This window comes from Grampus griseus (assembly GCF_964374135.1).
Source record: "Grampus griseus genome assembly, chromosome: 20".
Taxonomy (NCBI): domain Eukaryota; kingdom Metazoa; phylum Chordata; class Mammalia; order Artiodactyla; family Delphinidae; genus Grampus; species Grampus griseus.
In genome coordinates this window covers 37,725,679-37,790,334 of record NC_139014.1, presented here as the reverse complement: position 1 = coordinate 37,790,334, position 64,656 = coordinate 37,725,679, and the positions used below count along the sequence as shown (strand labels likewise).

Sequence of the window (64,656 nt, the reverse complement as noted above, 5' to 3'; positions counted from 1 at the left end):
AGGTGTGGGACCCAGCCGGGGAGGGCAGGGTACCAGGGAGGCCGCAGGAGCCCCCACTGTGCTGGGCGCGTCCGAGCACTGTCGCCGGGAGAGCTGCGTCCTCTGTCCACTCGTCCAGTGAATCCCCCGAGGGCCTCCCAAGCGCCAGGCACCGTACTCGGGCAGCACTGTACCCATTCTACAGCAGAGGAAACGGAGGCTTGGACGGGGAAGGCAGGAGCTGAGGCCCCAGAAACCCAGTCTCCTCCTCCCCCCCACTCCGCCCCCTGTCCCTGAGAAGAGCCCAGGCTGTGGGTGCTCCTTAAACAGGAGCTTCCACCCAGACTGACCCCTGGAACTGGACCTCAGGACACCAGGGAGCTTCGTCCACCCCGTCGCTTTATTACATCTACAAGATAACTTGAGTTAAAAAATGCTGCAGTGATAAATGCTTTCTGCACAGAGTTAAAGAACCAAACAAAAGCAGCCCTGAAGCCCCCCTGTCCTGAGTGTGCGAACTACTCTTGTTCCTCGGAGTGGAGGTTGAGCTCTGCTGAGGTGCCCAGCGGGGACCCACCAGGTGGGCCTGAGCCCAGAACACTCAGGAAGCAGGTGTAGACGTTTGCTTCCACACAGAAGTGAACGAGGGGCACAGTCTCCAAACCTCCAGGGTTTTTGCTTTGCTGATGCAAATATATCTGTAGTTTTTCTTAACATGAATAGGATCATGTAATGGGCCCTATGCTGCCTCTTGATTCTTGGCGAGGGGCCGCGAGGAAGGGGAGTCAGGGTGTCTTGGCCAATTCACTCTCGGTTGTCAGGCCTTACAGACCTACTTCTGTTTCGGAGTCAGGCCCAATTCAGAGAGGAGCCCGAGGCAGCGGGCTCCAGCCCCGACCCCGTGTAGGATGGAGGGGTGAGGGGCTGGTCCTGGGGACAGAGGCCCCGTCCGTGGGGATCTCGGTGGGCAGGCACAGGGAAGAGGCGGGCAGTGCCTACCTGGAGTGGAGGGGCTGGTAATTGGCCGGGTTATCCCAGCGGGGAGGCCTCCCTGGGGAAAGCTATTTTTAACTCTGAGAGCTGAGGCCACTTCCCTCTCTCCCTCTGTTGCCCTTTATTCCCGTCATCCTGGGGCCTGCAGGCCATCCCAGCCCCTCTGGAGGAGGGGAGAAGGTGAACGGGAAGGGCAGCAGGTGGCCTCACCTGCACCCAGTCCTTTACCCTCAGGTTCTGCCAAGGAAGAGGAAGGAGGTTTGGGAAGTTTGCGGGGCTTTGTGGAGGCCTTGCTGGTCTTCTTACATCTACCAGCAACCCCTCGAGGGCGTGGAGAGGAGTCTTAGAACCCACCTCAAAAATCTCTCAAGTTACAAAAGGGATTATTGCCGTTGCAAAACTCGAAGTTCAGGGATGGACCTAAGGGCCCCATAGGCCGTGTCTGGAGTCTGTTTCTTGCACCCTCACCTCTGCTTTCCTCTGGGTGGGGGTCCTCTCAGGTGGGCTCAGCCCACATTGGGGCAAAGGTGTCCCCAGCGGCCCCTGGGCGTAGAGTTCCTTTCCCAGCTGATGCAGCCAAAGTCTTAGGGCCGGTTCTCCTTGGCTGGCTTTGATCACATGTCCACACCCCCAACCAATCACAGTAAAGCTCACAGCCAGGCCTGGGTCACCTGCATCCTGGGCCAGCTGTGGTCCCAGCCATCCCTCCAGCAAGCAGATGGTAGAGGGCATGGGTAGGTGTGGGTAAGGTTCTCAGGAGAGGGGCTTAAACAGTGGGAGAATGTGGACCACTGATGCCCCCAAAGTGGCCCAGCCAGGACAGCACCCGCCCAACGCACAGAAGGTATTGGATCCAGCGGCCTTCACCCCGGTGCTGCCCCCTGGCCTCCAGAGAGCTGCAGCTCCAGGGGCGCGGGGAGGAGGCCGCGTGCTGAGCCTGTGCAGGAGGCAAGCGTCAGCCGGCCAGCTCCAGGCTGAGATCGATGCCGGCTTCCTGACGGGGTGGGCGGGACTCAGTGTCCTGTTTCCAGGGCTGCACTCCGTTCCTGAAGTTCTGCTCTCCTCAGATCGATGCCGTAGGGTCAGCCCGGGGCTGCAGGTGCCTGGGGACCGGGGAGCGCAGGGCCGGGAGCTCGCAGGCTGTCACTTTCTTGACCTCTCCCTGCCATCATGTCTCTGCGGCACCCCTGACAAAGGGCCTCGGCCTGCACACCTGTCATGTCTTCCCCAGGCAATCTCTTCCCACTGTTTTGGGGGCCCTGGGCTGTGAGCATGCTGGGCGGACGTTGCCCCTGCCCTCATACAGCTGACAGACCTTGGAGGAGACAGACAGTAAACGAGATGCCGCAGAAAGTGGCCAGCTGGGAAGAAAGTAAAACGGGGGATGGGAGACTGTGTGCAGAAGACTGTAAGCTGCCCCCGAAGGAAGAACAGTCTGGGGAGAGAGCCCAGCAGCAGAACCAAGCTGGCTGGCCGGTGTGTTGGGAACAGGGGCGCTGAGGAGGGGGTGCACTGGAGCTTTGGTTCTCAGTCGTGCCCTGGGAGGCCACGAGCCCATTTTATGTTGCGAGGGTCTCCTGCTGAGGAAGGAGAAACCCGGGCAGGCTCCTGGGAGGAGGCAGCCCTTGGGGCCGTGGAGCTCGGAGGGGTCTTGGGGGCATCGAGGCAGCAGCCTGATGGGTGGGTGCCCAGTTTTCACATCTCAGTCAGTGGTTAATTTATGCTGGTGTCATCATATTAAGATACAAGTATTACAGGAGCCGGCACCTCTGAGTGTGTGGCCACTCAGACCAGTAAACCCCAGCCTGCGGGGGGCCCCCTACCCACCCCACCCCTGCTCCTCATGGCTTTGTGGACTCGGGAGCAGTCTCCCGTCTCTGGGCCTCACATTCCTCAAATGAAGGAGTGGTTCCAGAGGGACCAGGGGCTCTTTGCCTCCTGGCCTGTGGCTCTGAGAATGCCCGGCTCAGCAAATGTTTTCGTGAACAGCTACTGTGTGCTCCGCCCAGGGCTGGGAGGGCCTGGGTCCCACCCTGGAGAGGAGGGGAGAGTTTCAGGGTTCGGGAAAGCTGGGCACATTCAGAGGGTGCTGGGAAGGGCCGTCTGTAGCCAGAACTCCTGCTGTGTGCAGGACACCTACCTCCTCTGTCTCACTGGCTTCTCATGCCTGGGAGGGCGTCCTGGGAGGGCGGGTATTTTATGGAGAAGGAAGTGGGACCTCGCAGGGAACATGTCCAAGGTCCCTCTACCGGCCCTGCTTGGCCTTCCTCCACGCCACAGGGAGGTGTGACGCCCCCCACTGCTCTGGGCAGTGCCCTGGGAGGGCCGAGAGCCCTCTGCCCACAGACCGGAAGCCCTGGGCCCCTCTGTGCTCCAGTTCCTGCACTGGGACGAGGGCGAGTCCCCCCCGCCCCGGCCGCCCTCCCCCTGGGAAGCTGGTTCCCCTTGTTGTGCAGTCAGGGACTGTGTGTCCAGGTAACAGTGACTGCTGGTGGGGTGCGTTTAGGGTTAGGAATTGAGTTCCCACCCAGCTGGTAGGTCGGGAGGGAGGGGTGCAGAGCCTGGAGGCCAGCAGCCTAAGGAGTTAGGCTCACACCTCTGCGGCACCTTCTTTGCTGGGTGACCTTGGGGAGGATACTCGCTGTCTCTGTGAAATGGGTCTGATGATGGCTCTGGGGGAGGCTCGGGGCCCAGGGGGATGACCAGCTTGCCTCACGCTGGCCTTCTTGGTGAGCAGCTGGGTGGGTGTCTGTGTGTGGGGGGTGTTCTGGGGCTGAGGAAGCCCTTGTCCCAAGAGCTGCCACAATCCTAGACCCAGTGTTGCCCCAAGGTACTCCTGTCCATTCCCCAGCTGCGACCATTTGCTGGAAGCGTCTCCCAGCTGCGGGGCATCCCGGCTCCTCTGGGGACCCAGGATGGGTGTCTTGGGGCCCCTTCCTCCTACGGTAGAACCGTGTCCTCTGGGAAACTGGGCAGGGGAGGGTGGGGAGCTGAGCCACTTCCCTCCGCGGTCACTGTGAGAGGGAGAGGGAGGAAAAGTTTCCTGAGAGCTTTTGGTCCCCCGGGAGCTGGCCTCTGAGGAGGAGAAAACCAGGACACTGCATACCAGTCGGGCAGAACAGGTTGGGGGCATGGGGCTGGAATCTACTGGGATGCCCCTTCTCTCTGCTGTAGTCCCTCGCAGCCGTCAAGGCAAGGGGCAGGGGCTCTCATACTGGGGACAGATATGCTCCCGAACTTGTGAAATAGGGCCACTGTCGTGGTGACGATGAAGTGTCTTCGAGAGCGAGCGCTTGGTCAGCGGCCGGCATCTACCCAGCCGTGAGCCTGCCAAGGCCGTCAGGTGTGCTCTGTCCTCAGTTCTCACTGCAGCTGCAGGACGAAGGCGAGGAAAGTGAGGCACGGAGAGGCGAGGGGATCTGCCTCTGCAGCTGGACAGAGGACATGGTGTGGCTCCAAGTCTGGACAGCCTGGGGTGAGTTTTCCGGGTGGCCTCGGCCAGGCCGAACCCACCAGCTGCCTGGGGCCGGGAGCCTGGGGCTGGTGGGGACTGCAGACCACTCTGTCTGAGCCGTCAGCGATCTGGGCGGCGGCCAGAAAGCCATCCTCCTCGGTTAGAATCCTGCAGCCAGTCTCCCTGCTGTGCAGACACATAATTATATTTCACATTAAAGGGGAAGCTGGAGGCTGAGGGGGCCAGAGAGCCCTTTGAGGCTTGTGTGCTGAGCACAAACCTGCCTCCTTGGCCGAAATCTGTGGCCCCAGAGCTGAGCAAGGGGTCGGCCTGGCGATAAAATGGGGTCTCCCTAGGCCAAGGCCCAGCTGGGCAGGTCTGTCTGCCGGGATGAAAGGCTGGGCCCTGCCCAAGGCTGAGAGATCTGAGGCCCAGACAATAGGCCCCAGGAGGCTTGGAGGGCAGGGCTTGTGGGGACAGGCTGGGAAGAGGCAGAGGCAGGGGTGGCAAGAGAAGAGGGTCACATGGGGGTCAGGTCTGCAGAGAAAGCGGGCAGGGGGAGGAGCACAGAGAAAGCAGGAGAGGAAAAAGCCAAGCAGAGCGCCAGATGAGGAGAGAGATGCTATTAAAGAGGGGAAAACGCTTGTGTCCGAGTGTGCATGCCTGGGGTGCAACGGGAAAGGAGTCCATGGGAATGTACAAGCTGGGACCTGTGTGCACATGTGCCCTCCTGCAGCTGTCACCCTTGCACGTGCATGTATGAGTGTGTATTGCACCTGCAACCATCATGCATGTCACGGCATGCATTTTGCATGTGTGGATCCAGATGCCTGAGCTTGTGTACTCGGCTGTGTGCACACGTGTGTGTGCAAGATTTCCTTTCCTGTGTGTGCGCTCGCCATGCACCTGTGTGGGTCTCTGGGCGGACATGCCTCCGTGTGTGTGTGTGTGCACGCGCGCGCGCGCTCCAGTGCGCAAGTGGCTGGCCGTGTGTCTGTGTGTGGAGGGGGGCCGGGGCCGGGGACGCCGGGCCAGGCCTGGGCTGGGTGGGCGGGGGCAGCGGCGGCACGGCGCGGGGCGGGCGTTCTCTCCGCGGAGAGTTAGAGTTGTTGCCGAGCTGGGTTCTGGTGACAGCCGGGCGCGGAGCTGGGTGCGCGCCGAGCCTCAGCTTCCCGCCGCCTCCTCGCCCTCCATTGCGCTCTCCCCGCCTTCTCCGGGCCTTGCCGCTGCCACCGCCTTCCCGGGAACGGCAGCCGAGGGCGAGGGCGAGTAGCCGGAGGGGCCGGAGCGGGCGTGGAGACGCGGGGCGCCTGGGCGTGGGGGAGCGCGCCCGGCCCAGCCCGGGATCAGATAACAGCCGGCGGGGGAGGGGGTGGGTCGGCCGCACGCGCCGCGGGACGGAGGGACGGACGCCAGCCGCGCCGACCGGAGCGTGCGCCCCGCGACTGGGGGCGCCGTCCAGGCGCGCGCCCCCGCCCCGCGACCGGACCGGGGCGATTGGCGCCCCGCACAGACGCTCCCCTCAGCATGGAGCGCCCCCGGGGGCTGCCCTGAGGCGGCGGCGGCGATGCAGGCAGCGCGGCGGCTGCCGGGGCCAGGAACGGCCGCCCGGAGCTCGGAGGACGCGGAGCGCGCCGCGCCCGGGGCACTGACCGAGGTAAGCGCCGGGGGACCCGGCTCCAGCTCCTCGCGGGCCCCCTTCCCGGCCGAGCGAGCACGAGGAGGTGCAGCAATTGGGAAGGTGGGGCGGCGGGGTCTGTTCGACCTCTCGTTTTCTGCTTTTTTTTTTTTTTTTTCTTCCCCCTCCCTGGTGAGCGTTAGCAGGAAATGCTGACTGCGAGCTTTTCTCCTCTGCCATGTCTCCAGCCACCGCCGCCAGGGAACTTTGCTCCTTGCTAACCTTCGTCTTGGGGGCGCTCCGGGAAACTTTGAGGCGCCCTCGGCCCCCCTCTGAACGCCTCGCACGAGGGGGCTCGGGAGGGAGCGTGGGGAGGCGCTTCCGCAGGCGGTGTCAGTCTTACGAGTGACCTTCCCCGGAGACCCCCCGACCGGGGCGCGGACTACGGGCGGCCCGGCAAATGCCCCCAGGCCCAAGGGCTGCGGGTCCTTGGAGTCGTCGGTCTTTCCCACCTCCTGCGCTCTGTTGGAGTAAAGATATTCTGGAAACGGTGTGGTCCTCTGGCACTCGAGGGCGCCAGCCGAGGAGTCCAGCCGCACCTTTTTTCGCTTGTACAAGTCGGCCTTGATCGCTCAGGGGTGGTCGCTCGGCTGAGAGGCCCCGCGGGTTTCAGGGCCGGGGTCCCCTCACAGTGCTGACGTCTGCTCTGGTTGTCCTGGGGCGCGGGGAGGGGCGCGGGGCGGGGGAACCAGCGGCAACTGGGTGGGGAGTTCCTGCGGGGCTTCGCATGGGATTTGAGGCCCCAGTGGGTGTCTGTGCTGCCTGTTCCGGTGGAGTGTGCACATGTCATGTGAACATTTTTAAAACCTGTGTTCAGGACTGGAGGTCACAGGAAAGTGTCTCTTTGGAGGTGGTCTTTGGTTCTGGGAGGTTCTCCTGCCTCCCCGCGGCCTGGATCTGCTGAGACCGGGGCCACCCTGCTCCCCGTTTCCCCAGCAGCTCTTCATCCGGGAGCCCTGCACTGCCTGGGACCTTTGCTCCGTCCTTCTCTGCTCCCCGTGCCCAGGACGGACCCTGGAATAAAGTGCTGGGGACCTCCAGCCCCCCATATCCGCGTCGCGGAGCCCGGGTTCGCAGGCTCCGTCTCCGGGGAGCGCAGAGGCGCCCACACGCCGCTGAAATCAGCAGCCGCCTCCTCGAAGGTGCGAACCCAGAAGGCGGTAGCCTCCAGCCTACCCCTCGCCCGCTCCCTAGGTGCCGAGGACGGCCAGGCCCCGGCTGCCGCCCCATTCGGACCTCAGCCTCTGCCTGTGCTCCTCTGCAGCCCCTCATCGCAGGTCTCCGCCCTGGACCGCCACCGCGTGGCTGGAGAGCGCCAGGGAGGGGAGAGCCCGAGGAGCGGTGGGGGCGTGTGGTCTCTTTGCGGCCAGCTCCTCCCCCCGTTGTGAGAAGAGCGCCCTCAGCGCGCGCTGGGACCCCCAGAGAAACTCCTCAGCGTGATCCGCCCCTCAGCCTTCTGGCGGCCCCTCCCCTCCAGGTAGGGGGCCGGGTGTCGGCAGCTCCAGGAGGGGGCCTCGGAAGGGCTCCAGCATGTGCTCCCCAGACCCCTGAGGGAGAGCAGGGCGCTTGGGCACCCCTGGGGACAAGAAGGGGCCTCCAGCGTGCTGGACAACAGGGGAGGGCCCTCCTCTCTACGGGTGTGCCGCTGAGCGCATGTACTGGGCACTCTATAGATGCTGGGTGTTGGCACTCACCTGGCAGACCTGAATTTCCAGTCCCGGACTCCCTCCTTGTGCCCCCCTCTCCAGATGAGGGCACAGCAGAGCCCCCTCCCAGCCCTGAAGGGGATGGACCTTCCCTCAGGCAAAGGGGCAGAGCCTAAGTTTGTCGGCCTATCCCTGGACGCCCCTCCCAAGCCCAGTTGCCATGTCAGACCCCATCAGGCTTCAGGACCCCTCCTCGAGGTGTGTGCCTGGTGGAAGGATGTTCAGTGAACTGTGCTGTGCTGTGAGCAAAAGGTGCCCAGAGAGGGGCAGGATCTTGCCCAAAGCCACACAGCAAGCCAGGGCTTTGAGCGGAAGCCTCCACCTAGCTCTCTCCAGGCCAGAGGGCCGCCCTGCCAGGCTTCCTGCCCCAGGGCCGTGGTGTCCCTCCTCTCAAGTCTGCCCAGAGCAGGACAAGGTAGCACTGGTGGCCCCGAGGCAGTGAAATAATAGTGACAGCGGTGGTAACAGTAACAACACTAACAGTGACAGCAGCGCCCTGCAGTTATGCAGCACTGGGACCGGCTCTGCCTGCGGGCAGGCCTCTGGCCTGGCGAGGCCTCCGGTGCCCTGGGCCACGGCTGGCAGCACCGGGCCCGGCACCAGGAGGCCTTGGCACAGCGTCTAGGGTGGAAGCAACTGCATCGTCACTCCCAGCAACCTCTGTGGCCCTTGTCTGGCTCCAGGTCGGAGGCTGCTGGAGCCCCCTCGGGGCCCACCTGGTGTCCACTCTCGGGCTCACTGCTCCCAGCTCGGGCTGGGCCGTCCCTCCGACAGGTGCAACTGGTGCCTGTTGCTGGGTCCCTGCCGGGGCTCTTGCTGTGAGTGACGCCTGGGCACACCTGCCCCTGCCCTGGGGCTGCAGCTGGAGCCCTGTCTCGGGCTGGCATGGAGGAGAGGCTGGGAGAGAGGCAGCTCGTGGGCAGCAAGAGGGGTAGAGGCTGGCTGGCCACTCGGAAGGTGTGCGACATGTGGGCTCGGTCCACGGGATGGCTGCTCCAGGGGAGTTGGCAGTGTGGCAGGGAGGCAGCCAGGGGAAGGCCAGAGATGAAAGAAAGCCAGGCTGAAACTGGGCCGCAGGCAGGGCAGGAGGCCCGGAGGCTTCAGAGGAGCCGTGGGGCTGGGGCTGGGGGTGGGGCTGGCCAGGCAGGAGGGTTTTCCAGAGGATCTGGGGCCGAGGGCAGAACTGGAGCCCTCTCTGGGCACTGGCTGAGGGCCCAGCACTCTGCCGGCTGATTTAATTTCCTAATGGTCTGCTAGTGCAGAGGATGGCAGTAGCTCCGTGAGGCCAGGGAGGCTCTGGGAGAGACTGGAACGCGGCTCGGACCCAGAGCCCGCCTTCTTGCATCCCACAGACAGCCTGCGCAGAATGCATCCGTGTGCCCCACTGTCTGTGGGGGCTGCCCCCCTACCCGCCCAGGACTGGTCCCCTACGGGCCCTGGTGCCTGCCTGCCATCCCAGATTCCAGGTTGCTGTGTCCTCGGGACCTGGTTAAGGCCTGGCGTGTAGTAGGTGCTCAGTAAATAATTGGTGGGTCTGTGTCTGGGCTGTTTTCTCTGTGGCTGAGGCCTCACTGGGGGCTGTGGTGGGGCTGTGAACTCCTGGGGTGGAGGCCCTGTGGCCCGCTGCTCAGCTGTGGCCCCAGTGCAGTGTGTGGCATACAGAAGGTGCCTAATAAATGGGTGTTGAGTAAATGGAGACCTGGCCCTTGACCTGGCCGCTTGTCTCATTCTTTCGGGGGAGACTTTAAGGCAGACAGCTAGGGTGAGCGAGGCCGGGGGTCTGACTGTGGCCCGGTCACTTCTCTTGGGTCTCAGTTTATCATCTGTGAAGTGGGATCAGAGCGCCGGGTGGGGAGGCTTCTGAGAGCACCCAGGATGGGAGAGTGGAAATGTGAACCTCTGTGTGTGCCTTTGGGGGAGTCTCAACAGAAATGGGGTGCGGAAAGGCGGGGCTCCATGGAGGAGGGCATGTGAGCCTCTGCGACGCCAGAGCCTTGGTATCCGCCATCCAGTCCAGCCTTCCCTTGGACAGGGGGGAAACTGAGGCCCAGAGAGGGTAGGCGAGGGTTCTATGGGAGAAGAGGGCCTCCCCCTCCTAGTGTGTCAGCTCTACCCCCTCCCCAACCCACTTCCTCCTCTCACCCCACCGATGTTCTGCATCTCGAGGCTTCCTGCCCAGCTGCTGAAGTAGCAGCTGCAAAGGCCGCGTGAGGCTGTGGGCGCCCTGGGGACCCTGGTCCAGCCCCTGACTAGCCTTCAGCCCTGCAGCGCCAGCCACGTTTCCCTTGGCGTGGCCTCTAGGGTCTTGGGGTCTGGACCCTCCTCACCCTGGTCCGCCGGGCCTGCAGCTTGGCCCTGTTGCCGCCTGCACTCCCCTCTTGCGCCCAGGCCGCCGGCCTCCCGCCCGCGGTGCCTCCTCGGCCTGGGCCTTTGCCCCGTGCCCCCAGCTGCCCTCGCCGGAGCTCCACGGGGCCCTCCCTCACTGCTCTCAGCTCTTGCCCAGACGCCGCCTACTCCCCGCGCCTCTCTCGGCTCCCTGGGCAACACGGCAGCCTCCCTTCCCCGCGCCTTCTCGGCTTTCCTCTCCGTGGAACTTAGCGCAGCCTGCCACGCTATGTTTCCTCCTGTTTGTTGTCGGTCTCCCTTGGGTGCAGGGCAGGCCCTGTCTCCTGAGCTCCCCTCTGGGGCGGAGCCGGGCCCCCTGCAGCTCGCCTGGGGCTGTGGCCCCACGTTGTGAGGACGTCCCCGCGGTGGGAGTGGGCAGCCTGCGGCCCAAGAGGGCAGCCCCGGCCAGAGGTGGCAGCAAGTGGGGGACAGCGCTTGGGACCCTCTTCCCCCGAAGCCTCCTCACAGCTGCTTGGTGGCTTCGCCAGCAGAGCTGGGCTGGTGCGGGGGGGCGGGGGGGCATGTGGAGATAGCGAGGTACCGAGCTCTGTGTGTGTGCACGCACGCGTGTGTGTGCGTGTGCGTGAACGGCCGAGGTCACGGAGGGGCTGTGCGCCCCCCACCCTGCCCACCTCCCTCTCCTTCCAGCTGCAGCCCAAGCCCCCTGAGCTGGCGGCTCCAGCCCTGCAATTCTCCGGCACTTAAGGCAAAAATAAATCGCTGCCGGCAGCTGGCGTTCTGGGAGGTAGCAGCCGCGCCACCCCCCTGCCCCCGACCCTGTGCCTGTGGGCTCTTGGTTCCAGGCCAAGCCGGGCCAGGGGGGGCTAGGAGGACTGGGGGCCCCGCGGGGAGCTGGCTCCGTCCAGCCCCTTCTCAGGATGAGAGGTTGGCAAGGCCCAGAGAGCGCGGGGCCTGGCTGGGTCGCGCGACGAGCAGAGGTGGATGGAAGCCGGCGACTCCCGAGGGGACCGGGATCCGGGGCAGGTGAGGGGGCTCAAAGGTGGGGCTTCGCAGGGGCCTGGCCCGTGGCCTTGTGGAAGCAGGGTGTGGGCAGGGCCCTGGACCCCCTCGCACAAGGCCCTGGGGACCAGCCCCTGGACATGTCTTTCCCTGCTGGCCTCTCCCTTTCCTTCTCAGAGAGGCCTAGAGGTCTCTGCCTGGTGAATCTTAGTGACACAGGCCCTGAGGAGGTCAGAATTCAGCCTTATTCATGCTTTTGACTATTGAGTCTGGAGCTGGTATCTTTGCTTTTACCCTGTGCCTGGGGCTGGGGGCTGGGGACTGATGTCTGGATTGGGGGAGGGTAAAGAAACCAGTAAACAGACACTTAAGGAAGCACAGAGTTTGTCATATTCTCTTGCTAATTATCACAGTTTTTAATGACAAGCGTGTTAACATGCTCACGGTAAAGCATCGCACGATCGTAAGGACAGAAAATGAATTTCTTTTTCTCAAACCTTGTCTCCCCCTCACCCCCACCCCAAAGCGTTATGCTTTTGAGGGGACTCATTAGAGAACCTTTTAGATTGTCTGAGTGTTTAACAAACATGTGGATGTAGTTGTGCACACCTGCTAGCAGCTGCAGCGCCCTCTCTCTGTCTGTCTCCCCCTCCCTGTTTCCGTGTTTTCTCATCTTCCCGTCCCTGCTGTCCCTGCTGCTGCCCCAGGCCCCATACTCGGGGGCTTCATCCTCTCTCCTTTGATTGACCCGAGGGCTGAGTCTCAGAGTCTTGGGACCACAGAATCTTAGCTGTGGAGTCTAGGAAAGCACTCAGCCACCCGAGTTCCTGGGCGATGGGCTGAGTCGTGGAGTTGTGGCCTCTTTGGGACAGAGAACCTGGAATTGCAGAATTGGCGTGTCTTACTCCCGGGAGAGGTGCTGAATCTTTGCTGGGGTCCCTCCTTCCTCAGACCCCTCGGGAAGCGGTTGGAGAATGCAGATCTCCTGGCTCCGTCCCCAGAAATTCTGGTTCCGAGGGCTGGGGTGGAGCCTGGGAACCTGCCCTTTTCGGTCTCCCCAGCAGTGCAGCCACCACGGGGAGGTCACCCTGCTGCAGCCCAGTCCTTGACCCTGGGCTGGCCCCGTCCCCTCTGGCCTCAGGGCCCACCCGGCCCAGCGTGGACAAATTTGAGGCTGTGCTCGAGTCCCGCAGGGAAGGCACGGTCCAGGCTGCGCGTCCGAGGTCCTCGGCAAGGGCAGGCCTCTGCTGGGGACTCGGTCCCCCCCCCACCTCTGAGCTTCCTGTCGGGTGCCAGCACCGTCACTCCTGTCACCTGGAAGGGCCGCCCCGCCTGGCTCCACTGAGGGCCCTGTGGAAAGGGTCTGAGAGGCTAAGTTCGAGGGGGTGTTGGTCACCCCTGTGCTGGCCCCGGGCCTCAGTGACCCCGCGTGTGAAGTGGACGTGGGCATCGTGCCCCGCCTGGGCATCTGCTTTCTCATCCCTTTGCCACTTCAGCTCTGCGGTCAGGGCAGCCTCCGCTCTCCCTGCCCCCGGCCCCTCTGCCACACAGGCCGGAGGCTCACCGTGCCCGTCACCTCGGCCTGCTGTGCCTCAAGCTGTCGGAAGCACCTGCCCGGCTGGGGCAGCCAAGTTGCCCCCACCCCCACCCCAGGCCCCAGGAGCCTTCAGAACCACTGGAGGCAGTGCCTCCGAAAGTCCCCGGACAGCCCCGGAACGGCCCAGCCCCTCCCTCGGGGCTTCACAGCAGAGGAGACCCGAGCCACCCTCTTCCTTTCCTCTGCCGGCCCTGCCAGCCAGAGCCTTGCGGCACCTGTGGGCTCTGGCCCCGATCCTACAGCAGATGCCCCAGCCCTGAGGCTCCAGAGCCAGGTGACCAGGCCCCGGGTCCTGTCCCGACCCAGCTGCCCTCCTGGTGGGCCTCAGGGGTCCCCCAGTCACCCTGCCACAGATCGAGCACTGGTGGATGGGGAGTGAAGGGGGAGCAGCGCCCCTGGGGGCTGTGGCCCGAGCCCTTGGTCTCAGTCTCCTCCTCTGGGAACTGGCGACACGAGGCGAGGTGGTTGAGCAAACCCACACACCCGACGTGTCTGCCCTGCCCTGCGAGGGGCAGCCGTCCTATGGGGTGGTCCATCAGCCAGGTCCAGAGGAGAAGACAGAAGTGGGGTGACGGGGGGAGCGGGTGGGCTCTGTACTACTTTCATACCAAGTCACCACAAACTGGGGCTTAAAACAAAACAGATGATCGTCTCTCCGTTCTGGGGGCCAGAGTCTGAAATCAAGATGTCGGCAGGGTCGCTTCCTCCGAGGATCCACCCCGGGCCTCTCTCCCGGCTGCCGGGGCTGCTGCGGCCCTCGGGGTTCCTTGGCGTCCCTCCAGTCTGCACCTCTGTCTTCACGTGGCCTTCTGCTCCCTGTGTCTTCTCTCCTCTCATGAGGACGCTTGTCATTGGACTCAGGGCATCCTTATCCAGGATGGTCTCATCTCCACATCCTTAGTTACACCTGCACAGACCCTTTATCTAAACAAACTCACATTCAGAGGCACTGGGCTGGGTGGACATATCTTTTGGGGGAGCCGTCACTCAACCCGTTACACGTGGTCAACCTGGATATGCTGCCCTGTGTCTCGACTTTTTCTTTTTTAAGAAAAACGTATTTTTTAGCAACGTATCTTGGAGACACAGGCAGATACGGTATGCTTCGTTCCAGGGCCCCTCCAGCCCTCGGCTGTTATCACGTGTAACGCTGCCATGATCACCTGGGTACTGAGGTCCTCGTGCCAGCGCTGTCCAAGCAAGAAGTCCAGAAGCGGCCCTGCTGGGTCGGAGGGCTTGTGCCTTTGTAGCTTTTAGAGCTACCACCGCTGCGCCCTCCCGGGGTGGTCCCCGCCCCTTGGAGAGTTGAGCGTGCCTGGGTCCCACTGTGGCCTCCACCGCGTCTGTTTTAGAGCCAGTGCAGCGTTTCTTCCTGTTGAAACCCCTTCCTGTCGTTCCCTTCCTGGCAGAGTGGTCATTTCCCTGACCTTTGCCCTCCCCCAGGTTGAGGTCTTTGGGAGTTGGGTGGGTGCCCCTGCCATATATCCCGTTGGGTCCTCATGGCTAGCCCCAGGGGTGGGAAGCAGCTGCCCTATTTCCAGATGCCAACACTGGGCCTCAGAGAGATCGCATAGCAGCCCAGCCCATCTCTAGCAGTCTGTCTGCGCCTGGAGCCCGAGGGGCCTCCTCAGGTGTCTTGGTTTCCCTGCAAGCTTCCCTGGTGGCACAGTGGTTAAGAATCTGCCTGTCAAGGCAGGGGACACTGGTTCGACCCCTGGTCCGGGAAGATCCCACATGCCGCGGAGCAACTAAGCCCGTGCGCCACAACTACTGAGCCTGCGCTCTAGAGCCTGCGAGCCACAACTACTGAGCCCACGTGCCACAACTGCTGAAGCCTGCGCGCCTAGAGCTGGTGCTCGGCAACAAGAGAAGCCACCACAGTGAGAAGCCCGCGCACCGCAACGAAGAGTAGCCCCTGCTCACCGCAACTAGAGAAAGCCCGCGCACAGGAACGAAGACCCAGTGCAACCAAACATAAATAAATAAATTGATTAAAAACCCCCCAGCACTCTCCTCACTGGAGGGAGAGGGCTGGGTTTCACTCCTGCTGGCCCCCCTGCCCTGGCCCCATCCCTGGGCCACCAGGCAGAGTCCCTCTGGAGATGGCTGGTGAGCTGACAGGCCACTGTGATACCCTGGACTGAGGCCGTGTGCCCCGGGGGCCTGGGTGTCCTCAGCCCCCTCCCTTGGCTCCTGGCAACCGTCAGGATATTTTGGGGGCTCCAGCAAAATGCCCGCCTTGGTGGTGGATTCAGCAGCCTGTGGTGTCACTGGGCGCCTTTATTTCTCAGGGAGTGCCGCGGTGTTTCGCTGAGACTTGGCGCCCAAAACAATGAAAATGACTGTTTCCTTGGCGTCTTCTGGTGCCAGGCGCTGCGCTCAGTGCTTTCCCGAACATCATCTCATTTAATTCTCAAAATGTACTGGCCAGGAGTGGAGCAGGGATTGAGAGATGGGGTGCTGAGGGAGGCAGGTGGCCAGACCGGGGAGCCCCACGGCTGGGCCCCCGGCGCCTCCAAAGGCACAGGGGCCTTTGAGAAGGGCTCTCCCTTGAGGGCAGGCCGAGACCTGGGCTGAGGATCTGGGAGGTGCAGTGTTGGGCATGAGCCAGGTTAGCCTGGATTTAAATGGGGCAGCCCCCCACGCCCCCCTGCTGTGTGACTCCAGGCAAGCAGCTTCACCTCTCTGAGCCTCACTTCCCTACTCTGAGAAATGGGGCCAAGTTTGCCCCGTTCAAACTGTGATTGTGTGTGCCCGGTGTTAGAACTGTTTCAGAAGTCTAGATGATGGAGGAGGGTTCTCAGAGTCCTGTCCACTTTACAGGTGGAGAGACTGAGGCCCCAAGGGGGGAGGGACTGAATGACCTGCCACCCTCCATCCCCTGTGACCTCAGCCACAGGACATGGGGCTGGTCCAGTCTCCCTCGTTTTTACCCTCACCGGACTAGGATAGAAAGACAGACCGTTATTTGAGTGCCTGCTCTGTACTGGGAGGCTCGTGCAAGGGAAAGATTTAAGTTCTCGGCGTGCGGGTCGTGCCCCCTCTGTCCATTTCTTAGGCAGCGGTGGGGCTCACATCTGTCCGAGAGCCCCATGTCCCGGGAGAGCCCCCCACTCCCGTAGCTGCGTCGTGGGCATGCTGGGCTTTCCACAGACCTGCACGCGAACCTTTGCTGCTTGGGGAGACAGCAGGGTGGCCGATTCACTCACCGCTCGACTTTGGACCCGGGGGAAATGCATCCGCGTGGCCTGAGCGAAGTCTCTGCAGAAGTGGGGATGCTGGGGCTTGTGGAGCAGAGAAGGTGCCCCAGGGGAGGGGCTCTGGCCTGGCCCAGCAGGAGGCCTCCCAGGGTGAGTGTCCAGCCAGTGGACCTTAGAGAGCCCGTCAGAACCACCCCTGGTGCCCTGGTCCCCTGCCGTCTGCCTCCTGAGCCCACCTTATCCCTCCTGGACATGCAGGAAACCAGACTTAAAGGACGTGAGCCCCTGAGTCCAGTTGCAGCCTGCACTGCCCTGGGGCCTCATGGACCCCTCTCTTGCTTCCAAGCTTGGGGCTCTGGCCCCAGACCTGCCCCCTTTCCACCCAGAACCTGGCCTCTTGGTCCGGGGGCCCTGCCTCCTGAGGCTCTCCGGGGTCCTGGAGTCTCCGCCGACAGTGTGGCCTCCTCATTCCTGAGAAAGTCAGAGGAGGACCTTGCAGCTCCCACCTCCCGCCACCTGCGTCCCCTCACCGTGCCTCCATCCCTTTCCTGTGGATGGACTGTTGTCCCCCACGGCCACTTGGCCCCTCTGCCTTCACCTACCCAAGGCCATTGCTGTGGTGTCTCCCTCTCCCCGCTAGCCCCTTCCCTGCACCCTGCACCTGTTCCTTCCAAAGGCGATCACGGAGGGCCTGCCATGGGCTGGCACTGCCTCCAAGCACCAGGACACGCCAGGGGACGAAACAAAGCCCTGCCGGCATCCATCTGCAGTAAAAACTCTCAGTAAACTAGGAACAGAGGGAAACTTTCTCAACTTGGTAAAGGCACCTACAAAAGTCCTGGAGCTGACATCATACTTAATGATGAGAAGCTTGGCTTTCCCACTAGGAACAAGGCAAGGAAGTCCTCTCTCACCAGTGCTTTTCAACATCGTACTGGAAATCCTGGCTGATGAGATAAGACAAGAAAAGGAAATAAAAGGTATACGTATTGGGGAGGAAGACACAAAACTGTCTCTGTTCACGAATGACATGATCATCTATGTAGAAAATATGAAAAAATCGACAAGAAAACTCTAGGAACTAATAAGCAGTTACAGCAAGGTTGCAGGATACAAGGTTAATGTACAAAAGTCAATCAGTTTCCTATATACCAGCAGTAAACAAGTGAAAAGTGAAATCTAAAATGAAAATCACAATACCATTTCTATTAGCACCCTCCCCCCCAAATAAACCACCGAGGTATAAATCCAACAAAACCCTGATGAATGAAATCAAAGAAAAACTAAATAAATGGAGAGATATTCCATGTACACGGATAGGAAGACTCAATATTGTTAGACATCAGTTATTCCCAACTTGATCTATAGATTCAATGCATTCCCAATCAAAATCCCAGAAAGTTATTTTATGGATATCGACAAACTAATTCTAAAGTTTATATGGCGAGGCAAAGGACCCAAAACAGCCAACACAGTACTGAAGGAGAAGAACAAAATTGTAGAACTGACACTAACTGACTTAAAGACTTACTATAGGGACTTCCCTGGTGGTGCAGTGGTTCAGAATCCGCCTGCCAATACAGGGGACACGGGTTCGAGCCCTGGTCCGGGAGGATCCCACATGCCACGGAGCAAATAAGCCCATGCGCCACAACTACTGAGCCTGTGAGCCACAACTACTGAGCCCACATGCCACAACTACTGAAGCCCGTGCGCCTAGAGCCTGTGCTCCGCAACAAGAGAAGCCACCGCAATGAGAAGCCTGCGTACTGCAACGAAGACCCGACACAGCCAAAAATAAATAAATTTTAAAAATAATAAATAAATTTATTTTTTAAAAAAGACTTAACTATAAAGCTACAGCGATCAAGACGTGTGGGGTTGGCAACAGGACAGACAGATCAATGGAGCAAAGTAGAGAGCCCAGAAATAGACACACACAAATATAGTCAACAGATCGCTGACAAAGAAGCAAAGGCAACACAGTGGAGCAAGGATAGTCTTTCAACAAATGGTGCTGGAAGAACTGGATGTCCACACGCAAAGAAGTTAATCTAAACACGGACCACACACCCTTCACATGAATTAACTCAAAATGGATCCTAAATGTACGTAAAGCACAAAGCTATGAAATTCCTGAAGATAGAGAAGGAGAAAACCTCGATGACCTTGGGTATATGCCTTTTTAGGTACAATATCAAAGGCATGATCTGTGAGAGAAATAATTGACAAGCTGGACTTCATGAAAATTAAAAACTTCTGCTCTGGGAAAGACAACGTTGAGAGAATCAGAAGACAAGTTACAGACAGGGAGAAAATATTTGCAAAAGACACATCTGATGAAGGGCTGTTATCCAAAATAAAGAACTCTTGAAACTCAACAATAGAGAACAAACGACAAACAGACAATAGGAAAAAATGGGCCGAAGATGTGAACAGACACCTCGGCAAAGAAGATATACAGATGGCAAGTAAACATATGAAAAGATGCTCTAGAGACTTCCCTGGTGGGCCAGTGGTAAAGAGTCCGCCTTCCAGTGCAGGGAACGTGGGTTTGATCCCTGGTCAGGGAACTAAGATCCCACATGCCACAACTACTGAGCTTGTGCACATCAACGAGAGAGCCCGCGTACCTCAAACTACAGAGCCTACGCGCTCTGGAGCCCGCGTGCCACAACTGGAGAGAGAAAAACCTTCACGTCACAACTAGAGAGAAGCCCACGTGCCACAAAGAGAGATCCCGTGTGCCTCAACTAAGACCCCATGTGGCCAAATAAATAAATATTAAAAAAAAAAAGAAGAGGTGCCCCACATCATTTGTCAGCAGGGAAATGTAAGTTAAAACAACAGTAAGATACCACCACATACCTTCAGAATGGCTGGTGAAGACGTGGAACCCTCATCACTGCTGATGGGAATGCAAAACGCTGCAGTCACTTCGGAAGAGTTCAGCAGTTTCTTACAAGACTAAGCACACTTTACCGTGTGACCCAGCAACCCTAACTCTAACCCTTGGTATTTACCCAAGGAAGCTGAAACTTACATCCACACCAAACGCCGCAGGCAGGTGTTCACAGCAGCTTTATTGGTTATTGTCAAAACTTGGAAGCAACCAAGATGTCCCTCAGTAGGTGATGGATAAATAAACCGTGGTCCATCCTGACAGTGCAGTATCTTTTAGCACTAAAAAGAAATGAGCTGTGAGGCCATGGAAACACGTGGAAGAACCCTAAATGCATATGACTCAGTGAAAGAAGCCGGTCCTAAAGGGCTACATGCTGTGTGATTCCAGCTATATGATGTTCCGGCAAAGGCAGAACGGTGGAGACAGCAGGCAGATCAGCGGTTGCCGGGGTGGCGAAGGGGAGACGGACAGGCAGAGCACTGGATATTTAGGGCAGTGAGCTGTTCTGTGTGACACTGTCATGGTGGATACAAGTCTTTGTACATTTGTCCAGACCCACAGAAAGTACAGCACCAAGGGTGAGCCCCGAGGTAAACTGTGGCCTTCGGGCGATGCTGACCTGTCAGCGCAGGTTCACTGATGGCGGCGAAGGTCCCGCTGTGGACAGCCCGCTGTGGACGGGTGTTGCCGGTGGGGAGGCTGTGCGTGTGCGGGGTCGGGGTGTGTGGGAAATCTCTGTGCCCTCCCCTCAGTTTTGTTGTAAACCTAAAACTGCTCTAAAAACCACTCTTGAGAAAAAAAGAGAATCCCTGCCCTCACGTGTCCGTGGGCAACTGAGCATAGACTCCTGAATTAGTGATCAGGGAACATGTGAGAGGGTAGGGCCGTCTGAGCAGAGACCCTCGTGGAATTGGGGAGGAGCTGGCCGGGGTCTGGCAGACTGCAGCTGGGCTCGTGTCTCTTTCACGTGTCTCCTCATAAAAGTGGATCGCAGTGAACCAAGGTGATCTGTGTCGAGGGGCTGAGCCCCCTGAGCCCGTGGGCGTGCGGTGGGAGTCACGCCACCCACTCGGGGTCCCAGTGGAGCCGTGGGACCCTGGGGTCCCGCAGGCCTGGCACACAGTAGGTGCTCAGTTGAGGGGCACAGATGTGGACGTGTGTGTGCCCAGCAGGCATGGATGGGCTCCCCAGGGAAGGGGGCGTCTGCCTGCTGCTGGGAGGACAGAAAGGCTGGCAGGGGACAGGAGCCCCTCTCTCTGCACCCCACAAAGGCTGCAGCTGCTCCGGGTGGGAGGCGGGGGCACAGCTGATCCCCCACCCCCTAATCAGCCTGTCAGTGCCGAGGAGCCTGCAGGAGCTCCCATCAGGGCTGTGCCGGTGGCTGGATTCGGAGGGAGTCCCAGCCACCTGCTTCCCCTTGGTCTGGGGGCTGGCGCTGCAGGAGTGGAGGGTCTCATGGACCCCCACCCTCCCTTCTGTGCCCCTCCTTACAGCACAGCATCCTCAGGGGGTGGAGCCCAAGCACGTGGGTTCAGAGGGTGGGCCTGGGACCAGCCGTGTAGGCGGGGTCGGGCCATCTGAATGGCAGGCTGTGTAGACAGTGCGGGGTGCTTCGCTGTGTGTGCTGCGGCCGTGCAGGTCCCTGACTGTGGCGGGCGCGTGTCTGAGTGTGTAAGCGGGCACGAGGAGCGCGTGCGCTGTGACCAGTGAGGCGGCTATGACCGATGGCTCAGGTGGGGAAGGGCCGTGCCGCCCCGTGCTCTGTGTTTTGACCCTCGGTAACTTTTAGGTCCCCGTGTCTTTCGTGGTCTCCTGTCCCATCACTCTGCTCCCAGCGTCTCCCTGGCTCGTGGGTTCTGTGGCTCCCGACACCCCTGGCTGGAGGGAGGGTGTGGGCTCCGGGGTCTCAGGAAAGGACGTTCCTGGAAGCTCGCGCTGCTTCGGACTTTGGTGGATGTCGACACGTTGCTTTGCTGTGGTGACCCCGGAAGGCGCCGGTACTCTCTTTACCCCCGTTTACAGAGGAAAGCATGAGGCTCAGAAAGGTTAAGGGGTTTTCTGGGGCCCGAGGTGCTCCTCTGAGCCTGTCTGGGAGTGTGGCTGTGGCTGATGGGGAAGCCGTCAGAAGGCCAGCTTCAGGGCCCCACGCGGTCTGCCCCCGCGTCGCTGCTCACCCCCGCCCCTGTGCCGCCCTTCCTCGTGGGCACAGAGTCTCTGCGACTCCCTGCCTTTGTGCAAGGCCTGGGGTGCCTTTTCTTCCTTGCTTATGGGGCCATCACGGTCCGATGGCCATCAATCCGGTGCTGGGACCTTGAGTGCCCCTCTGGGGGCCCCAGACCCCTGCCTGGGTTGACCTGCCAGTAGGAGGTGGAGGCTTGAGTGGCGGGAGACTGGTGGACCCTGGGCCGTTAGGGCCCCTTCAGCCCTCCCTTCCATAGCTGACGGCTGAGTGCCCACTTGGCCAGGTGCCGGGCTGGTCCCTACCACCCATTATACAGATGGGGCTTCAGAGGTCGGGAGTGCAGCCCCCATGCACCTACTGCTCCACCCTCCAGCTGTCACGCCGAGCACTGAGGGTCCTGCGTTTGGGCCAGGACGTGGCTCCCCAAAGCTCGGGGCCGGGGGTGCCACTGAGAGTCAAGGGGGCTGTCCCCACTGCAGGACATTGCCAGTCACTGGTGCTGGCCTCTCCTGCCACCCCACAGGTGGAACAGAGAAGGGGGTGGGGTCTGGGCTGTAGCCCACATGGTCTCCAATGTTCAGAGGCCATCTTCCTGTGCCTCGGTTTCCTCCGATGTCAAAGCAGGACTCTCGTGAGGCTTAAATGAGGACATCCAGGTAAAGTCCCTGGGTTCCAGGTAGGCGTGTGGCAGATGCCCAGAGAGCATGGGCACTCCTTACCGCCATCTGCCCTTGCTCGTGCCCGGCCCTGGGCTGGGTGACAGTCAGATCTAGAGGCTCAGGGCTCCAGGCTGGGGGTGAGGGGATACGTAGCGTGGTCGCTCTTTGGGCCCCCGCGGCCAGGCCCGGGCCGAGGTGTCACTCAGAGGTCCCAGCTGCCCTGGCTTGGAGTCGGGTGGGGTGAGGGGCTGTCTGGCTCTCAAGGGCTCGCTGAGGCCGGAGCACACCTGGACAGGCCCGTGGGCAAGGCAGGGACACCAGGGCTCAGAGGGGGGCTGCCAGGTGCGTGAGGCAGAGTTGGAACTGGAACTCAGAACTGGCACCCCGCAAAGCCCGTGCAGTTCTGTGGTTCGGCAGGCGGGCCGCTTCGTGCTTTGCAGACGACGTGAACGCCAGCGCCATGACCACTTGCTGAGGGGTTCTTGTGTGAAGGCCTTGTGCTGGGTGCCACGTCTTGCGTGCCCACCCCACCCTCAGAGGGCCTGCTGGTGCCTGTCGTACGCATGAGGACACAGGAGCTGCGAGGCGGCCGCACTGCCCTCCGGACCTCTAGCTGGCTCCGTTCCCGGGGTCTCAGGAGAAGCCAAGGTCAGGGGTTGCCCAGGGGGTGGAGGTCGGCAGGGGCTTTCCAGAGTTCCCTGCTCTAATGCCAATGTGGCCAGGCGAGGGGCACCTTCTCCGTGAGGGTGACGACCGGAGGTCAGCGCTAGGGTTCGAGGGCCCTTCACACTGTGCTGGTAGCTGGGTCCTTGGAGGTACCAGAACCAGGCAAGCGGCCCTCCCCTGGTGTCTGGAAGGTGGGCTGGGCTCTGAGGCAGGGTCGCCTCACCACGTGAAGGGGCCCCACATGGCTTCTGCTTCAGGTAGCAGTGGGGACTGACTGCCCTGAGCCATTCTCATCCCCCTGGGGCTGTTCCCTGCACGCGTCAGGGGGGTTCGCGCAGGGCATGGATTGGGGCACATTATCAGTCAGGGTCACACATCTGGCTTCCGTTCCTGGCTGTGTGACCCTGGGCAAGTCACTTCACCTCTCTGAGCCTCAGTTTCCTCTTCCGTAAAACGGGAGTCATAGGGCTGCTCTGGGACTCAGTTAGGGAGGTCAAATGCTGTGCAGTAAAGGCCCAGGCTTTGGGGCGGCTTGGCTGCGTTTAGTCCCCAGCTCTGCCTCCTACAGGCTGTGTGGCCTCGGGTGAGTCACTTCGGCTCTCCAAACCTCAGTTTCCTCATCTGTCAGATGGGGACAACAGCAGACTCTTCCTCACAGGGCTTTCTCAGGGCACAGGGAGGCAGGTAGGGCAAAGCCCCTGTAGATGTGAGCGCAGGCCGGTGTGAGCACCTCGCACTTCTGCCTGACGCAGCCCGTGTCGGGGTCTCAGCTCCTGGCTGCTCGCGGGGTGCAGAGCACCGGCGGTTTCATCCCCGTGCACGCTGTCTGATGAGATATAAATAGCGTGCAATGTTTGCGAGCGAGATAGGGAAGCGTCTGGCCGGGCCCTCCCTCCCCACCCAGCAGAGGCAGCGAGGCTGGCGAGCTGGCCGCGGGGATGGGAAGGGGATAGGAGCTCGTGAATAAATCATCACACGATCTGGGCTAATGCACTGGCCACGAGGCAGCGCGTGCCGTTAGTGCGTTAACTGTCCAGAGAGGGTGGCTGTGTGCGGCTCGGCCCAGCGTCCCCTGGTCTGCAAAGTGCCTGGTGCCTAGGGTGCCCTCTTCCGGGGCTTGGTGAGTCTGTAGAGTGGGGGGCCCACCCAGTCCCTGACTGCTGCCATCCCTGGTGGGCTCCCCGGGACTCTGAAGGGACCCCCCACACCAGGGGCTGTCCGCCCGCTGGGTCCTGGGACCTGTGGCAGCCCTCGCTGGGTTGGGACAGGTGGGCCGGGTTGCGGTGGGAGCCGTGAGCGGAGCCTGGGGCTGCGCCTCACCCTCACAGCCCTCCAGCTCCTTCTCTTCTTTGTGTTCAGTGGTTTGATTTTTTTTTTTTTTTCTTTTGAAGCAAGGCTGCCCCAGCTCAGCCAGTTACCAAGGTGACCAGACCATCTTCACCACCACACAGCCACGGCCAGGGCTGGGTGAGCGGCTTCGGTGCGTGCACACGGACGTAGCCTGAACGTGTGTGCGTGCCTGTGCCATACCTTGTGCACACGTGTGCGCACACACAGCTCGCACATACGCATACACATGTGCAAGAGCAGGCGCACGGAGCCTCACCCCATGTGTCCAGCCTTGGCATGACGTAGGCACAGATGCATTCTCGTGAGGACACAGCCCACGTGCCTTTGGTGTGTTCCCGCGGGGGAGCAGGGACGCACAGACATGCGCTGCCCGGTGTGAGCAGCGGGCTGCCAGCTTCGTCCCTTGCGCCCTGGTCTCTGTGTGAGTGGCTGCACAGCTGTGGAGTGAAACACAGCATATCCAGACTCCAGGCCACTGCAGCCCCGCCTCCCATGCACTGCCTTCCCGCTGCTGCCCCTCCCTGGTCACCTCTCTCCCAGGTAAACTACCTGCCCCCAAATCCTTGACTCAGAACCTGTTTCTGGGGAAACAAAGTGAGGCCAGGTGTGTACGTACCACGACGCTCCTGGAATAACACGTACCCGCACCCCAGGCCGTGTGTCCATGCAGGATGTGTGCACCCATGAGCACGTTGGTGTGCTGGTCCCGGCTCTGCACCCTGTGCGTAGACTAACAGCTGTACTAGGCAGGCAGTAGAATTGGGCCCCTTTTACAGATGTGGAAACTGAGGCAGGCATTAGTCATGTAAACACGTGCCTTAGAGGTGGAGGAGGGCAAGCTGGAGCTGGCAGAGGTCGGGACCAGGTGTGGGGGTGTCCCACGGGCCCCCAGCCTCCCCAGGACTCCCTGCCTGAGGACGGCACAGCCCCAGGCACCGACTGGCCTGTGGCCTTGGGGCACTGCATTCTCTCTCTGACCCTGTTGCTTTCTCTTTGGGCAGTGTCTCACAGGATTGTTGAGGGGCGCACACAGTTGGTGCTAAATAAAGGCTCCAGGTGTGAGAAAGCTTTTCCTGGGGCTCTTAGTGGCCATCCTTCCTGGGCTTGGGGCAGAGACCTGCAGCTCACACCCCCTGCACCAGGAACCATGCCCCCGCAAATATACCTTCTCTTCCTGGGCGCAGGCTCAGAGAAGGCTGGTGGCTCAAGCCAAGGTCACACAGCACAGCAGGGCCTCATAGGATCCAGACACCAGGCCCCTGCCCCACCAGTCTTGGACTTTCAGCAGCCCCTGCCTTCCCACAGCACCAGTTAGCCATGAGGGAGAGGCAGCCAGGCAGAAGGCTTCCTGTAGGAGGTGGTCCTGAGCCCCTTGGAGAGACTGTGGTTTCTCCTGGAGACATCAGGGCCAGGTATGTGTGGTCAGTTCCCGGGCCTCTGTTCCCATGGCCCTGAATCTGGGTTCAGATGAATCCCACCCAGCTCTGGGTGGGCCAGCTGTGTGGCCCTGGGCATGGCGCTTACCCTCTCTGAGCCCCAGTCTGTTGCGACTGTGTGAGCTGAGGTAGCACGTGTCACGGTGTTCACGTGTACAGTTCAAGTTGTGGGGTTGGAAAAGCGTGTGTGGCATTGAGGCCACAAGCGTGGGAGGCTGCAGTGGGTCAGAAGGTCAGGCGCCCTCCGGCTTGGCGCTTTCCCACACTGAGCCCCGGTCCCGGTCTCGTGCAAGGCAGGAGGTGGAAGCGTTTCCTCTGAAAGCCATTTCTGCAATGTGGATTGTTATAGCCTCTGGCAGATGGGAAAGAGGAGGCTCGCGTGCCCCCATTGGCCGTCAGGCGTCAGGCCGTGTGTCCCAGGCAGGACGGCTCTCCCTCTGAGCGCTCCCTCCCCCGTCACCTTCTCTCCCTTCTGGCACACTCGGCTGCAGCCCCACTGCCCTCCCTTGAGTCCCTTGAACACATGGAGCAACATTCCAGCCTCAGGGCCTTTGTCCGTGCTGTTCCCACTTCTGGGAACACTGTTCCCACGTTCTCTCCTCCAGAGGCCTCGAGTCAAATGTCACCTCCTCGGAGAGGTCTTCCTATGCCCACCCTGCCTCTGGAATGACGCGGGTTCCTTTCTCCCCGGCATGTTTTTTGTCCGCCTTGTCCCACTTGGATCTCGGCCCTGAGCGCCGTGTCTGCACATAGTGGAGGCCCAGTAGGTGTCCGCTGAGTGAGTGAACGCCGAGTGCGGGTGGAGGCCCCAGGCCTTGGCAGTGCTGCCGGAGCCGAGCTGGCAAGGGGACCCTGGGTGGAGTGGTGGGTCGTCCGGAAGCCCACCCTGTTTTCCCAGACTCCTGATCTCAGAGCACGGCCTCCAGCCCGTGCCAGGGTGAACCCCAGCCCTCAGAGGTCTGTCAGGCCCTCCCAGTGAATCTTCTGTTCCCCAAATAAAGCCAGATTTACACAGTGAGGAGGGGAAGAGGAGGGAAGCTGAGAAAGCAACTGTCCCTGTGCTCCCCCAGCAAGCGGCCGGGGGTCAGGCCGTGTTCTGCCTGGCCTTTGCCTGTCAGGCCTCGTGCTGGCCCCAGCCTGCTGTGAAGCTAGGCAGCCCCTGGCTGAGAGGGCTCCTTAGGAAGGAGGCGGCTGGATGCAGAGGGACAGAGGCCAGACCCCTGGGTGCTGGGCTTGGAGCCGTGGCTCATAGCCTGGTGACTGTGGACACACGTGCTCTTTTCCGTGACTTACTTCCTCCTTGGTCAGAGACGCTTGGGCCATCTCACCCGGAACATTCTCGGGTGCAACGCCAGGCACTCACAGAAGCTAGGCATTTGGTTCCAGGGGTCCAAGAAAGATGTTGTGGGGACCTGGCAAGGAGTAGCGGCAGTTCCAGGGAAACCTCGGAAGGCTTCCTGGAGGAGGCATCCTTTGAGCTTGAAAGATGAAAGGCAGAGAGGGGCTTTCCATGGTGAGGGGCCAGCTCAGGCTGAGGCTTGAGGTGTGGACATTCCTGAGACGTCACCCACTGAGGATCGCAGGATCGCACGATCATTCCTACTGTGTGCTTTTCTCTTGTTGATTTATAAGAACCCTTTATATATTAAGTACATCAATCCTTTTCATAACAGACATGTTATCATTTCCCTTTTATTTAGCTTATAGTGGGTTTTGATAAGCAATATCATAAATATTTTTACGTTGGCAAATTTTCCAGCCTTTTCTTTCATGGTCTTTCTTGTCCCAGGCTGTTTCTTGTCACTATCTCAGGTCCATGCCCTCCTCTGCGCACTTAGAAAATGTCTGAGGCTTGAATTAAGTTGAAGCTTGAAAAATTACAGCCGTAAGAAAAATAGACACCATGGTGCCTTTGTGCACTGGGTCCCTCCCATCCTGTCCATCTGGTCTCTCCTTCCTGCTTGGAGGTAAGGTCTAGTCCAGGCCCTCCAGGGACCTGCGGCCCCTCTTCAGAGTGAGTCAGGGGCTCAGAGATGTGATGAGGGCAGGGCGTGGGGGACCAGGAAATTTCCAGCTCCTTGTACTAACTTGATGAAACCCCATCATGAACCCATCGACAGATAACATTATTAATCCCATCTCACAGGTGAGAAAACTGGGCTCAGAGAGGTTATATGACTTGCCCAGGGTCACCCAGGAAGGGACAGAGACAAGATTGGAACGCAAGCCGTATTGCCTCAGAATGTATACTTTCTCTGGCACCCCAGTGCCCTTGGGGTCAAGTCCGAGCTCATTGAAATGACTCACAGGGCCTCTCCGGGCCTCCATTTCCGCAGGCATCAGTGCAACGCCTGTGCACACAGGCACTCAGCACACCTCCGCCCTCACTGTTATTAGGGTGACAGGGGTGCCCCTGCCTGTCTCTCTATACCCGCCTCAGCCCCAAATCCGTAGGGTCCTGAATGTTGGGACCGGAAGGGCCAGCCCCCTCGTTTGCAGATGGGAACAGGGAGGCTCCGAGGTGGGCGGGACTTGCCCGAGGCCCAGTGTGTGAAGAGCAGAGCCGATGTGCACCCTGACCTGGGGGACCCCGGGTGCCCTGCGCTGTGCTGTGGTCGGTCTCAGCCGGGCTGTCTCCGGGGAGGCCCTGCCCGCGACTGGGTCAGACACCTCCCCTGGGCTCCGAGGGCTCTGACCGCGGCCCCGATCCTGCCCGTTGTGTGTGCTGCCTAACTCGCTGTCTTCCTGCCCGGTGGGGACGCCCCTGGCAGGCGGGCACTCCTGGTCCATCGCCAAGTCCGTGGTGCCCTCAGGAAAGTTTGCCTGCCAGAGGGAGGCCCAGAGAGGGATAGGGGCCTACCCTAGGTCGCACAGTGAGTTTGAGCAGAGCTGGGAGCCCCAAGAAAACCCCAAGACCCTCCAGGTCCCACTTGCTCCTGGGACCCAAGGAAGCCCAGGGATGGGGCAGTGATGTAATGGCCACTCTGGCAGAGGGCACCAGGGGTCTCTGTCCTCTGCTGCTTCCAAGGGCCTGGGGCCAAGGACACCCTGTCTCTCTCCTGCCCCTACCCCCCAGGGAAGGATGTTCTCAAGATAAAAATACCCTCGGAAACATTCCCTGGTGCCTGGCGTGACCTGTCATCCGCCGTGGGGGCCAGAACTTCCTGCCCTGGCTTCACCTCGGGGCTCGGAGAGTGGACACCTGTCCCTCCCGGCCGCTTGGCGCAGCCTAACCTTGTGTCGGTGCGTGCAGCCTGTCTCCAGGCCGTGGAATCTGAGGGGCCGTGGTCACTGTGGTTGCTGTGGCCAGTGTTTACTGGGCGCCCCTGCCAGCGATGACACCCCTGGCACAGAGGAGCGGGGCGGCCAGGCCCCTGCACCCGCAGAGCTCAGCCTGTTGGGTGCGTCCTGAGAGCATCACACCAGGCCGCACGGGAGGGTCCGGGGTGCCCCAGCTTCCCATCGTGTCGGGCGCCCCGATGGTTGTCAGAGCAGGAAGACCCCTCAGACAACGCTGGGAGGACCGGTGCTTACCGCGTGTCTGCTGCTTACCGGACGCTGCGGCAGGGCCTCGGTCTGCCTTCTTCACAGCCTCCCCAGGCAGGTGGGATCTACCCATTTTGCAGATGAGAAGCCTGAGGCCCAGGGAAGTTCCCACTGGGAGCTGGGGAGCGATCAGGCCTCGAATGCAGGGCTGGGAGCTCACTGGAGCCTGGGCCCCGCCGCTCCGGGGGAGGCTGTGATGGTGGCGACCGAGCCACCTGGTGCCAGGCCCATGCTTAGCGCACACCTCCCCCCAGGTTGAATTTCACAGGCACATCCTTGGGGAGGCCGGGCAGGAAAGGGAAGCGCCTCGCCCCAGGCTGACAGGACGGCCCTTGCTGGGAGGCTGAGGGACAGTCTCACTGTTACATCCAGTCACCCCTGTCACCTGCAGGCGTTGCCCCTGCTCCGGCCCCCCCTGTCCAGGACTGTGACCGCCACCCAGGAAAGTGTTTGGTGAACTTCAGAGGGTTGGGGGTCACGTCTCGTGGGCCATGGCCACTGCAGGGGCAGGGGGAGCGCTGGATGGGGTGTCAGATCCTGGGCTCTTGTCCCCAAGCTGCCATTCACTCTGTGGCTTTGTGACCTTGGGCGAGGCCCTTCTCTGATCTGAGCCTCCGTCTCCTGCTGTGTAGAGCGGAGCTGGTGTTGCTTCCCTCCTAGAAGAACGCCCCTTCCAGGAAGCAGGGAGTCAGAGGCTGAGGGGCTTGGGGCAGGCGGGCTGAGTGACCACGGGAAGCGGGGAGGGCAGGTGCTCCCCTGCTTACCGCCCCCTTCCCTCCCCACGGCCCTGTGACACCTCCTCTGCTCTCGGAGACCCGGCACGAGGGACCTCACCTCCCCCAGCCTCAGTTTCCCCGTCTGTCCCTCAGGGTGGGCTGCGCAGGTTGGAATGACTGAAACCGAGACCCAGCACACAGGGCCGGGCACAGCGGGTGTCCACTCCAGGGCAAGGACAAGGTCAGTGACCCGGGAACGGGTCCTCGCCGTGGGGAGTCCAGCTGCGCGATGGGGTCTGGGATGGAGCCTCCACTGGCTTTAGAAGGAAACGGCTGAGAGCGGCCAACGGCAGGGCCGCTGGCTGCTGCTCTAGGAGCAACGAGGGTGGGGAAGCAGGGCCTGAGGACTGGGCATCTTGCGGTGGGAGCCTGGAGTGAAGAGGGACCAGCCAGGCCACCGCTATCAGAGCGAGCAGAAGCCCTGAGCCGGGAAGTGACGCACCCAAGGTCACACAGCTCGTGAGGGGCGGAGCTGCGACTGGAGCCCAGGTCCGTGTGCTTCTAAACCCACTGCTGGCGCTGCCCCAGGAGACTTGTGATGTGGGCCGACTCACAGCAGTGCCCTTAATCCCAGCTGGAAAATCCAGTGCCACTGTGGACTCCCGCCGGCGTCGGCTGCAAGAGGGTGACCTGCACGGACGCCGTGGCCGGGAGGGCAGAGGTGACGGGGCATCTCGGGCTGGCTCGCCTCCGAGGCTCCCGAGCCCCTTCCCGCTGCTCTCTGCCCTGACCTCACAGCGCACTGCCGTGGAAGGCGGGGGCCGTCCGCCCACAGCGGGGCCCGTGGGGGGCGTGGGGAAGGCTCTGCAGGTGGCCAGGCGCACAGGCTGGGCCCCGAGGTCCTCTGTGGCCCGAGGAGAGTTCCCACAGTGCCCGTTCTCTGGAACGGGAACAGCAGCGGGTCCAACTTCTTGGGGCTGTCATGAGGCTTGCCTGAGTTGGTGTCCGTGAAGCAGCTACCGAGTGTCTGGCATGCAGCGGGCACTCAGTAGCTGGCAGCGGTCATTTTCTCTGGGGGCACGCCTTGTTCTGCCCTCCTCTGGTTCTGAAGGGCTGTTATGGACAGGCTCGCGGGCTGTGAAGCTTTGGGGCACTGGGGTGGGCTGGAGGCCCCTTCTACCTCCCCTGGGGTCCTGGGAGGGTCCGGGGGACAAAGCAAGCAGAAATGGGGGTTTGTGTGGAGGTTGATGACTGTGGAGCTCCCCCAAGGAGAGTGGTGACTGTGCTCTGTTAACTTCAGGGTCTTCCAGCCGCTGAGTCCTCTCCAGCTGGTGCCTGGGAAATGGCGGCCTCTGCTAGTGCAGCCTTGAAGACAGTCACTTGCCTGGTGAGCACCGTTACTTAGAAGATAGGATTCCAGAGGTAAGATTAAGGTCACGGATATGCACCTGTCCACGCAGTCACGCTCATCTGTGCCTCCACCCACCCACTCATCTCTGTGTCCACCTACCCGCGCACCCATCCACCCGCCTGTTCGACCTCTCATTCACCCATTTTCCATCCATTAGTTCCACACATCCCCCCATCCATCTAACTGTCCACCCACGCACCCAACCCAGCCAGCCATCTTTCCATCCATTCATCCCCCCAGCCATGCAGCCACCCACCTACCCATCCATCTATTCATGTGTCCGTCCACCCACCCAATCTGTCCATCCATCCATCCATCCATCCACTCGTCCGTCCATTCACTCACCCGTCCGTCCGTCCATCCATCCACCCACCCATCCATCCATCCACCCACCCACCCACCCACCCATCCATCCATCCATCCACTTGTCCATCCATCTATTCATCCATCCATTCACTCACCCGTCCGTCCGTCCATCCATCCACCCACCCATCCATCCATCCATCCACCCACCCACCCACCCATCCATCCATCCACCCACCCGTCCGTCCGTCCATCCACCCATCCATCCATCCATCCATCCATCCACTCATCCGTCCATTCACTCACCCGTCTGTCCGCCCGTCTATCCACCCACCCATCCATCCACCCATCCATCCATCCACTTGTCCATCCATCTATTGATCCATTCACTAATCCGTTCGCCCAACTCATCTAAGCAGTTTTCACGCACCTAAACGAACCATGCCTCTGGTCCCCCGCATCCGTCCATCCCCGTCCGTCGGCCCTGTTCATCCATCCGCACGCTTGATCTCCCACCTGTACTCCATCCGCACGCTTGACCCCCCACCTGTACGTGTAACTGTCTCCTCAGCCATCCCTCTGTTCAGCAGCTCATTCCCTCGTCTTTGTCTGAACACTGAGCATTTCCTGGGTGCCCCCGCCGTGCCAGGCCTGCACCAGCCTCTCTGGGCCTCTGAGGTTGGCCCGAGGTGGGGCCCAGGCAAGGCCAACTCTCACACAAGGCGGAAAGTAGCTTCTGGTCCTAACAGGCGAAGCCCAGGGCCAGAGAGTGTGAAAGGGCTTCGTGAAAGCGGTGGGCTTCTGCTGACTCCCGACCCATAGGGGGATTTCCAGCATTCCCATTGGCTGTGATTGGGGGGTTGGGCCACAGCGGGCAAGGCTCGCCACAGGAAAACCCTCAGGGACCTGTGGCTGTGTAGGTAGGAACGGCCTGGACAGGGAGGTGTCTGTGGACAAGCTTCTGTCATTCAGGAGCTAAAATACACAGGACCTGGGAAGGGAGTGGATCTGGGGGCTAAAGGAGAGGGAGGAGGCCAGGCTTGTGGCTGGGCTAACTGGGGGAGTGGTTGGACTGCCCAGTGACCCCACAGTGGGGACGAGTGGAGGGAAGAGGGGAGGAAGCTTTGGAGGAGAGGGGGAGCATGTTGGCCACGTGGCCTGGGAGGGGGGCCCAGGGGCTGAGGGGCCTTGGGAGGCCGAGTAGAGCAGGTGCCCCGAGTATGCCCGTCGTGGCAGGCAGCTGCTCCTGGGGCATTAACTCCCTGGCATGCCGGTGCACAGGCAGAGTGGAAAGACTGATGTTGGTCTTTTGGGTGGAAAGACTGGTGTTGGTGGTTGGAAGCTGGGCAGGTGGGCCTCGAAGTGGTGAGGGCCCGGGGACAGCCAAGCACCGGCCATTCCCATGCCCAGCACAAGGCGACACGTCTCTCCTCCGGCCTCACAGGGGCCTTGCAGGGGCCTGGCCCAGGAGGCCTGCACGGTGTTGACCCCAAACGTTTGCAGGCCATGGGTGACCGAGGCCGGCTGAATGTTTTGGGGAGGGGAGGGAATGTGCCTGGGAAAGGTGGGTGGGCACAGGAGATGGCCGTGTCTCCCCAGAGTGTGAGAACAGAAGTGTCGGCCCCCTAACCCGCCACCTCCTGTCCAGGCCAGCTCTTGGCTCTCCTCAGCCAGCCTCAACCTCTTCACTGGACCCTGAGGTGCCAGCCTGTTCTCCCCTCCCCCCAGGCCTGCCCCCCGCCCCCACTCGGCGCCCCAGTCCTTGGAGCCTGCCGCCCCTGAGCTGCCCCGTCTCACTGCAGTGCACCCTCCAGGCCTGGCCCACGCCTCTCACTTCCTGCGTGGCTGAGCAAGGGCGCCCTTCTTGGAGCCTCCGTCTTCCCGCCTGCAGATGAAGGACTGGGTTTTGCAAGCTCTCGGGCTGAGTGTGATGGGCAGTAACTGGATAAGGATCCTGTGGCCACCACAGGGCGCAGTGCGAAAGCGCTCTGTGACGGCTTAGTATTTCTGCCTCGGGCACGGGCTGGGGGGAGGTGTATGTGGCTGCACGCTGGCTTTCCCTGAAGCAAGTGATTTTTAAGGAGAGACCATGGACTTGGAAGGACTTGACCATGAGGTAGTGAGTGCCCTGTCCCTGGATGTTCCAAGCAGGGCCTGAATGGCCACAGGTCAGGAGTGCTGGTGAGGGTCTTACCTCTGCTTTCACGGGCTCAGATTGGGGTTATTTGTGTCTCATCACCATGTGGCATTGCAGGGACCCTGAGGACCGAGGCTTGGAACACAGTGTCATGTCCACAGTCTGGCCTAGGGGAATGGGGGGGGGGTTGAGTTCTCTCCTACCGCCCCAGACCAGGAGCTCACTCCTGAAAGGCTGTGTGACCCTGGGTAAGTGACTCAGCCTTTCTGAGCTTCAGTTTCCTCATCCAGAAAGTCACACTAAGGGATTACGTGAGCTACTGGAGCTCTCAGCGCCCGGCAGGTAGTAAGCACTTGGTGACTCTGCTCATCCCTGTGAAGGGGTCCTGCCGCCTGGGAGGCCTCCCGGGGGAGGGGGTCACTGAGCTTCTCCTCGGTGCCCCCTCCATTGATCCGACTAGTCCGTGCTTTCTTGGCCTTGGCCTGGTCTCCTCCGGACGTTGCTGAAACCTGAGGCCCAGAGCCTCGGGGGACCTGGCATGGGGTGTCCCGCTCCATCCGGGGGCACTTTGCGATGACTCTTGGCCCTCGGGTCATGTGTTAGCTGCCTCCCTAAAAGCTCCCAGCCCAGGCCCTGCTGGTGCGCCAAGCCTGCCGGGTGCCGGGCCCTGGAGACGCCGGGCTCGGGACAGCTCCCCCTCCCCTCGGGGTCTCTGGGTCCAGCCTGCTGGGCCTGCCTCACTCCCAGTCTCCAGTGCTGAAGTCGCCTAGGCTGGCTCAGGTCGGGGACCGTAGTGCCTCTCTTCCCTTTCCCTCCCAGCGACGCCTGGGAACCCCACTGGCCAACCTGGGCGTCCGACCAATGTAGTCTTAATTATTGTCTTTACCATCTATCTCATCCTGGCCCACAAGGTGTTTTGTGACCTGGGACAAGTCTCTTCTCATCTATAAAATGGGGAGCCGGCCTCCTTGCTTGCTACATCCTCTTCCAGCAAAGCAAATCTAATTTCCTTTCTGTCTGATCCGTGTGCACCCGTTGGACAGGAGCCACAGCGGGCTGCACGTGGCTGGTTGAGAATCTTGTCCCTCATTTCTTTTTCTTTCTTTCTTTTTTTTTTTGGTCATGCTACACGGCTTGCGGGATCTTAGTTCCCCGACCAGGGGTCACACCCGGGCCCCCTGCAGTGGAAGCGCAGAGCCCTAACCGCTGCGCCACCAGGGAAGTCCCCCACATTTCTTAAACCGAGTCCTTAAAGACCACAGAGCCCCGTAACCTTCTTGCCTTGGGTGTGCAGAGGGTCGCTGGACGTTTGGCAAGTTTGTGGTGCCAGAGCTGCTACTGTGGATCCTCTTCTCGGCCTTTCTCTCTGGTAGTGTGTTCACCAAGCGCCCGCGAGGTACTCCCCCACCCTTGGCATCTCATGCACGCACACGTATGCGCACACGCGTGCACACAGAGCCGCCCGCTGTGTCTCTGCTCCTTGGCTTCGGGGGACTTTGCACAGGTGACTTTGCTGCGAGTACCAGTTTCCAGCTCTGAGAAGTGAGGGAGTGGCCGCGAATGTGACCTGTTGATTTTCGCTGTGGCTTTAGGAGGAAGACCAGTAGAAGAGGGGTTCCCAGGACTGTGCAGCACAGTCTGGGTGCGGCCCAGGCGCCCAGCCCAGGCAGAGATGCCAGTGGTCACTGCGAGCTGGCCAGGTGGGAGGTTGCCCAGCTGCCGGGAGCAGTGTGCCAGGCTGGGCTCCTCTGGCCTTCGAGTCTTGCGATTCTGTCCCCCGCAGGCCTCGAGCTGCTCAGAGCCCCACCTGGGGCAGCCATGACCCGCTGGACGTCCCTCAAGGCCTCCTGGCCACACAGACCTGCCCCTGGTGATCCGGTGGCCTGCTGCTGGCATCGGCGTGCCCCAGACCTGGCCACCTCCCCCTGGAAGGCCCAGGAGTCTAGGGCTGAGCTGTCTTCCTGGCACAGTCCACGGGGTTCCCACCACCACCGGCTCCTGGACCAGGCGGGAGCCGTGTCCACCACTATGGCCTGAGGCCTCAGCTCCTCAGACCCAGGGTGAGGCTGTCAGCTGCAGCAGCCGTGGGGGAAGGATGGCAGCCTGAGCAGAGGCCGCCGCAGAGCCTGGGGTCCCCACGGTGGGAGGCCTTGTGTTAGACAGAAGTGGTTCTGCGCCCAGCTCTCCTGCCTAGTGGTTGTGTGGCTTTGAGGAAGTCACTTGACCTCTCTGAGCCGCCATCCAGAGCGTAGAAGTAGCCACGGTAGCTACCTCCTCGGGCTTCCGAGCGGGTGACACACGAGCGTTTGCTGACAGGTCTGGCCTGCTGTCCCTGTGGATGGATGAGCTGGTCCGGGCAGCAGGGAGCGCCCTGCACCTGCCAGACCTGGGGATCCAGTGGCTCCAGCGACCGGGCAGGCCCTGGGCGGGGTCTGCAGCCTGGCTGGCCGTGTGGGTTTGGAGCAGAGGTCAGAGGTCACCCCGTCCCACAGACCAGGGCTGGGTCGCAGTGCTGCCGCCTCCTCTCTCCTGGCCTGGCCGCCCTGGACCTTCTCTGGGGCCTCAGTGTCTCATCACACATGAGCACCCCGAGGCTCAGCTAGCTCTGACCTCGTCGGGCGACTGGTGGGGGTCGGGGGGCGTGGGCTCCATCCGTAGGGGGCGCAGGCCCACCTCTTCAGCGCCCTGCCACGGCATTCCCGCGGGGCACCCGGCGCGGCCGGCCGGCCGGCCTCAGTGCCCGCGGGGCCAAGTGGTGTCGGGGTCTCCGGTCTGCGGATGCCTCAGCCTGGCACTCACAGGCCAGCCCAGAGCCGGCGGGGCACCGGGGGAGGGGTGGCCACCGGCCTGCGCGTCTGGGGCTGGGGTGCCTGCCCCCAGCCGTGAGAACGGGGAGCGGCGCTGTGGAGTGTGCCCCGTGTGTGAGGACGTGCGCCGGCCCGGTGCTCCACCGAGGGGTCTGAGGCTCCCCACCTGCTCTTGTTCAGCGCTGAGGAAGGCGGGGTGGCGGAGGCCCCCGGGCTGAGGTCCGGGGTCAGCGAGCCCCCTGGTGATGGGGTGGCCACGAGCACAGCATGTGGGCAGCGAGAGTGGGCGCCTGCGGGGACAGCGTGAGCCTCAGGAGGACAGGTGGGGCCCGGCTTGAGGCGTCTGTCATGCCCGGGTCTAGGCCCTGGGGGTGAGACAGCAGTGAGCAAACAGCAAACCACCCGCGCTCAGGGACTCGCGGTCTCGTGGTGGGACGGTGGGTGCAGCCCCAGCGAGCCATTGCTGTCGTTATTACTATCGTTACGAGGTCAGAGGCCGGTGCAGCGGGATTACCGTGGGGTCCTGGGTGGGGTGCACAGTTTGCCCAGGTGCAGGGGGGCCCTGAGACACCCTTGTGGCCTAGAAGCCAGGGCCTGGGAGGACGGTGTCCGGGTGGGCCTGGGGGCGAGCAAGGGCGAGACTGGAGGTGAGGTCTGAGGGGTCCCAGCAGAGGGCGCACTGACTCCTGGCGGCTGCCGTGGGCACTGGCACCGGCGTGGGAGTGGGGAGGCTGGCGAGGTGGCCGTCATGCTGCTCTCGGCGGGTGATGCCAGGGACTCAGGCCGGGAGGTGGGAGGAGGGGCTGGACCCTGAATATCTTTGCAGGCAGAGCCCTTGGTGGGGGAAAGGGAAACTGAGGAAGAAGCCAGGCTTCCCGTCTGGAGCAGCCGGGAGAGGGGAGGTGGCCGAGGAGCTGGCTGGGGTGAGGCCGGGTCGGGGTGGAGGCGCAGGCCGGGTGGCTGCTCTGCCGGCCTCACTGCCAGCCTGCTGTCCCCTCTGTTGCAGGAGCTGCCCCGCCTGGAGCCGGCCCGGGGGCAAGCTGGGGTCCCACCGCCCCCGCCCCCGGGATGACCGCATCTGGCCGTGCCAACCCCTACAGCATCGTGTCGTCCGAGGAGGACGGGCTGCACCTGGTCACCATGTCGGGCGCCAATGGCTTCGGCAACGGCAAGGTGCACACTCGGCGCAGGTGCCGGAACCGCTTCGTCAAGAAGAACGGCCAGTGCAACATCGAGTTCGCCAACATGGACGAGAAGTCGCAGCGCTACCTGGCCGACATGTTCACCACTTGCGTGGACATCCGCTGGCGCTACATGCTGCTCATCTTCTCGCTGGCCTTCCTCGCCTCCTGGCTGCTGTTCGGTGTCATCTTCTGGGTCATCGCCGTGGCCCACGGGGACCTGGAGCCGGCCGAGGGCCGCGGCCGCACGCCCTGCGTGCTGCAGGTGCACGGCTTCATGGCGGCCTTCCTCTTCTCCATTGAGACGCAGACCACCATTGGCTACGGGCTGCGCTGCGTGACCGAGGAGTGCCCGGTGGCCGTGTTCATGGTGGTGGCGCAGTCCATCGTGGGCTGCATCATCGACTCCTTCATGATCGGCGCCATTATGGCCAAGATGGCGCGGCCCAAGAAGCGCGCGCAGACGCTGCTGTTCAGCCACAACGCGGTGGTGGCGCTGCGCGACGGCAAGCTGTGCCTCATGTGGCGCGTGGGCAACCTGCGCAAGAGCCACATCGTGGAGGCCCACGTGCGGGCCCAGCTCATCAAGCCCCGGGTCACGGAGGAGGGCGAGTACATCCCGCTGGACCAGATCGACATCGACGTTGGCTTCGACAAGGGCCTGGACCGCATCTTCCTGGTGTCGCCCATCACCATCCTGCACGAGATCGACGAGGCCAGCCCGCTGTTTGGCATCAGCCGGCAGGACCTGGAGACGGACGACTTTGAGATCGTGGTCATCCTGGAGGGCATGGTGGAGGCTACGGCCATGACCACACAGGCCCGCAGCTCCTACCTGGCCAACGAGATCCTGTGGGGCCACCGCTTCGAGCCGGTCCTCTTCGAGGAGAAGAACCAGTACAAGATCGACTACTCGCACTTCCACAAGACGTACGAGGTGCCGTCCACGCCCCGCTGCAGCGCCAAGGACCTGGTGGAGAACAAGTTCCTGCTGCCCAGCGCCAACTCCTTCTGCTACGAGAACGAGCTGGCCTTCCTGAGCCGCGACGACGAGGACGAGGCAGACAGAGAGCAGGACGGCCACGGCCCCCAGGCCAGGCGCGACTTTGACAGACCCCAGGCCGGCACCGCCCTCGATCAGCGGCCCTACAGACGGGAGTCCGAGATCTGAGCCGCCAGCGGCCAAGGTGCAGCATCCGCCCCGCCGGGGAAAGGCCCCGACTCCCGCGAGGGCCCCGGGCCAGAGCGGAATGGGCTTGGGCCCTGGTTGCAGACTCAGTAGAGTTTTAGATGTTTTACGTTTCTTCACAGCGGCCTGGGAATGTTGGTGGAAGAGTGGGTGGCCTGAGTGGCCTCTGAGGCCAGAGCAGGCCTGGGGGCGGGGAGGTGGCCCCCCGGGGGGGCCGGGCCACAGGAGCTGGGGGCTTCTGCCTCAGGGGGGAGCCACAGCCTGTCCAGAAGCGGCTCACCAGCTGCCCGGCCTCTGTGGGCGAAGGCCGGCGGGCTGCAGTGCACCTCGCTGGTTTTTAACTTGGGGAGAAACACCGGGTTTGGGCTTTCTCGACCTTAGTTTAAGACTGTTTACAAAAAAAAAATTAACATGTGATTGAAAAAAAGTTTTGTAATTTGAGGGGGGGTGGGAAAGGACAATTAGAATTCCATTAGTCTGCCAGGATGCAAGTAGCTGGGGGGTTCCAGAAGGTCCCCGAGGCTGGGCTGGCCTCTCTTCCATGAAGGCCGGGCACGTGCCCGACGCCGCGGCCTGAGGGCAGGCATGGAGGTCAACCCCACCTCCCCACCCCTCTGTGCTTTACGCGCACGGGGTGAACTGGATTTCCTTTGGAATGGCAAAACCAAGACCTTGTTAATGATCATAACAAGAGCTTTTCGGTGTCACTGGGGTGGGAGTCAGGGCCGGGAAGAATCCAGTCTGAGCTTTTTAAGTTTGACTCTGTACCTCCTTTGAGGTGCATCTCAGGGCCGGGATGGGACCTGCCTGCGGTGGAAGGTCTGCTCCCCCCCTCCCCCCAGCCCCACCCCCCCTCCACGACCCCAGCCCGCCGGATTCTCCCTCCTTTTCTGCCCTGTGGCCTCCATCCCCTTCCCCAGAGAGGGGCAGCTGGGGAACGTAGGGGTGGCTCCATGGGAAGGGGGTCAGCTTCCCCGACTCCAAGGAAGTGTTTCAGCCCAGTCCCCACGGGGCCCAGCATGAGTCGTGCCTTAGAGACCCTGGGGGGGGGGGTCTGGCTCCAGTTGTCACTGTTTTTATGGGACTCACCCGTCCTCCCTGCTGCCCCCGACTCCACCATGGCCCTCTGTCTGCGGAGGCCAGGCCGGGCCGGCACCCCATCCCCCCGAGGTGGGCAGCAGAGGTGAGCCTGGGTGGGGCTCAGCCAGGCTGTGCCCTGGTGCCGAACGCACAGGAACGTCCTAGGAGAGCCGTGGGCTGGTCAGCGCACACGTCTGGGCACCTCGGTCAGGTGGCGGCTCGGGCCCCCTGATTTGTCACTGGCTCTTGCCTCCGCCAGCCCAAGAGCTGCCCAACGCAGCTCGTTCCTGGCGAAGGGAACAGCCGTCAGGGCGGCGCCTGGGCCCTTCCCAGGGCTGCTGAGAGTGTTTTCCTCACAAATGACCAAGCCGGTCAGTCATTAGAGAGCCCCAGCCTGCCTGTCCAGGCTGGCGCGGGACAGCTCACCACCAGGAGACGCCAGGGCTCCGGCCCAAGTTAGGAGACAGAGGCCGAGTGCAGATGGGCGAGGGGCAAGGAGAGGCCAGGGGCTGCAGTGGGGGCTTCTGCCTCTCCCCTCCTCCAACCCCTGCAACAGCGGGAGGCCTGGCCCTAAAGTCAGGGGCCGTGCAGGGTCCGGGCACCGGCTGTGTATTCCCACCCAGAAAGCCCTGCCCTGGCCTCAGACGCCACCCTAACTTCCGGTCAGGAGGAGTCAGAAGGGTCAGCCCGAGGCAGGTGGAGGCCTCGTTCCTCTCAGGATCCGCTGGACAGGCCTCTGCTCCTTCCTGGCCTGAGCCCCTGCTGCCTCAGCGTTAGTCCTGGGCGGTGATGAGGAGTCTCTGTGGTTGCCGGGGGGGTGGCAGGTGGCCCTGGTCGCTCGGGGCTGGCACGTGGTCCCGTTGGGCCAGCCCTCCACTCACCCCACCAGGGCAGAGCCCCGGGGCCCTGGGTCCCCCAAGGCCCGAGCTGTCTCGGGTGGCCGGGGGTGCTTCCTCTCAGGCCTGTCCCCCTCCCAGGCCCACGCCGGACGGCTCAGGCCGCAGACCCTGCAGGAGGGCCTTCCCGAGCTGCCTTTCATCTCTCACCAAAGGCAGATGCTGCGTTTTCAAACTCCGCTGCCCTCTTTTTGCCTCCTCTGTGTGTATTTATTTATTTATTTATTTATTTATTTATTGCTTGTGCTAAAGACCAAAATAGCCTCCCTCCTTAGTGCCCTTGAAGCGGGAGGGCGGATGGGAGGAGCTGTGTGTGCAGAGGCAGGATCACGTGGCCCCTGGGGCGCGTGTGCCTGTGTGTGGGGCGTGGAACATGTGAACCCAGCGAGTGTGCGGTGTGCCGTGTGTTGTGTGTGCGCTGAGCACGTGTGTATGTTACGTGTGGCCTGTGTGCTGAGCGGGTGGGTGTACAAACCTGCTTCTGACCCCGCCGGCGCCCCCTGCCCCCCCCACCCCGTACCTACTGGTGCTGTACCACCCAGTCCCGGCAGTGGTATTTGCAGGAAGTTTCTCGACAGCCTGGACCCAGTGGTGCAGAGGCTGGAGCTGGCTGAGGCGCCCTCTGCCCTGAGACACTGAGCTGCTTACGTGGGGAGGGGCCTGGGGACAAGATACGTGTGTGAGCACCGAGGCGTGAATTCCTGTGTGGAATCATCTCATCCGTGTGCCAGTGAAACGTGTCCAATTGTGGCTTTTCCTGTAAGTGCACGAGTGTACGTGGGAGTGCTGTGCAGACGTGTGCCCACGACGATCTCTGTACATGTGTGACCTGGGCTGTTGGTGTCTATACACGATGTGTACATGTGTGTAACTGCACACAGGCTCACACAGTTCTGTGTATATCTACCCATAGGTCTGTTTGTGTGCTCGTTGTGTATGCAGGCGTTGGTTTAAATGTTTACCAGGCTGTGGGGCTGGGCACACAGTACTCAGGACGGACACCGGCCGTGGTCCCACCAGCCCTCTGCCCCGATTCTGTCCACGTGGGCAGGCGTGGAGCACGTGTGACAGGATGACGCTTCTGTGTACCTGGGCACAAGGTACACGTGTGTGTGAGGACATGGCCTCCAAAGGCGAGCGTTTGCACGCAGTTGCACGTAGGAGGCCTGTGTGCACTTGTCCACGAACGCACGTGCGTGTGTGTGCCGGGCTCCGTCAGCAGGGCTGCTGTCTGCCTGCTGGGGGTGGCGTGTGTGCGTTCGCGGACCCGCCCGGGTCCCGGAGGTTGTGCGTCCAGATGGGCGAGTGTCTCAGAGCACGGCGCCCCCTGCCCCCCACCCCACCCCCCCGCCCCGTACCTGCGGGCGCTGTGCCACCCAGTCCCTGCCGCCCTAGGGTCCTGGTGGGGGCAGGGGGCCTGGTGGGAAGGAGGCCCCTGCACAGGTCAAATCGATGTCAAATCTATTTTAAATGGTGAAACTGGAGAATTTTCATGTTATTTTCAATACACAGCAGTATCTAAAGACGTAGGCCACAAGACTAGACCGCATTAAACCATTTTGATCTCTCGGAGTGCCACTGCGTGCAGACGTGTGTTTGAAAGGCCCCGCCTGACCGGCGGGGGAGGGGAGAGAGGACAGAACTGGCCTCCTCGAGGACCCCCGCGTGCTTTTCAGGCCGTCGCACACGCCCTCACCCTCCCGCCCCCCGCCACCACCGTCCTCTCCACACGGCCCGGGTGTGCCAGACCGCCCGCCTTGCCTGGACTTGCGCCCCTGCCTTGCCCTCCCCGGGCCCGTGCCTCCCCTTTCCTTTCTTCTGCAAGGGTTTGATGAGGGCAGGGCAGGTGCGGTCTGGGCCCCCAGCTCGAGGCAGCCCTGCTTCTCACCGGCGGACAGGAAGCCGGGTGGCGTGCGGGCGCTGGGGCGATGGCGCCGGAGGGCAGGCAGGTGCCGCCGTCGGGGAGAGCAGCGTGCACGTGCACGTGCACAGCCCGTTCCGGGCAAAGGAGAACGTCATCGCCCCGAGGGCTTCGGTGGCTTCTGGAAGTAGCCCCCAGGGAGAGAGTCCTTCCCTTTGCCCAAACGTTCCCTGAGTGGAGACCTCCTCTGTGTCAGTGAAGGACCGGGGCCCTCACGCCGTGGGGTCCAGGTGACATCCCAGACCACAGGATAAGAATCCGGGTGACGGGAGGAGCTGGGGTGTTTGCGAAGACTTCTTGGCGGATGTCCCGTGAGTCGGACCGGGAGATGCTCGGCCTTATGTGGGCGGGGCTTTCCCTGCCTGGCCCTGAAGCTTCCCCCGCGACCCCAATACCGGAGTCTAAGCCAGTTGTGGCCTCCCCCGCTCCCCGGAGAGCTATTTCCACAGCACTGACAGGTCCGGCCTCTGGGCAGGAAGACCTGGCCCCAGCGGGAGCTCAGGAGTCCCTTGGGGCCCGTCCTGGCTGGGACTCCGGGTCAGACACCAGGCCGCGCACTTGCTCAGTGATCTTGAGAAGTGGGTCCCCGCCCCACCCCGGCCCCAGTCTCTCCGTCGGTGGAAAAGGGTGTTCCCAACAACGGCCAGCCTGCAGACTTGTTGAAAAGAATGGAGAAGAGAAGCCCTTTGTGCAGCGAGTGCTTTGGACCCCTGCCCTCCTGTGTGGACACAGGTCTTCGGGTAGGGGCGACGCGGCCAGGTCCCCTCTGTGCGTGGCCGTCACCACTGGCTCCCTCTGCACTTTCCTGCCTCCTTGAGGATGAGAGAATGCGCATGAAAACCGGTACATGGGGTGGGCGGGGAATCAGGACCAGGGCCCGAGGAAGTCAGTTCAGGGTCAGCGAGGGACTTGCCCAAGGGCAATGGGAGGGTAGTTATCTGAGCTGGGGTCGGAGCTAGGCCTCAAGCCCCCAGCACCCCCTGCGGACTTCACGTCCGCTCCTTTGACCCAGATGCCTCAGGGATAGCCCGGTCAGAGGGTCTGCCCCGGTTTATCCTCCCCGGGTCCACCTCCTGTGACTTGGGAGGAAGTCGGAAGTGGGCTTCTCTTCAGTGTCAAGGGGCCAAGGTCAGAGCGGTGGGGCCTCAAAGGGCACCCCCATCCCCCCACGGCCCACCCTCCACCCAGGACCAGAGGGGTCTCAAAACCAGAATCAGTCCTCTTGACCCCGCTGCCTGAAACCCCCCCTGTCTTCCTTGAACACTGGAACTAAAGTCCCCACTGTTTCTCCAGCCCTGGAATCCTGCCCATCCTTGCCCCCTCCTCTGCTCCAGACACCCTGCCTCGCTCTAGCTCCTTGAGAGCACGTTTTTGCCCCTACCCCAGGACCTTTGCAAGGGCTGGTCCCTCTGCCTGGATCCCTCTTCCCCCAGACCTGCCTCCCACCCTTCCCGGCCCCCGTGCAGAGGCTCCCCAAGGGCAGGGATGGCCGTGTCTCTCGTCCACTCCTGGGTGCCCAGTGCCAAGAGCAGGGCTAGGCCCTGTGTATTCGTCTGACGGATGGTGGGTGGATGGAGGGCAGGCCCCGTGGGCTTCACCACCCAGACAAGTGTCTTCAGGCCTCACCAACCTGCAGCCCCCCCTTCACCTTCCCACTGACCCAGCTGGGCATAGCCCGGCCACCAGCCACGCTGAGGAGAGAGCAGCTCGGCCTGGGGCAGGAAGGGTGGCGAGCTTGGTGCCAGGGGATTTGAGCCCACCGAGGGCTCCGGGCCCTACTTTCTTCCCTCTCAGTGCTGCCGAGAAAGCACAGAAGCCTGGACTGGGGTCTCGGAGGCCTTCTGCCTCCTAAATGCTTATGACCGGCCGGCTCTGGGCCTCAGTTTCCCTACGTGAGAAATGGGCGCTCCACCCATTCCTTCAACAAGTGTTTACGAATTGCCACTGTGTGCCAGGCAGGCATTGGCCCTCTGGGAGGAGGCAGGACAGGCCCAGCCCCTGACGTCCGTCTAGGGGCTCAGGGGACAGGCGTTCAACTGTGTGAGTCCCCAGAAGTAGAGCCCGCAACAGGGATTCGTGTGCCCGTGATTCACTGCGGGGTTGGGGGCAGGGAAGCAGCAGAAGCAGGGGAGGAGCTGAAGGGCCGAGGTGGGTCCAGCCGACGGCCAGCTGGCCTGACCCTGGGCTCGGGAATGTGAGCTGCCCCACCTGCCGGCGGGGGCTGGGCTTTTGTACCCTCAGCAGCCAGCCTGTGGCTACTGCCACCCTGCCGAGCGGGGAGGTGCAGCCTCTCAGCCGTTTCGGGCCAGGGTGGTTCCTGTTGGCCCAGAGTGGTTCTCCAGGGAGGGGGCAGCTGAGCGCCATTAGCAAATGACACAGCACCTGGGCGCCGGGCTCATCGCGGTAAAGGGGTCCAGGTGGCGCACAGCCACGCCTGCTGCAGTGGTAACGATGCAGCGCGGTCCCTGAGTGAGGGACACGAGAGGGTGCCGTGGGTAAGGCAAAGGGAGGCCTTGTGGCAGGGACCGAGGCGGGGGGTCCTCCAAGGAAGTGACGTTTCCTCTGAGATCTGAAGGGTGGGTAGAGGTTTGCCAGGTATGTGGGGAGGAGCTTCCCAGAGAGAGAGAGAGAGAGAGAGAGAGAGAGACCGGCACCAGCAAAGGCCCTGGGGTAGGAGAGCACAGGGAGAAGCAAAAGGAGCCGCTTGGCTGCGGCAGGGAAGACCACCCAGGGCCCGTGGGCCCCACGCAGGGCCCGGCCTCCTTCCCCAGCACTCAGCTTCCCTCGGGCCTCCCTGGCAGCCTTGCTGCATCGCCCTCCTCCTCCTGCAAAGTCAGCCTCTCCGGAGCGGGAACTTCGGTTCCATCTTGTTCGCGACGGAGACCCAGCACCCAGAACACCGGTGCCGGCACCCTGTAGGGGCTCAGCTTTGGCTACTCCCGCGAGATGTGAAAGAAGTGCGGGAGGTAAGATGTCAGTAGCTGTTCTTGGCCTGTCCTGCGAGGGGCCTGGGGCCTTGCCGCAGGGCTGGCCGGGGTGGGAGGGTCCAGGAGGCCTCGTCCGTGTCAGCCCAGGCTGTGGAGTGCCGGGGAGCCACTGCCTGCAGACTTTTAAATTTTCCTATGCCGTGGTCTTCTTCTCAGAATAACATTTTGAAATGCACAAAATGAAATACCTGTGGTTGCAGAGGAAACCCATCCTCGTGCAAAGCAGTTACCAAAAGACAAACGAAAAAATTTGTGGGATATTAATAACCACATTTCCTCACTAACCGCTGATGCCAGCTTCCTGGTGGTGAGCACAGCCTCACTGTCGGGGGTCCCAGAAAGTCACTGACGAAGAACGCCCCCCCCCCCCCCGCCTCCTTCTGCAGGCAGCAGAATTGCCTCCATCCATAGACGAAGAGGATGGCTAATTTCCATCTGAGGTGAGCAGCACGGAGACGGGCACGTTTCTCGTCCCGGTACACATGCCCCCGCGTTTTCCCCTGAGCCCCGGTGGGCGTGCGGGCCCGGGTTCAGGCCCTGCAGGCCCAGTGGTTTGGAGACAGGCTTACTGCTGTCAGGCAGGACAGGGGAACTTTGCCGGCAGAGGCCCGAGAATAAATACCGTAGGCTTTGTGGCCGTGAGGTCTCTGAAAGCGGCGTGGCTCTGTGGTGGCATGAAAGCAAACCCGTTAGTTATTAGTTACTGTGTTCAAATAAAACCTCATTTATGGACGCTGACATCCGAATTTCATATATTTTTCACATGGCGCAAACTATGACTCTTCCTTTGATTCTGCCCCCACCCCACAATCATTAAAAAAATGCAAAAACCATTCTTAGCTAAAGGGCCATACAGAAACAGGCTGTGGGCTACACCAGAACCTCCCCGAGGGCTTCTTTAAACTCACAGCGCTGTGAGTTCTGATTCATCTAGCCGGTGGCAGTCCCCAGATGTGCATTTCTAACAAGTTCCCTCACCTTGAGAACTGCTGTTAATTCTGCCTGGGGGATGGAGCCCCGGAGGTTTGCGTGTTGACCCCCTGCCCTGGCTCCCTCACACGGTTATAACCCATTCCGGGTAGGTGGCCGGTGTTCCCTACAGAGGTGTCGAGCTGAGGTAGCCCCTCTCTGACGGAGGAGAGGAAAAAGATTGTTTTCCCGTCTATCCTCCTGGGTCCTTCAGCTGGTACCCTGCAAAGTGGACTGACAAAAGACAGATGAACAAGGAAAAAACAAGCAGGAGTTTATCAACATATCCATAGCACATACACATGGGAGAACTCAGTGATGAGTGGCGGACAAGGATGGTTAGAACTTAGAATCTCAACAGTGCTTTGCAGATGAGGAAACTGAGATTCAAGGAAAAGGAGTGGTCCGGCCTCTCAGTGCTCAAGCCAGATCTCTGCACCTCGTTTTTGATGCACCCTTTCTCTCCCTCACCTCCCACTCTAGTGCAATACCCTGACCTTTTACATTTTTAAAATTTGTTTTCAGCCCCAATACGTTTCTCCATCCCGCTGCCACCACCTGGTCCAGGCCACTGTCATCACTGACTTGGATGACTTCAGTTATCTCCTCTCTGGTCCCCTGGGCCCCCTCGCCCTTCTCTACCTGCACAAAACTATTAGAGTCCCCTGGGTTTTGGTTCTGGGTGACCTGGGCTCCCTGACCCTGATGGGTCCACTGGGGTACTGCACGAGGCTCTTCCAGCAGGCAGAGAGCTTGGCTGGGCCAAAAGGAGCACACGAGTTGCCTGGATCCTGGCACCATCCTCTCTGAGTGACCTGCCAGCCCCAGACCCTCCTGGAAACCTCAGTTTCTGACACATGAGGAATGATGCTCTCTGAGGCCCTGAGTCAGGCTCGCATGCTGAAGGGCTCTTGCTTCCCCTTCCTGGATCAATGCCCCTTCAGTGCTGAGGCCTGGGACTGTCCTTATTCCCTAGTGAGGCCCAGTGCAGAAAGTGAGCTGGAGCTTGGAGACCGCAGCCCTGGGCCAGGGCAAGGCTTGAGGTTGTGTACTGTACAACCCCAGGGTGCCACTCACAACCTACTCAACCGTGCACAGCAATGGCAACCGCTGAGGCCTCTTGCCTCTCCTTGCTGCCCGCGGGCTCCGTGGGGAGGGATCACAGCATGTGTGGAAAGTGTGGTTTGGGATGCCCGGGGCCCAGATGGGAGCTGCTACTGCAGACACCGACAATGTTTCTTTGTGAACCTACTGGCTAGCTGGAAAGTGAAAGGGTGGTGCGGCCTCATTCCAACACACACACATAACCACATACAGACCCACACATACACATGCACACACACCTAAAATGTACACAAACACATACACGCACTAAACACACACAACAGTGTACGTCGTATTACACAGTAGTGCAGAGGAGCAGCCCCTGATGCGTGCACCAACGTGAAGGGGCCTCACGGTCACAGATGGAGACTTGCTCGAGTTCTAGGATAGACATGAGTCTGTGGGAGGTTGCCTGTGGGAGCAGGTGGGCCAGTAACTGAGTGCTGGGGGTAGAACTTGGCGGATTTGGGCTCAGAGAACAGGCAGCACCTGGATCTGGAGGGACGGCCCGACAAGGAGAGGTTTTGGGTCCATGTGTCCTGCCCAGCAAAGAGCAGGTTTTTATCCATATGTGCATCGCGCACACACACGGGACAACTCGGTGAGGAGAAAGGATAGATATATATGTATATAGATAGACAGAAAAAGCAGACACAGAGACAGATAAAGTGACAGAACAAAAAACATACAGCCTGATAGATGGACAAAGAGAGAGAATCAGAAGGACGGACAATGAACAGATATATTAACAAAAAGACAGAAAGGCAGATGGACAACACAGAAAGACAGGCAGGACAGGTAGACATGTACACACACATCTGTACATAGAGTCATACACACACAGACGTAGATACAGAGAGAGATGCACAGCCAGTGGAACGGAGGGGCAGACGGCATTTTTTTCTCTCTTTTTTTGATTTTTTTCTGCCTTTCAACAGAGTCCCTCTACTGGGGCCTCTGGGGACGAGGCGCTGTGTGGGGCACGGGGCCCGAGAAAGCCACGCCCACAAGAGGCGGCGCCATTATGAGCTCACTGTTGACTGGGAGCCTTGGATTCTGGGTGAAACGTTTTGATGACTTCGAATGATGTGAAGGGCAAAACGATGTAGCTCTGACATCTCGTGTGGGATCAGAGCGCGTTCTGCCCTTTGAATATTTGACTAAGGATATACATCAAGGACTGTCATATTTTTATTTGTGCTTGTTGTGTGTTTAAGAGGAAACATCCAGAAAAATTCTACCCTGCAGCCTTTTTCCTGGAATATATCTACTGGAACCAGCAGAGGGCAGGGGATCATTAGTCACTAGATGGTGTTGCTTGGCCTGTGGATAGTAAACTCAAGGTTTTCTTGTGTCTTTGCTTCTTGAGCATTTGGTTAATTAACTCCAGGACCTGCGCACACCCATCCACCCTTAGTGAACGGGCCGAGTCGTCAGTATTTATAGCACTCAGAGTCTGTTTTCTTTCTTAGCAATGAGATATCAGAGGACACAGCTGTTCTTCAAAGCAGGGTGGAAAATCAACGAATATCCACTCAGTATTAACTTTATGGATGGTCCAATGGGGTTATATTGGATAGAATAAATAACAACCCAGAATGAATATCCTACTGAGATTACCAACTTTAAGCTTATTCTTTTTCCTTTATATCGCATCATTTACTAAATTCTGCATTCACAGAAATAAGTTGGCTGTTCAGAAAGAACGACTTTTGGAAGATAAGGAATCAAAGTGTATCTGAGCTCGTTACAATCGACGACCCCCCAGCAATGTGGTCTCTTCATCCAATTGCTGGCAACAATTAGACATGTACTCATCAGTATTTACGGGTGACCCCTCACACCTCCACCGCCCCCCTCCATCTCTAATGTAATTTGCAATTATAAATGCATCCTTAAGTTTTTACGACTTTGGAATAAGTAGGGATAGGCTGATCTTATCATACGAATAAGATCAAGCATGTTTCTCTTTGAACACGGAAATTACGAAACAGAAGTATTCCCATTAAAATTAGCTTAGAGTCAATAAAGTCTGCTGGAATACTGATGAATGTGAAGAGTTAAGAAACATACAGGAGGACTCAGGCTAGAATACCGAGCAGACCGTACGGTGCTTCAGGTAAAGGAAGGCCCTCTGTGCCCTCTTAATGAACCTCACCCTGTCCCAAAGCTAGACACACTTGTATTCTCTATTGGGCTTTGCCAGTTTCTGGACCTCCAAGCAATGCAAACACACATTAGGTACCTGTTTTTTTTTTTTTTTTTTTTTTCTTTTTTTGCGGTACGCGGGCCTCTCACTGCTGCGGCCTATCCCGCTGCGGAGCACAGGCTCCGGATGCGCAAGCTCAGCGGCCATGGCTCACGGGCCCAGCCACTTCTTAGCATGTGGGATCTTCCCGGACCGGGACACGAACCCGTGTCCCCTGCATCGGCAGGCGGACTCTCAACCACTGCACCACCAGGGAAGCCCCCCAGGTACTTTTTCATATCTAGCTTTTCCACTCAAGGTTACGTCTGTGAAACTCATCCGTATTATTTCATGCAGCAATCATTCATTTCATCATTGCTATGCACTATTGTTTGAATATATCAAAATATATGTATCTGTTCAATTACTGGCGTAAAATTTTTAATTGTCTAATTTTTCTAGCTTTTGCGTACTTGAACGTCTTTTTGTGGACATAAGCCATAATCTCTGTTAGGCTGTGTCAGAGGGGGTATGTATGTATGCTCAGCTGTATAGATACTGCCAAGCAGTTTTCCAAAGTTGTTGTACTAATTTACACTCCCATCAGCAATGCTTATCTTGCCAGTTTTAAAATATTTTATTTAGTCTGTTTAATTTTAGTCATTCTGATGTGTGTGCTGTATATGACATATTCATTTGAATTTCCTGAACAGCAATGCTGTAGAATTGGCTGTCCGAGGCTTCTTAGCCATTTGGATATCATCTTTTCTGAAGGGCTTGTTCAAACTTTTGATTATTTTTAATTGGACTCTCTTTAAAAAGAAAATTGATTTGTAGCAGTTCTTTAGACGTTCTGGGTATGAATCCTCTATGGGATAAATGCATTGCAAATACATCGTTCCCGTTTGTGTCTATTGTTTTTACCTAAAGTTCTTAATCTTAACTAAGTCCAATTTAGCAATCTTTTACTTTATGGTTATTGCATGTTTTGGGTCCCATTTGAGAACGCTTTTCTGACACCAAATTCACAGATGCTGTAACAGAAAGAAAACACACTCCTGTGTTTTCTTCGAGAACCTCTGTAATCCCACCTTTCGCCTGGGCAGGACCTTCTACAAGGTCTGCGTCCCGGCTCTGAGTAGCCCTCTGCCTGCCCAGCCACAGAGGTCTCAGCGCAGCCAGGTGACGGCCCTTCCCCAAGGGCATGGGCTCTGGAGCCCGAGCCCTGCCCTTTGTTCCTGCGACCTCGCGGGCGGCACCAGCTCCCCGAGTGGGGTGTTTCTTGAGGAGCCATTCGGCGGTACATGGTCATATTACAATGTGTATGGATTTGACCAGTAAATTTTCCTTCATGCCACCCCTGCCTCTAGAGAAAGACGCTCACCTGAGTAGGAAGACTCTTACTGGCATGATCACCTACACGTGGTTTGGATGTAAATCGTCATAACGGGACAGTTGTCAAACTGGCACCTCCGATGTACAACATGAGGTGAATCTGTACGGACCGAACAGGACAGATAGGGTATGAAAGTGTTGATCTGTACAGAGAAGCATCTGGTATAATTGTATAAAATCATGGCCCACACATTATCTTGTCCTGCTGAGAGTTCCAGGCACTAACCACTCAGTTCAGTAGATGAGTGGTGCCCTAGGTCATCTGATGTTTGTAGGGGACCGGGGCTCTCGTGGGGATGCTGCTGGACCAGGGGACCACCCAGCTGTGTAGCCCCTGCAGCACGGCTGCTGGCCAAGCCCATAAATTCAACACTGCTCAAAGTCTTTACTTGGTTGTTCTGGTCACCCTGATCATGCCGTGAGCAAGTATGTCCCCGGGTAGTCTGAGGGCTGGGACACAGGATATAAGGAGCCTGCTGAAGGCCCAGCAGGCAACGCACAGCGGCGTCCGTGGACAGCTGGCGACACGGAGAAGTTTGCCTCCCAGGGTGGCTGCCCCTGCTGCTGCTCCTGTGATTATGTCATTTCACAGAGCAAAGGGATTTTGCGGATGTAACTAAAGTTCCTCATCAATGACCTTCGGAGGGATAAGACCCTGGTGGGCCTAATCTAATCACACGAGCCCTTGCAAACTGACTGCTGTCTCTGGCTACAGGCACAAGGGCAAGTCCGGAGCGCCAGGAGCTCAGCGGAGAGGGAGCTGAGCTGTTAGGTGTAAGCGATTAAAGCCACAAGCCGCAAATGGAAGCGCTAAAGCTTTAATCACTTACTGTGATGAACGATGCACACATCTACAGCTGTTCCGTTTCCCCCCAGGAAATGGTGCGCCTGTTGAGGGCTATGCAGAGCAGAGCCTCGTAGGGGCTGTCTTACTGCAGGGGGAGGTCCAGCAAAAGGCTCTGTCGGTTCTACGGACCCAAGGATGAGGGTGGGTGTGAGGGGGTGGGCTCGGAGTGGAAACGTTCTGGGTGCCAAGTCAGAGTGGGGAAGGTGCCTTCAAGGTTTCCCCTCCTCCCCGAAGAGGCCTCATAGAAGCACCTGGAGAAGACCCCTGTCCAAGGCTTCAGATAAAGGGACCTGGGAACGGAAGTGCTGGGGCTAGAGATGTACATCTGTGAAGAGCAGTGCCAGCCAGGGGGCCTGAGTCCTTGACTGTGTAGGGGAGCAAAGTCTGTCATCCCAAAATGTATCTCTCTGGCATGAGGATTCATTTAGGCTGATTATTTTAAGAAACAGAAGACTCAGGAAGTGCTTTTTTTTTTTTTTTTTTTTTTTACCTCCCTCTTAGCTGCCTGTTGAATTTAGATAAAGGGTCTGTTCCTGGAACAGAGCTGTCACCAGAGAAATCTGCAAAGAACGTGGGTTATGTGTGGTGGGGAAACTCAGCAGAGCCTGGAGACCAGAGTCCAGTCTGCGTCCCACTGCCTCAGCAGGGCCCAGGAAACGGTGATTTACCAAACATCTGCTTTTCTGTCACCAGGTGAACTGACTGCATTCCCTTTGAAGCCCCAAATCCCTACCCGACATCTTCTATGGTCTTTAGCTGAAGATGGTATTTAAGGTGAAGGTTTGGCCATTGGCGAGTTACTCAGTTTCCCTGGGTCTCTCCCATATATACATGTTATTAAACTTCGTTTGATTTTCTCTTGTTAATCTGCCTCATGTCAATTTAATTCTTATACCAACCAGAAGAATCTAGAAGCGTAAAGGAAAATCTTCCTCCCGGACAGCTATTTCATTATATCTATATCTATATATATGTATATATACACGTCTCACATTTTCTTTATCCACTCATCCATCGACGGACACGGGTTGTTTCCATATCTTGGCTTTTGCGAGTAACGTGGCCGTGAACGTGGGGCACAGATATCTCTTTGAGATACTGATTTCATTTCCTTTGGATATATACCCGGAAGTGGGATTGCTGGGTCATATGGTAGGTCTTTTCTAATTTTTTAAGGTACCTTCCTACTGTTTTCCACAGTGGCTTCACCAATTTACACTTCCACCAGCAGGTGCACAGGAGTTTCCTGTTCTCCCAAGTGAGCGTTTTCAATCTGGGGAGATCGTCAGTGATGCCTCCACAGAACCTCCCTGCTGGTTCCTTCTGGGTCTGAGCACCAGACTTCCCAGCATCGCTGCCTTGGAAGAGACCTGTGGGCCAGAGGGAGCTTGTTCTGCAGAGAGAAGCAGAGGCTGTGGGGATGAGATGCAGGACCCGTGTGGGGAGGGGCAGGGAGGCATCACCACCACCTTCAGCTGCAGTTCGTTGAAGGGCCCTGGAGGGTGCAGACACGGCCTGGTGCTGTCTTGAGGGGTTTACTCCATGTGGGTGGCTGGGGTCTCAGTGAAGTCTTGGGGGCACTGGAGTCCATTGCAGGCCGCTGGGAGAGCAGCCCCATGTCCCCCCTGCCCTGGGCCTGTCTCCTCCATGCTGGTGGACACCCACCCTGGTCCCAGATGCACACCTACCCTGAAAACACCTGCTTCACATGCTTTCAGACTGGAAAACGTCTGATTTGGACTTTCCTGGGTAAGTCAAAGTTCCTTTTTCATTTTTACCTATTAGCCATTATTTAGCCATTTAGCCATTTAGCCATATTAGCCATTACCTATTAGCCATTATTTCAACGAAGCATGTCCCTTGTGGCTGGAGGACTGAGGTCTCTAAGAATAAAGGACCTAGTTGAAAGGTTTTTCCTCTTCTTCCCGTGCCCCTACCATGTGATCATGAACTTGTAGAAATAAGTTGGCAACTCATGTGTGTCTTTTGCTGCATCCAGAGAGATGGTTGTATCCATGCTCTAGCATGTGAGTAGATACGCACGAGTAGAACATTGCTTCCGGCTGTCACCTGCTAATAATAGACATCTAGTAAATGCTAGCTTTTTATTCAGTGGCTACAATGCACGTAAGTCGATCTTTAGGATAATGAATGTGACAGGTGTTGTATGTTCTTTATCAAGACACTTTGCAATGCCTTTTAAAATAAATGTGTTAAATTCTATAATTAATTTACCTAGACCTCGTTAGCGGGCTGACATTTTCAGTCAATAAAGAGCAGTAAGATCTTCCCTGGTGGCACAGTGGTTGAGAGTCCGCCTGCCGATGCAGGGGACATGGGTTCGTGCCCCGGTCCGGGAAGATCCCACATGCCGCGGAGTGGCTGGTCCCGTGAGCCATGGCCGCTGAGCCTGCGTGTCCGGAGCCTGTGCTCCGCAACGGGAGAGGCCGCAACAGTGAGAGGCCCGCGTACCGCAAAAAAAAAAAAAAAAGAGCGGTGAGATGTGTCAGATCCCTTACTCGGACCCCACTTAGGAGCAGCTCCATTAATTCAATGGTTCTTTATTGAGCACCTACTGTGTGGCAGCTTCTGTATTTGTCTCTGGCCCTGGTTAGCTCCTGTTTAATAGATGCTTAGATCTGCGGCTGGAGGACAAAGGCCAAGTGGTCTTGGGGATGTTGAGCCCATGAATGAGTTCTTTTTTCTCCTACACTACCTTCCTGTGTTCACTGCTTTCAGGAAGCACATCTAGGTTTGGGGGGAGATGGGCGTTCCCCATGGAAACCTGGCCCCTACTTGAGGTCACTGTTGCCTGACATCAGAACCCCTGGCCTGTCCCCAGGCTTGGTCCACAGTTGTCACGTAACTTGTCTTGCATGTGCAGAACCAGGCACCTGTTCACATCTATTCTGCAGTCTTTGTGTTCTTCTCATCTCAGGAGCACCGTTACGTGAGCATCTTCTCTTGGTGTGCAAAGGTTCCAGAGTGTTCCTTTATTAGTGCCATGCTGCTGGATATTCCATTTTTTAAGCTATAATAAATAACATTAACCTTCTAAAAAATACATTCGGGTAGTATTCGGGATGAAGATATCATCTCAATAGGTATCCAATTGCTTCGCCTGATTTTGCTTATCTTTTCCAAATAAAGGGTCCGTGGTGTGGGCTCCTCTTCTTGTGGAAGAGCACACGCCCAGTCCAGGCAGGGAGGCGGGATGCCCTGCCCTCCTCTCTTTTTTATTTTTTTATTTTGCGGTACACGGGCCTCTCACTGTTGTGGCCTCTCCCGTTGCGGAGCACAGGCTCCAGACGCGCAGGCTCAGTGGCCATGGTCCACGGGCCCAGCCGCTCTGTGGCATGTGGGATCCTCCCGGACCGGGGCACGAACCCGTGTCCCCTGCATCGGCAGGCGGACTCTCAACCACTGCACCACCAGGGAAGCCCTGGGCTCCCTCTCTGACTCAGACACAAGACCCCAATGGCATCTGTCCCTCACGGTTGTGGACCTCAGGAGATGGTCACCTGGCGTACAGGTGTGCAGCCTCCCTGAGATCAGACGTTTTGTCTAATGAGACAAACAAGGGCAAGGAACAGCAGGCACTCGGGTACGTGCACGTGACCAGGTGACACACGTGTGCAGCTGACCCAGACGTCCAGGAAGCCCTAAGGAGCCACACCACCTCTCGACGGTCACAGTAAGGCCACCGCTTCGCTCACGGTGTGCTCACAAGGCACCTGTTCTCTGTGCTCTGTTATAAAACGTTCAGCTGCAGCACGGCTGGAGCACAGAGGACGGAAGGCAGGAGGCATCTGCTGCTGTAGGAGAGGCATGCTGGCAGCGGTGACCAGAGGAAGAGACCGGGAGACTGAGTAGGGGATCTGAGAAATCAAAAAGCCCAGTACACAGGGCAGGTGGTGTCAGGGCTGCTTCCTTGGGTCCAAGAGCCGTCCTTGCACTATTGTTCAGTGAGCTGTGGCCTGATCTTGCAGACGTGCGTGTCATGGCCCCCGGTGGGCAAGGGATTTCCCGGGCCCTGTGCCAGGTACCTGGCAGCTGTGACTCAGCTGGTGCCCTTGTCACTGTCCGAGGGACAAGAGCATCAGTGGTCTCTGCAAACTGCACCCCAGGCCTCCAGACCTCCGGGGGCTGCAACAGAGATGAGGCCCCCAGTGCAGCGCTCTCACGGGGTCCCCTCCTCGGCAACCTGTGTGCACTTTGGAAATGGGCCTGACGTTAGCTAATGCGACCTCATCAACGTTAATAAGATCAGATTGGGTTCTATCATATTACATTAGTTGGCAGCAAATCAAAGTAGATATTTTTGAAAATCTGAGTTGACAGAGAAGGCTGCCCCCACAAGTAAGTTTTCCAGAAAATAAAGCCACGACTTATGGAGCAGGAACTCACAGCCCAGTGATTTGGCTTGTAGCTGAGAACCTCCTATAAACTCCCCTCCATGGCTCGAGTCACACTTCCTGCTGCTGCTGCCCGGTGGCGATCGACTCCTAGGGCTGGCCTCCGTCCATGGCACGTACACGGCCTGAGCACAACCAGATGGGTCGCTGGCATGGAAGCTGGAATGGAGAACTAACAATCTCTGAGCCCAGATGTAATTTCTAAGGGGATCCAGCCCGCAGAGCAGAGCTACCTGGGTGTGTGGCTCTGACACAAGGAGACATCCGTGGTGCTGAAATGACCCCCTTGGCCTCCCGCTACCCCACCTCCTCCTGTCATAAACGGATGACTAGGAATTCCAGTTCTAGGTGAGTGAGGGAGTATTAAGCCCGGGAGGTGGACGGCAGCAAACTGCCCCCGGTCCGACTTCTCCCCACTCTGGCCCATCCCTGGCGACATCAAGTCATCTTTGGCCCCAACCTTCTGCTTCAGGACCAGAAGGAAGGAAACCACTTGAAAAAGCCAACCTTACAGAATCAGCATTTCTTTCCAAGACTCCAAGTCATGTCTGAGAAAGGGAAGACCAGCTACAAGGCAAAGAGGAGGGAAAAACCTGCCAAGCTCTCTTACAAATTAGCTGAACGTGCATTCCACCGGTAAGCAGGGAGAGTTCCTGTTGTTCCTCACCTTGCAGTAACTGGCATTGTCATTTTCTTGGGGTTCAGCAGTTCTAATAGATGTACAGTGATATCTCATTGTTGTATTACTTCGTAATTCCCTAATGGTGTATGATACTGAGCACTTTTTATACTGTCTGTATATCTTCTTTGTCCAGGTGTCTGTTCATATCTTTATCTGTTTTTAGTGGGGTTGCTTGTGTTAGAGGTCTTTGTATATTTGAGACAAATCCTTTATTAGATATGTGTTTTCAAATATTTTTCTCCCAACTTCTGGCTTGTCTTTTGATTTTCTGAATACGGTCTTTCACAGAGTAGAAATCTTTAAGTTTATAAAGTCCATGCTATTACTTGCTCTTTTTTCGTGGATTTCCTTTTCGTGTTGTGTGTTAAAACCCAAAGATCATGATCGACCTAATCAAACACAAGTTCATGTAGATTTTCTCCTATGTTTTCTTCTATAATTTTGAAGTTGTGCCTTTTAAATGTGTCTAAGAATAATTTTGAATGAGTTGGCATAAGTTGTAAAGTTCGTGTCTACCTCCATTTCATGTCATACGGTTTCCAGTTAACGGTTCCTTAACTATTTTTGGAGAAGTTATGGGACACAGTCTCCGTGTCAGTGAACGCCCAAAGTTGAATGGGTTCCGCAGTTCTGCCTGCAGGGAGCGCTGTGTCCTGTGAACTGTGAGGGACGCGCGGCCTGCAGTTCCTTCACTGACCACACGGTGGCGCTGAGCTGGCCTCTCCGACCCAGGGCGCAGGCGTGTTCCCCCTCCCTGCCCGCAGCTGAGAGGAGTTGTGTCTCCTCAGGCACCGCCGAGGCTTCGGCTGGGACGCCCGGCTCAGCGTCTCTGCTGACAGCAATTCAGTCTCCTTAGGACTCGCTGGGGTTTCGGTTTCAGGACGACGCAGGGCTGAGTCCACGCTGACGGAAGCTGGGTTTCCTGAGGACCCAGGCGACGCCGGGAGATAAAGGTGAGGAGAAGTGGGGAGAAGCTTCCTGTGGGGACTGACGGCTGACGGGGGTCCGTCTTCATGCGACCCAGGAAGGGCTTGGTGCGCGAAGCCGGGTTTTGAGTCACTTCGGCGTGCCGTGTAGCCAGCATGTGGTATGGGGTGTCCAGTTTCCCCAGCACCATTTATTGCGGGGCCTGCCCTTCCCCTCGGGGTGTCCTTGGCCCCTTTGTCATCAATTAACGGGCCCCACGCGTGCGGGCTGGATTCTGGGCTCTGCGTCCCGCCCCTCGGGCCCGTGCGCCTGTCTCTGTGCCAGTTCCGCACTGTTTGGGGACCGCAGCTTCTCCGCAGAGTGTGGAGTCAGGAGGGAGATGCCTCCAGCCCGTCCTCCTCGCTCAGGGTCGCTTCGGGGTCCTTTGTGGCTCCACACAGCTGTTAGGAGGATCTGCTCTGTTTCCGTGAAAACTACCATTGGAATTTCGGCAGGAGTTACGCTCACTGTGTACATTGCTCTGGGAAGAATGGACATTTTAACACGATGCGTTCTTGCGTTCCGTGAGCACGGGATATCTTTCCATTGACTTGTGTCTTCAGTTTCTTCAAGCTTTCAGTGTGCGGGTCTTTCACGTCCTTCGTTGAATTTATTCTAGGTATTTTGTGCTTTTTGATGGAATTGTAAATAGCTTTTGTTTTTTCCCTCTTTCTGATGGTTCGTGATTAGAAACGCAGTTGACTTTCTGGGTATTGATTTTGTAACTTCCCTGAGTTCATTTATTAGTTCTAATAGTTTTTTGGTAGAGCGATGTAGAAAACTGGAACTCGAAAATCCCACTGTTTCTGTCATATTTAGGTCATCCACAACACCAAAGACACAGTGTCTCCTACTAGAATCTTCCCACAGTGCCTGTCAATTCCATGTGGACTCCTATAAGGGCAGTTAGGTTCATGACTTTGTGTGAAGTGGGTCTGGGTTAAGGCTTGGCCTCTGTAAGAAAGTGTAATATTTTCTCTGCCTTTCTGGTGTGGTCTTGACATGGTGTTTTGGAAAGTTATTGACTTTGCAGTAACTCCAAACCTACAGAAACTTGGGATAGCAGAACAAGGTACTATGTATCTGCACACTCAGATTACCCAGACTTCCTTGCTTTACTGCTTTAGCCACTGAACACACAATACTCCAGTGCATTTTCCCCAAAACGGGGCCCCCCTTCCAGGGAACCACCATGTAACCTCCAAATGAGGAAATTATGCTGGTTTCCACGTTGCAGTCCAATCCACAGGCCCACTTCTGCTTTCACCAGCTGCTCCAGCTCTAGGGAAATGTCTTTTCCCATTCTGATCCAGGTTTCTTTTTCTGGAACAATGACTGATACTTCCCCTCATTTTCACAACCTTGGTGGATTTAAAGCACACAAGATGAGTATGATCTGGGTGGCTTTTCTGTATTGTCACAGGTATCAGTACTTCATTTATTTTGTGTGTGTGTGATTAAATGTACCGATCATTTACCATTTAAACTGTTTTAAGTACACCATGCTATGGCATTAACCACACTCACATTGTTGTACAAGTATCCTCACCATCCACATTCAGATCTTTTCAGTTTTCACCGGTGAAACTCTGTAGCCATTAAACACGAATTCCCCTCAGCCCCTGCGGGCAACCACATTCTACTTTCTCTCTTTGAATTTGACTTTTCTGGGTCCCTCATGTAAGTGGAATCATATCATTTTTGTCCTTTTGTGACGGAGTTATTTCACTTATCTTTTTTTTTTTTTTTTTTTTGGTACGCGGGCCTCTCACTGTTGTGGCCTCTCCCGTTGCGGAGCACAGGCTCCGGATGCGCAGGCTCAGCGGCCATGGCCCACGGGCCCAGCCGCTCCGCGGCATGTGGGATCTTCCCGGACCGGGGCACGCACCCGTGTCCCCTGCATCGGCAGGCGGACTCTCAACCACTGCGCCACCAGGGAAGCCCTATTTCACTTATCTTAATGGCTTCAAGGTTCATATATGTTGTAGCATGTGTCAGAAGTTCCTTAATTTTTAAGGCCGAATGACATTCTTTTGTGTGTATACCACATTTAGTTTATCCGCTCATCCTTCAATGGACACTTGGATCGCTTCCACCTTTTGCTATTGTGATTAATGCTGCTGTGAGTATGGGTGTACCCTTATCTCTTCCAATCCCTGCTTTTAGTCTTTTGGGTATATACCCTGATGTGGAACTGATGGATCATATGTTAATTCTGTGTTTACCTTTTTGAGGAGCTGCCATACTGTCTTCCACAGGGGCTGCACCATTTCACTTTATTCCTTTCATGGCAGAATAACATGGCGGTTTTTGGATCAACCCCATTATGTTTATCCATTTACCCACTGATGGACGTTTGCATTGTTTCTTCCTTTTGGCTCTTCTGAACAGTGAGGCTATCAATATATATGTACACCTGTTTTCAGTTCTTTGGGATCTCTATCTAGGAGTGGAGGTGTTGAACCATATGGTAATTATACATTCATATTGTAAACATAGGTTGCACCCTTTTCCACTTCCACAAGTCATGTTTAAAGGTTCCAGTTTCTCTGCATTGTTGCCAACATTTGTTATTTTTAATTCTCTTGATGATAACCATTTTAGAGTGTGTGAAGGAGTTATTGCAAATTGTGGTTTTAACTTGCATTTCCCTCCTGTCTTGTCATCTACTTGTTGACCATTTTCATGTCTTGTGCAAAGAAGGGTCTATTTAAGTCCTCTGTCCATATTTAAAATTGGGTTGTTTGTTTTTGTTGATGAGTTATGAAAGTTCTTGATATACACTGGATAAAGAAAGACTCATCAGATATATAATGTGGAAATATTTTCTTCCATTATGTGGGCTGTCTTTTCACTTTCTGGATTGCATCTGGTCACTGTCAAGCCACGGAGAGAGGCTTGACAGACAGGGCTGTGAGGGACAATTATGTTTGACTTGGCCAACATGTCAAATCGACTTGGCCGACACGTCACATTTCCTTCAAGCCTCCAGATCTGTGAGATAATAAATTTCTATCGCATATAGCTGCTCAGTGTGTGATATTTCATATGGCAGCCCTAGAAAATAATAAAGATTTTGGTATCAGGAAGAGGAAGGCTGCTTAACACTTACCTACACATGTGGAAATATTTTTAGATTTGGGTAATGAAAAGAGGCTGGTGTTGGTGTGCTTAATAGGAAAAGCTCAGATAGATTGGAAGACCTGTTGGTAGAAAATGTACATCGATGGAGATTATGGTGAGGGATCAGAAATGAAAGAGGAGAGCTGAGAGAAAGCTTCTGTAATCTTAGAAATACATATATAAGCATAATAAACAAATAAATGTTGGTGATATCTCAGATGGAAATGGAGAACGTGCCATTGAAAACATGTGGAAAGGTGAATCTTGTAATAAAGTGGCAGAAAACTTTTCTGAATAGTATTAGGTTGCATATACAAATTAGAACTTGAGTGTGATGATTTTGGATGTTTAGCTGAAGAGATTTCTAAGCAAAGTATTGAAGAAAGTATGGCCTGATTTCTTCTTGCTGCTTGCAGTTATGAGAAGAGAAAGTGAACTGAAGAGACAATTATTAAGAAAAGCAGAAAGAAATCCTGAAGTTTTGGAAACATCTCAGTCTATCCAGATAACCTACGTTTGAAATAGAGCCAAGGGTGTGCCTGGAAAAACTTTTGCTAAAGGGTTGATGCATGTGATTCATACAGTCAGCCATCTCAGCAGAACCAGGAATAGCTATGTGGTCATACAGGAAAGGCCTGTGGAGGATCCTCTTGTCTGGTGACCTGAATCTCATGAATTGCATAGAAGGCCAAGAAGGGTTTTGAGAGTCTGACAGTAGCAGACACAATGTTCCTCTGGACTGAAATAACCAAATGGGATGAAGTAGAGAAAGATTGATTTGAGGACAGGGACAGACGGAGTGGCTCGCTTGGTTGCTACTGCCACCCAGTGTTCAGAGGGCACAGGCTGAGGTGCCAGGGTCACAGACAGGTGGGCCCAGAGGACAGAGCATGCAGATGAAAGGGAGCAAAATTTGCCACCCCAGTGTGTCTCATTATCTTGAGGATTAAATTAAGGTCATTCTTTTTAAGAACAGAAGAGTCAGGAAGAAATTTTGACCTCCCCCTTAGCTACCTATAGAATTTAGATAGAGGACCTGTTACCAAAATAGAGCTGTCAGCAGAAATATTTGCAAAAAACATGGGCTAGGTGTGGTGGTGTGGGGGCCAGGAGATCAGCAGGGTCTAGAGGTCAGAGTCCACTCTGTGTCCCATTGTCTCCACTGGCCCAGCAAACATTTATTTATCAAACATCTACTTTTCCATTTTCATGTGAATTGCCTTCTTCCCCTTTGAAGTCCCAAACCACTAACCCCAACCTGCTCTTTCGTCTTTACCTTAAGATGATATTTAAGGTGAGTTACTCAGGTTTCCTGGGTCTCTCCCATGTATACATATTATTGAGTGTTTATTGGAATTTTTCCTTTTAATCTGTTTCATGTCAATTTAATTTTTAGACCAGCCAGAAGGACCTAGAAACGTAGAGGAAAATTTCTTCCTCCTTGATAGAGCCAATACATTTTTTTTGCTTATCTTAAAATCCAATAGAATTTGCTCTGTTTCTTTCTGACTTGCTTGACACCTTGTTTACATCATTTTCCTTTTTTGCTTTGGGAATGGGAAACTCTATCCTATGCCTGCCCCACCAGTGTAATTTGAAAGCAAAGAACTTGGGTTAAAGAACAACAAATTATAAAACTTATAAAAATAACAAGTGAGACTTTATTCAATACTACTGCAACACGAGGCAGACTGGACTAAACTCCAAATACAACAGGGACAAGTGGGGATTTATACCAACTGGCAGAGTGATCAGATGTAAACTCACTTATAGGAGGTAACAAAGGTCAGAGGATCTTCTTAAACTGGCTTAAGAGGTTCTTGCTAAATGCAGTCAAGGTCTTATATCTCAAAGGTGGAAGATCAGGAATTTGATCACATATCAAGGGTGGAGAAATTCTCAGTAAATTGACTTAGCAGGAGTCTTACTAAAGGCAGGCCAAGGTTGAGGTCTCCTCAAGAAGGGAGTTCAGAGGAGCATCACTAAAGTTTGATCAAGGAGGGAGTCTTTGTCAATCCACCTTTCTGGCTCAAGGTAAGAAGAGGCATTCTTCTTTCCTCTGTACAATAGAAGTCCATTTCTTGTTCAGTGGGTTTTTGATTGTTAAGGACCTCCTGTACTGTGTGTTGAGAGTTTATAGTAGAGGATATTGTTTGTATGGTGTGAGCCTTTAAACCTGCAATAAGGGGGATTATCAAGAGAGCAAAATAAAAGCAAAGATTAATGGTTGAGCTTTGTTTTTATTTCCATTTCTCTAGGAGGTGGGTCAAAAAGGATCTTGCTGTGATTGATGTCATACAGTGTTCTGCCTATTTTCTCCTCTAAGAGTTTGATAGTGTCTGGCCTTACATTTAGGTCTTTAATCCATTTTGAGTTTATTTTCATGTGTGGTGTTAGGGAGTGTTCTAATTTCATACTTTTACATGTACCTGTCCAGTTTTCCCAGCACCACTTATTGAAGAGGCTGTCTTTTCTCCACTGTATATTCTTGCCTCTGTTATCAAAGATAAGGTGACCATATGTGTGTGGGTTTATCTCTGGGCTTTCTATCCTGTTCCATTGATGTATATTTCTGTTTTTGTGCCAGTACCATACTGTCTTGATTACCGTAGCTTTGTAGTATAGTCTGAAGTCAGGGAGCCTGATTACTCCAGCTCCATTTTTCGTTCTCAAGATTGCTTTGGCTATTCGGGGTCTTTTGTGTTTCCATACAAATTGTGAAATTTTTTTGTTCTAGTTCTGTGAAAAATGCCAGTGGTAGGTTGATAGGGATTGCATTGAATCTGTAGATTGCTTTGGGTAGTAGATTCATTTTCACAATGTTGATTCTTCCAATCCAAGAACATGGTATATCTCTCCATCTATTTGTATCATCTTTAATTTCTTTCATCAGTGTCTTATAATTTTCTGCATACAGGTCTTTTGTCTCCTTAGGTAGGTTTATTCCTAGATATTTTATTCTTCTTGTTGCAATGGTAAATGGGAGTGTTTTCTTAATTTCACTTTCAGATTTTTCATCATTAGTGTATAAGAATGCCAAAGATTTCTGTGCATTAATTTTGTATCCTGCTACTTTACCAAATTCATTGATTAGCTCTAGTAGTTTTCTGGTAGCATCTTTAGGATTCTCTATGTATAGTATCATGTCATCTGCAAACAGTGACAGCTTTACTTCTTCTTTTCCAGTTTGGATTCCTTTTATTTCTTTTTATTCTCTGATTGCTGTGGATAAAACTTCCAAAACTATGTTGAATAATAGTGGTGAGAGTGGGCAGCCTTGTCTTGTTCCTGATCTTAGTGGAAATGGTTTCAGTTTTTCACCATTAAAAGCTTTTGCACAGCAAAAGAAACCCTAAACAACACCAAAAGACAACCCTCAGGGGCTTCCCTGGTGGCGCAGTGGTTGAGAGTCCACCTGCCGATGCAGGGGACACAGGTTCGTGCCCCGGTCCTGGAAGATCCCACATGCTGCGGAGCGGCTGGGCCTGTGAGCCGTGGCTGCTGAGCCTGTGCGTCCGGAGCCTGTGCGCCACAACAGTGAGAGGCCCGTGAGCTGCAAAAAAAAAAAAACGAGTAATGTACCAAAGTGTTCATTGCAGCTCTGTTTACAATAGCCAGGACATGGAAGCAACCTAAGTGTCCA

The 64,656-nt window shown here is 57.5% G+C and overlaps 1 protein-coding gene across 2 annotated transcripts; it reads left to right on the top strand.

Annotated features, from left to right (window-relative positions):
• Window positions 1-5,975: 5,975 nt before the first annotated feature.
• KCNJ12 (potassium inwardly rectifying channel subfamily J member 12) lies at window positions 5,976-39,249 on the top strand. Of its 2 annotated transcripts, XM_082679637.1 has the most exons (3): window positions 5,976-6,083; window positions 30,713-30,834; window positions 37,077-39,249. In XM_082679637.1, the coding sequence occupies exon 3, from the start codon at window positions 37,139-37,141 to the stop codon at window positions 38,420-38,422; it is 1,284 nt and encodes a 427-aa protein (XP_082535763.1). In that variant the 5' UTR covers window positions 5,976-6,083; window positions 30,713-30,834; window positions 37,077-37,138; the 3' UTR covers window positions 38,423-39,249. The 2 variants fall into 2 exon arrangements, with proteins under 2 accessions (XP_082535763.1, XP_082535764.1); XM_082679638.1 differs by lacking the exon at window positions 5,976-6,083 and having other exon boundaries at window positions 30,604-30,834.
• Window positions 39,250-64,656: the final 25,407 nt, after the last annotated feature.

What these genes read in the sequence shown, in the direction of transcription:
- KCNJ12 (XM_082679637.1), top strand. Translation starts at nt 37,139, where the DNA reads ATGACCGCATCTGGCCGTGCCAACCCCTACAGCATCGTGTCGTCCGAG.